Source organism: Gymnogyps californianus, chromosome 5 (assembly GCF_018139145.2).
Source record: "Gymnogyps californianus isolate 813 chromosome 5, ASM1813914v2, whole genome shotgun sequence".
Lineage (NCBI taxonomy): Eukaryota > Metazoa > Chordata > Aves > Accipitriformes > Cathartidae > Gymnogyps > Gymnogyps californianus.
This window is the reverse complement of record NC_059475.1, coordinates 7,123,283-7,184,230: the sequence shown is the minus strand read 5'-3', so window position 1 is coordinate 7,184,230 and position 60,948 is coordinate 7,123,283. Positions and strand designations below refer to the sequence as shown.

At 36.0% G+C, this 60,948-nt stretch overlaps 1 protein-coding gene across 2 annotated transcripts; it reads left to right on the top strand.

The window, feature by feature from the left end:
* Positions 1-365: 365 nt before the first annotated feature.
* On the top strand, positions 366-42,094 carry KIF18A (kinesin family member 18A). 2 transcript variants are annotated; one of them, XM_050897716.1, is made up of 16 exons: positions 366-718; positions 1,400-1,557; positions 2,680-2,784; positions 3,812-3,922; positions 6,734-6,931; positions 8,269-8,445; positions 9,354-9,428; positions 9,700-9,809; positions 14,684-14,846; positions 18,910-19,074; positions 20,860-20,981; positions 22,345-22,583; positions 35,482-35,965; positions 36,496-36,600; positions 39,261-39,370; positions 41,128-42,094. In XM_050897716.1, the coding sequence occupies exons 1-16, from the start codon at positions 391-393 to the stop codon at positions 41,268-41,270; spliced, it is 2,793 nt and encodes a 930-aa protein (XP_050753673.1). In that variant the 5' UTR covers positions 366-390; the 3' UTR covers positions 41,271-42,094. The 2 variants fall into 2 exon arrangements, with proteins under 2 accessions (XP_050753673.1, XP_050753674.1); XM_050897717.1 differs by having other exon boundaries at positions 427-489.
* The last annotated feature ends 18,854 nt before the right edge of the window (positions 42,095-60,948 follow it).

Genomic DNA, 60,948 nt, shown 5'->3' with positions numbered 1-60,948 from the left:
GGTAGCTCATCTGCAAGCTTGCTCTGAAATAAAGGAAAGCCAGTAGATGAATTAGTAGTTTCAATTGTTGAAATAAGCTTACAAATTTCCTGGTGAAATGCTACTTAGTTTTCTTAAAGCTGTGCTGAAGTAGGTCACCTTTTCAGGCCAGTTAGAGCGCTTCCCGAAGTTGTGCTATCATTGTGGCAGCCCAGAGGGCTAACTAACAAGGGATGAGCAGATCCAGCACAAGTGCAAGAAGTTAGTCCCGATTAAAGATGTGAACTATTTGAAAGGTTATATTTGAAATATAAAGCCTTTCACTCTTTTTTTGTCAACTGCAGAAAAGATTCAGCTGCTTGATCTGAAAGAGTCTTGGAAGTGAAGAAGGGGCACAAAAGGGACATTGTTATGTCTGCTGCTAAGGAAGAAGATGTCTGTAATCATGTGAAAGTGGTGGTCCGTGTCCGTCCAGAGTCTCAAAAGGAAAAAGATGGCAACTTTAGCAAGGTTGTTCATGTTGTTGACCAGCATATATTGGTCTTTGATCCGAAGGAGGAAGAAGTTAGCTTCTTTCACGGGAAGAGACTGACCCATAGGGATATTAATAAAAGAAAAAAGAAAGATCTTAAATTTGTATTTGATGCTGTTTTTGCTGAAAGTTCATCCCAGTTGGAAGTTTTTGAGCATACTACCAAATGTCTAATTGATGGCTTCTTAAATGGCTATAACTGCACAGGTAACTTTGCTATTTATCTTCTTCAATTCAAAAACTTCACTAAATTCCTCAAAGGTTCTACCATTGTATCTGACTGCTGTAGAGGCCTTAAAAAAGGCTGAGATATAAATAAAGCATTTTGGCTTAATTTATAGATATGAGAGGCTGACTCTTTAGCCTACAGAAGTTAGGATAGCTCTACTCTATTTTGAAAATGAGTTCATGTTAGGGTTATAATAGACTTCAGAATTTTATGTGAAATATGCATACGTATGAGGGGAGTCCTCTGGAAAGAGTTATTCAACCAGAAGCAGTTGTGTCACTGAATGTGTGATAGCCTGCTTTATGAACTCTCTTTAAGAGCTTGGGTTTTTAATTGGCAAATGGAATGTAGTGAGGAAATGAAATACCTACCTGCAGTAAGTTGATGGCTTAGGGTTATGAGAGTAAGCAAATAATATTTTCATGCAAATTGCCAGTGAATGAATTTTGAACTGAAAATTCAAAAATAAATGTGATTTTGAAATAGCTTTCTGATTATAGCTGTAAAAGGTAAAGCCTAAATAAAAGATCTGATCAGTTTATGAAAACAGCTGTGCAGAATGACAGATGTGTGAATGTCCATTTGACTTTTGTGTTCCTGATTAGCTTACTGGTATAAAGTACATCTTTTTGCTTTGTTGTTTTTTTGCGAAAATTCAGTGCTTGCGTATGGTGCAACGGGAGCTGGAAAGACTCATACAATGTTAGGTTCCCCTGAAGATCCTGGAGTGATGTATTTAACCATGATGGCACTTTATAATTGCATGGATCAAATAAAAGAAGATAAAATATGCAATGTTGCTGTCTCTTATTTAGAGGTAAGTGAGTTTCTACATATGGTATGTTGCTCTTAATAAGGCGTATTTTAATAAATAAAGACAAGCTAGTTTTGCCTTCCCCCGGCCCTTTCTGGGAATTTACAAAATGTGTCCCTGATAGGAATGGAACTGAACTGTGCTCCACAAATTTGGTGTTATTCATAGGTACCTGTTACTATTTTACAGAAGGCTGCCCAAAAAGGACGATCTCTTCTAGTATATTTACTAAACATTCTAATGATTTCTGTCTTGCTGATCAATTACATCCCTCTGGATATCTGTTGATGTGTACAAGAAAATATCTTTTCAGGGTTATGTTTCAGGACTTCACAATAAAATCTTATAAGCACTGTAAAATCACACAACAAAATGATATCTAATCTCTTTTCGATGATGTTTTTTAAAGTTTTCAGTTTATTTTACTTATTTCATATACAGTACAACTACTTGAATTAGAGCTACTGTGCCAATGATTACCTCCTTACAAATATTCCTTTTGTTCTTTGTCACCTTCTCTTCTCCTCAACTTTTTTGCATCACAGTTATGTTTTTACAAATAGCTGTCTTGGCACTGCTGTCAAGCAGTAGTAGTAAAATTGTTACCTTCTAGCACCCTCAAAGTCTTAATGGAAGAATAGTTAGTATTTGGGGGGGGAGAAGGAGGAGGGAAAAGTTTGCTTTGCCATGTGCTATTTCAAGTGTTTCCACAGACCAAGAAATAAGGTATTTAAGAATTTTAACAGAAGTACATTTGGATTAAGAAATCTCGCTGAAGTATGGATTATGAAGTGTAATAGAGGACAATAAATGCTTTGGATTCATGCTTGCTGCAAAAGTTTTGGGTTTTTTTTTGTAAAAAAAAAAGTAAACTTTTTTTAATAAAGATTATTTACTAGGAAAGAGTGACTCCCACTTCAATGGCTAAAAAAATTCATGCAAATTGAATTAATTCAATATTTCAAGCTCAGTGTAGGAAAGCTGTTTGGCAAAAAATCTACAGAATGAATTGTTACTTTGTCTTAAGCATTAAAAAATACTGTGATGATTTCTGGTTAGTTAAGTTTAATCCTGTCAAGTATGGTGAGATAGTTTTATTAAAAGGTTTTAAATTCCTTTTCAAAGGTCTACAATGAACAGATCCGTGATCTGCTGGTAAACTCAGGACCTCTGGCTGTTCGTGAAGATACCCAGAAAGGGGTGGTAGTTCAAGGTCTAACATTACATCAGGTATGTAAATAGATACTGAAATTCAGGAAGCCTCACAATCTGTTTGAGAAAATGGTGAAATTCCCATTGATCTGTGAAAGCTGTATGCAACTTGGTAATTTCCTAGTGGGCTTTTTTCTGGCCATAATCACCAGTACGTTAGGAACTTGCAAACTTAATTAATTATTCAAAAGCATGTTGTGCAAAAAACCTGCTAATATTCTTCAATACAAATGGATAAAAGCATTCAGTCCTTATTATCGAAAGGGTACCATTGGTTTGATGCTTATTTTCAGGTTTTGGAAGATTTGTGTTTTGGTTAAAACATCTTAGCATTTGTTAAAGAAATTCACTGCCTTCAGTGCCATCTTGGAGTGTTCTACACCTCTGCAGTGTCTCAGGGTTATTTTTGGTTTTAAATAACCATGTTTGAAAATTTTCATGTTAAATTACTTTTCCAGGCCAGCATAGCAATTCTTTGGCAAAGTCAGTGACAGAACTTAGTTTTCCAGTCTAGAAATCCACTCTTGTGGACCTATTTTCTTGCAGCCTTTTAGTGTATGTTGCATGCTATGTAGCTTCCAGCTTTTGTGTACATGGAATAATGACTCAACAGGAAACAGTGTTATTAGTTTGGCTCACTCTATGAACACCATCCTTCCCAAAGCTTGGGTCTTGGTAAAAAAATTAGTATATCACTTTAATGCATTAGAACAAGAAAAATTAAGTCAATCATTCTTAAATAAGACTCCTTCTAACTGTGGAGAACCTTTGCAGATTTGTTTAAATTCTTCACTAAAAAAATTCTCTGATTTAAATTTCTACAGTTAAGTGCTTGTTTTTCATACCTTACTGCTTTTTAACTGAGAATGGTTGAAGTGCCTCAATTCCAAAACAGGAAATTTCTCTTATTTCTAGGTAACTAAGATTTTAAGTTCCTTTATTTGTTTGAAGGTGAATGTTAATGTATTTTAGAATAAGCGTAGAATCTCCTATAGTTGACGAAAAAGAAAAAAAAGTGCATTTACCTTGTGCTCTACTCTTAAAGCCTAAATCGGCAGAGGAAATCCTTCAAATGTTGGATTATGGAAATAAAAATAGAACACAGCATCCCACAGATGTGAATGCCTCCTCTTCTCGGTCCCATGCTGTCTTTCAGGTAAGATGATATAGCAGATGTACAGTCGTCATTACTGTGAGTTGTAGTTTTTGTTTAAAGTTGAATACGATGGAAGCTTTTTTAAACTGTGTTGAACCTTAGTCTGGGTGAGAGGAGATTTAAATTTTCCAGTTTACTCTTCTTGTTGACTTCTCAGTCCTTCTAAGTATATAAAGGTTCATAGTGATTATATTTGAAAAAACGAATTCAATGAAACCTCTCTAGTTCCAACAGTTTGAACTAATATTCCTTAGAAGAAATATCTTTTCTGTAAAACCATAATTTTGAGCTTTGAATATACTTCCATATTGTAATCTTATAAACTGAAAGTTGTTGGGGTCTTTTTAATACTTTCTGGTTTCATTATGTTGCTCAGCATTTTTCTAGGAAAAATATTTTACAGAATGCAGTTATACGTCTGACTATAAACTGAGAATCTCTAGTACTTTCTCATCCTTCTTATTTTGGTTAATGTTGATTTTTACACTAATGTGATTTCTTAATATTCTGATATGTACCAAGTTTTAGAACAACTAAAGCAGTATATATTCTCTGAAAATACCTCCATACACATACTTGCATCATCAAAATGAAATGCTGATTTTTAGTTTCCATAGATGAGTATTGCATGTTGTACAAATCTGCTAGAACTTAAGACTTCTCCAAAGACTATTGCTGTTTGCTAACCACCACCTTATCCTTCTGATTCCTCTTAAATATACAACCTGTGATATTTTTAAAAAACAATATTTAAAAATTAGTCTTGTTAGCTAAAACCTCTTTTTTCTGTTTTTTTTTCTCTTCATTTTTAAGTTTTCTGTTATTTTAAGAGTTGCTCTTGTTTGTAGAGGTCAGTTATCTTGTATGCTGGCTTTGGTTTATGTTGTTAACTTCATTGGAGCAGGATGTTTTCTGGAGCTGACTCAGAAAGTAGTAAAAGTCTTGGCCCAGGACATTCTGAGCTGATTTTAGAGATGCAAGTTTTGCCTTACTGTACCACCTGGCTTAGGTTTAAAATCTCTATCTAGGTCAGGCAATTACTGCATCTGAAAGTAAAATCCCAATTGCCAGACTGTTCTATTGAAAATGTTCTGCTGACGGACAAAGAAATAGAAAAGATTCTGCTTTGGGCCATTTCCTGTATCTTTTGAATTTTTATAAAAGCTTGAGTCATACAACATACTTTGGCTGTCACTCCACCTTTCCCTACTTCACTAATGATAGTTACTGGGTTCTGGTAGAGTGCTACCAGCCTGAGATAGCTACTTTACCAAGGTAAGTACAGGGAAGTGGCTTTTTTCTTCTTTTAATTTTTTTTAATGTTGTACTAGAAATAGTACAACAGAACTTACTTGTATTGTTTGATATAGAAACATGTCTATTTGGTATGGACATACGTTTTGTGGCAAGTAATAAGAATTTTATTCACTCTCAATACTTGTCAATTTCTTTCTGTTACAAATTGCTGTGAAGACTTCGTTTCTCATGCACAAAGCTTAAAGATACAGAACTTCTGAGATATTGTCTTTATTAGTCAATCACCTTGTATGTTTGGCAACTCTTTCCCAATTCACTGTCTAAAAGTGCGTTCGTGAAAGTGTCAGTAACCATTAGCCTTACAAATGGCAAGGCACTCAACACAAAAGAAGGGGAAATTTATAGAGAATCTCGAAAAAGTAAAAGCCATCTAAAGATAACTGTAATTCTTCTTATTGACTGTATAATCATGCTCTGTGTACTTCCTCATAAACCAGAGGAAAGAATACCTTCACTAGCAGAAGGAAGCAAAAGCATTTAGTTCCTTGTATATCTCCTGTATTGTGAAAATTTCAGGAAAGAAGGGATGAGCGGGAACAAGTGGCCTCAGGAGTCACAGCTTTCCAAAAAACCCTGGAGTAGTATGTGTTTTCACAGCAGTAAATGAGTATTCTTCCCCTATTAATGGTAGTTGCAGTTAAGTCTAAATCAGTGAAAGACCAGCCTTTTTCCTGGTTTATCCCTATATATATATCTCTATGGCATACTCTTAAAGGTGCCTTTAAACTTAAAAAGGTGTCCATTTTTTAAAGTGCAATAGTGTGGTATACATCTTGAGTGCAGAAGAATCGAGAGCTATTTTAGCTATAAAATTCATTTGAAGCTCACCAGTCTTCACCACAGTGGTAAGCCCCAGCCCAGTTGCTCGCTTAATCCTCTGCAGCAGGATCGGGGAGAGAATCAAAAGGGCAAAAGCGAGAGGGAGAAGGAAATACCTTGTGGTTCACTTAATAAGTGAAGGGGGTTGGGGGGGAAGCAGTCACTTGCCACCAGCAGACTGATGCCCAGCAAGTCCTCAAGCAATGGCTACTTTAGGGAAGCTTCAGTTGGGGTCAGCTGTCCCAGCTGTCCCCTTGCGACCTCTTGCCTACCACCTTGACACCGTACAACCACTGTTCAGCAAAAGCTAAACGCTGGTGTGTTATCAGCACTGTTTGGGTAACAAATCTGAAAGCACCATATGGGCTGCTATGTAGAAAATCAACTCCATCCCAGCCAAATCCAGTGCAACCACACTCTGCTTCTTTGCCCTACTAATACCTGAAGCAGGTGAGTTTAAGAGGTAAGCGTCAGAAATGGATTCACTGTTTTCCATGAGGCCAAACTGCCTGTTGGTGTTAGACATGTACTGAAAGGTTTAACTTGGATTCCGAGAAGGATTCCAATAAAAATTTCTGAAAACAGTTGTTACACTGTAAAATTAACTTACTGCTTAGAGTAACAATAGACTGGTTAGTGGTTGCTTTTTAATTCTTTTCTTTTTTTTTATTGTAGATTTATCTAAGGCAGCAAGATAAAACAGCTAGTATTAACCAAAATGTTCGCATCGCCAAAATGTCTCTCATTGACCTGGCAGGATCTGAACGTGCCAGCGCGACAAATGCCAAGGGGGCTCGTTTTAGAGAAGGAACAAATATTAACCGCTCTCTGCTAGCTCTTGGAAATGTCATTAATGCCTTGGCAGATCCAAAGGTATGTGCTGCTTTCCCATGCAGTCTTCACCTCCTAGTGTTCTGAGAACATTTTTAAAAATGGTAAGCTCTCATTGAGTAATGGGGATTACATTGTTGACGCTTCTCACATCAACGTTTTCCTTTAAGGTTTTCTTATGGGTTTCCACCATCATCTCTGTGATAGCTGAAAGACAGTCCCAATGGGAAAGAGTTCTCAGAAATAGTGTGCAGCTACCTAAGGATAGTGTCAAAGATGAATGTACCTGCTTTTCTTACCCACCTTTTTCAAAATCAAGAATATGTAGAGAAGCTTGCATGAGTAAATAAATAGCCTTACGAGGACAAAGATTTTTCCAGAGATTTATGCCCTTTAATCTTAGGGGAGGAGGCTTTTATAGGAGAAAACAACACCTATCCAAAGTTGTTCTTTTGTGCTTTTACATACATCCACACATGCATCGCCCACCCCCCACCCCCCCCCCCCCCGCTCACAGTAGCGAATTAGTCTCCTGATCTGGCTCACCAGCTCAAGGGAAGGAGTGGGGGCAGTTGTGTGGGAGAATGACGAAACCTCCTGAATTTTTGCCAAACTCAAGTCCATTGCCTACAGCTACACCCTTTTTTGTCCTTCTGGTCAGCTAGCAATTTCCCCCTTCAAATATGCCAGGAGAAAATGATCAGCGCTTTTATTTCCCTTCCTGGTGCCACACATTCTCATTACCATGTCGTTGGAGTGGGAGGCAGAATTTAAAATCTATACCATGGACATAAGTAAGATTCTTCATGTTGACTTATACGGTGTGGGATTGGGGTCCGAGTGACCTAACTTTGTACCGTGAGATGAAGATTCTGTAGATGTGATTGAAAAAAAGTTTCACAAAGCAGAGTTTGGGTTGCCTGGAAAGGTTGTGGAATCTCCATCCTTGGAGATATTCGAAACCCAACTGGGCATAGTCCTTGGCAGCTTACTTGAGCTGACTCTGCTTTGAGCAGAGGGATTGGACTAGATGGATCTTGAGAGGTCCTTCCCAACCTCGATTATTCTGTGAACTGAAAGTAGTTTAATGCAGTCTACCTTTTCTTTTAGTTGCCCACATCACAAAAATAGTTGTTACATATCCAGACATCAGAAAGTAACCTGGCTAATACATGTGTTATAAAGGCATTAAACAGTTCCAAGAGATCCAAAACCATTTGAAATGTATATGTAATTTTGAGAAAAATTACTTGAGTCAAAGAAAAGTTTCAAGGCTGTTGTGTTCTGTGGCATTGTTGAAATTCTAAGCAGACTTTTAGGCAGGTGAGTATTTAAAGTACAGTTGACTAATCCTTAAAAATGCATATAACTCTTTCTAGAGCAAGAAACAGCATATTCCTTATCGAAACAGCAAGCTTACTCGTTTATTGAAAGATTCTCTTGGGGGAAATTGCCGAACAATAATGATAGCTGCTGTTAGTCCATCTTCTATGTTCTATGATGATACATATAATACTCTTAAGTATGCAAACCGAGCAAAGGATATCAAGTCTTCTGTGAGTATGTTGGTATTTGTTGATCTTTCTCAAAGTATAATAATACAGTATTAAGAGATGGAGAGTTATTTATTTTAGAAGATTATAATTTCCTTCACTTTTGTCTCAAAATTTTGTTGTTACCTCTTCTTTCTTACAGTCAACTCTTCATCATCTGAGTGATAGGTGTAGTAGATACAGAGTAGATACTAGTTCTGGCCTAAAAGCAACATAGCTTCATTAATGGCATTAGTCTGCCAGTTTAAAAGAGTATGTTTTGTGAGCATTAAATTTAGAAATAATCCTCAGCAGGTAGAACTTGCAGCCAGTTTCAGTACCTTACTTATTACTTTCTCAGGGAACTGTAAAGTATACTAAAGAAATGTCTGAGCAGTTGTACAAGAGCCAGTCCAGGTTTGTTACAGGTAGAATTCAGCTGGAGCCAAGAAGCTCAGTGAGATTATATTGATAAATGAAAAGCTACTGGAGTGTCCTGTCTTCTGCTCTCTATAATTCTGATTTTTTTTTTCATAATTCTTTGTATTGCAGCTCCTAATTTCTGTTATGCAATATGGGGTTGACTGTAGTTTCGATTTGTTGCATACTTAAAGATAGTTTTTAATAATAAATGCACAAGATACACATTAAATAGTAAAACTAGTCTGAATAAATGCAAAATGTGCTTGCACATGTAAATGTAATTATTTTTTATTGTTCTGTTGAGGGAAATGACATGGCCATGGGCATGCAACAGATGACTGCAAAAGCTGAGAGTCATAGTTTTGTTGTGCAAGTCAGGATTTTATTCATCCCTTTCCTCATAATATAGTGCAACTGTAATTATGTAGTACTTATACACAGTGTATTTATTATGCAGAAAAACATGAAGGAGCCTTCTTAAATTCTAACTTGTTTCTTTTCTTTAACAGTTGAAGAGCAATGTGGTTAGTTTGGACAGTCACATAAGCCAGTATGTTAAAATTTGCAATGAACAAAAGAAAGAGGTATGTAAAAAATCTTGTTAAATTTTGAAAGATTAATTGTTATAACTTGGAACACCAGAAAATGTTTATCGGATTGAACCTAAAAGGCAATACTGTCCTAATTCTCCCTTGTAGTCTTTTGAAGTAAGAAAGATGTTTTGTCCTCTAAGAGGAACATCACCTACTGCCATTTGTAAAGCTTTTCAAGACATAAGCACAGAATGATAGGTTTTAAAAACAAAAAAAACCAAAAAAACCATATTCCAACTAAAAGGTCCCTTTTTTGTTTAAGATCCTAATGTTGAAAGAGAAACTGAGAGAATATGAAGAAAAGCAAGCGAGCATTCCTGAAAATCGTAATGCTGCAGTACTTTCAAACAACCAGCAAGTGGAAATACAAAGGTAAATTAGTCACATTATGATCTTGCTTCAAAACTGGAGTTTGCGTAACTTGTAAAAGCATTTGTAAAAAAAACTTACTCTTTTCAGTATTGGTTTCCTCATTTTTAACATTGCTTTACTTAAAGTAGGTGTGGCTTTGTGTAACTTAACACTTCTTTTTAGAACAACTTGTTGGTGGATTTAAAACAAATACCATGTACTTGAGGAAGTATCCTAATATTAACCTTCTAGGCAAATTATTCCGTAAAGCACTGCAAGATAAGCATGTACTCTGATCCTCAAGAAGCTGACATAACTCACTCTGACATCACAATTTAGATCAGTGGTGAAGGTCTTGCATCTATAGTTACTTTCTTATGAAGGCTTTTAAAATGCTTATGTGCTGGGTTTTTTAAAACTTATCAGTAGCTTCATTATTGTAATGAAGATATTTTATGGAAAGTTGGGTATTTTTGTCTCAAGGCTACCAATGTTATTCTGTATTAATGTGCAGATGAAATTCTACCATTAATAACACAAAAGATTTTAGGACAAGTGTTCTAGGAAGCTCCAGGGCTCTGTAGGGCTAAGAAGTTCTTTTCTACTACCAAAAGCTAAAGACTTCGGAGAAAAATAAGAGCCATCTCTGATCTTGGTTGTTTAAAGTATCATATTGTAATGTAGGCTTTCAGGAAAAACTAAAATCAAATGTAAATTTTATAAATTTCTTATCCTATTTTGTGCCAATATTTAGCAAAATAGCTATGAATTGATTGTAAGTCACCTTGACTTTTCAGATCTGATTTCTATTGTTATTCTTGTGTTATTAGAAGGATTTGCATGTGAAAGCACTATCTTTCAAAAACTGAGTGCATGTGTGTGTATACATATATATGTATACATACATGTGTACACATACATATGCAGTGGCAGATAAAAATGAAATGGTGATTGTGAAAGGTTTGGTAGCAAAAATACTCAGTGAAAATCTGTATTTGTGGGAGGTATAGAGCTAGGATAGGGTCATTCACTGAAGTGTTATCAGGAAGAACACTGGTGAAAGTCCAGTGATGGAAAATAACTGCTAGCCAGACAATCACCTAAAAATTCATCAAATAAAAATAAAGTAAAAAAAAAAAAGCAAACAAACAAAACAACTAAACAGCTAAACTACTGGTCTGTATGTGGGCTGAACAATAACCTAATGACAGAAATAGAATGACATGTAACAAAATAGGGTAGTATTATATTTGAGTGTTATGTAATAAAGAAATACAATATGTTTAAGAAAGGGGGAAAAAAGTTGAACATAATAGCAACAAAAGCTTCCTGATAGATCTGTCTATGAACAGTCTTACTTGGAGGATGATAGAAGTCCATCTCACGGGACTCTTAAAACTAGGCAGAGTCCTTTAATAACAGGAAAAATATCCTTTTTCTGGTAGCAAGCTTATCTTCATAACCCAAAAAATGTGAAAATGTCCTACAAGTAAGAGAAAGTTACTATAGTTTTAAAGTTATATTATCAATAAACTGGTCAAGATCCAGACTTTTAAAATTGAGATTATAGGTTTTGGGGAGAGGGACAGTAGAATATTTACAAAGCTGTTTTTTTAATAACTCTAGGAACATGTTACCAAATAGAACTTGACTGTCTCTTGCATTATACAAAAATTCCAAAACTATACTCTGTGCTAATGGTGGTGTTTCTCCTCAGAGTCCAGTTTAGTTGTTTTAGTAATCTGGCGGGGGGGGCGGGAAATGACACACATACATGGCAGGAAGGAGCATATGAATGCTAGCTTTCAGCAAAGCTACTTAACTTTAGGTCATTTTTGTGGATAGGCAGAACATAGTTTGCATAAATGACAGCAGCTGCTGCTACTGCTGGCAGATACTACTTCAGTAGTATCTTTCCTGCAACGTTTGAGAGAGGCGAGAACTTGAAGTTCTTCTTTCCACAAAAAATTTAATTTATGTTTGTAGGTTCCTTACTGTCTGTTGCTTTTATATTTCTTAGTCTCTTCTTCTTGGTGATGTTCCTGTCTATCTGTTCTGATGTGACAGTCTCTCATGAGAGCGCACACAATAAGTAACAAATTAAGACATGTGATGTATGATTTTGTTGCAGAAGTCAATCTATTCCATAAGAGGGTTAGGTTTTGGTGTGAAAGTCTTTCTGGATCTGTCTCTGCATATCTCATCACATAGTTCTGAGAATTATTCACCTAGGTTTATTCAGTTAACTCTTTTTTAATTGGTCCTTTGAATGTGCTTATTTTTTAACCTGGAAAACCTTCTGAGGCAAAAGTAAAAACCCATTCAAAGCAAAATGCTCTCTAACTGAGCTTCATTTTACTGGCATTCCAGAGGTTTCAATAAACCTCTCATTCAGGTTATTTAAATTTAATTTTCAAAAGAAGTGGAGGTTTCTAAGTCATGTTGATAGTTCTGACAGTTTTCCTGCATATTTTTGCACTGTAAGTCTTTAAGGTTAATTTAATTTCCTGTGATTTGCCCGTTATTTCATTCTATGTGTGTGGGAAGAATTAGTCAAGGGCAAGGTCTCTAAAATGTCTTCTCAAAATGCTGAACATATTCTATGCCAAGATTTGTTGGTCAGAGAATGTTTGGGTTTTAATGTTCTGGAATATCCATAGAGACGCATGTAGGCCTATCCCATTCCCTCAAGGTATCAGCAATAAAATGGATGTTTCATCCTCTTCTTCCTCATGAGGATCCTGTCAGGTCCATCCTGCTGATGGTGTGGGTGGTGTGTTGGTTTCCCCCATATTCATTGACAGGTTTTGAAGGTATTCTGCTGTCTTCTCCCTTCCGTTTCAGACAGGGTAGAGAGCCTTATCCACAATCTTGTGTTTCAGTCTAGCTACCTATTGCTTTTGCTTCACTGTTATCTGGAAGAGGCTCCCTGATTACACCACTTGCTTCTTCAAACCCAAAGGTCATTCCTGCTCCCTCTGTTGTCTAAACCTTGGAGATGCATTGTCTGCCAACCCTTCAAGTCTTGAGCCTGTTGAGGTAGACAGTGGACACTGGCTTTGGAACTGCCACTGACAGGTCCATGAGCAGTTTGAGACTAGGTAGTCCAGAGAGCTCATACCCTGGATATGCCTCCAGGATCACTTTGTCATTTTTAAGTGAAGAAGAGAGGGTAAAGATAACTCCATAAGAATAGAAGTGTGCTTACTGAAAGAGTGAATCCAGCTCAACGTAGGAGCTTTGCAAAGGCTTCTGTACTTGATGCTGTATTTGGGACACTGATGACTGTAAGTACACAAAGGGTTAACTTACGGATAATAGTTCCTCACAGTGACTGTATATAGAATCAGAATCTGCAGCTTCTCTTAAATTATGCCCAGGGTTTTACTGTGAGGGAAATTGAGAGAGGATTCACCTTCGTTTCTTATTGCTGCGTTTCCCAGGCAGCTGGGAGAGGAACCATGTTTCTATGGATACTATGGAGGAAAAAAATTCTCCAACCAGTGGTGCAATAGATAGTATAGTAGTGCAGATTGTATAGATAGTAACAGTGTAGGGTCAGAACTCTGATATTATGCAGCTGACTATTTTATTCCTTAAAGAAATATTACTTCTAAATTCTGTGTGTGTTTTAGTACACATTTTCATTTAGATACGATAGCATTCTCTGGACACTTTTAGGTAAAACTGTTGAATTTCTAAAATTGTAGAGAAGAATTCTTTGTTAATTCTGTTTGTTTTTAAAATGAGAGTAGTAAAACACTAGAATAAAAGACTCAGTTATTCAGACTTTAGACTATGAAATGGAATTGTGACTTCTGAAACACACAGGCAAGAAGCCAACTACATGACAAGAATGTCTCCAACTTCTCTCTAGTTGAACCTGTGTGTTATTTTATAGTATTTTTACAGTATTTAATTTTATGATCTTTTATACTAAACACTGAATAATGACCTCAAATGCTGCATGTCTTTAGAACATTTGCATGTTAAACTGTGCCTTTATTCTTATGTAAAGTTCTAACAAGTCAATAGGGTGTTATGAAATGGCTTGTATACAAGGTTGGTCATTATCAAGATGTACAGTATCTTTTAGGCTATTCTGTACTGCGTTTTCAGTGTTCAGGAGTGAAGTGGAAAAGTACCACCACTGAAACTTTTATTGCAATATGGTAATGCTTCCAGGCTTTCTCCTTATCCTTGTTATTCTGATTTGCATTGCAGGCTAGGGATAAGCAGATTTTGAGGCCATTTAAACATTGGTCTCCTTGGAATAACTCTTAAGTACCTTCTGTCACTAGTTTGGTTTTCCCCCTATTAGCCTAGTATGTGTTAAAACATGATGCATGTTCTGATATTTGTTGTGCATTAGTGATTAAAATTGTACAAGAGAACTTCAGAGAAAGTGAGCAACTGAAGACACTTGTGGTTTTCCTTTGAGATAGCTAGCAGGTTTTTTGAAGGAGACTTTGTGTGTCTATGGCAACAGTAGTCTGATCTGTTTAATAAATTGGTATAAGTAGAAGAGAACATGGATATTTAGTATCTTCTGGAGGTAGAGATAAAATTTATGTGAAGAAGTTCCCGATGATACTGGGATTCAAAAGAAAGATATCTTCATAAATACAACAAGGTTTATTTTTAGTGACCCCTTCAACATTTCACATCCCATTTCCAGTTTGAGTACATAAAATCTTTAGTGATGTACTGACACTTTATTTAGTGCTCATCTATAACAGGCTTTACTTTTTTCCTCTTAATTTTTTTTGTTTTATTTTAAAATTAAATTTATTTTATTAACTTGGAATTGAAAGTTCCCCTTGTAAAGGAGATGGTCATAAAAAAAGTCTTCAGTAAGTAATTTGCTATTTATTCTTATCCTTTGGTTCTAATAGATACAAAGAAATCCTTAAAAATGTGTTCGCAAACCGTGAGGAAATCAGAAAAGAATACCTCAAGTTGGAAATGCGACTGAAAGAAAACGCGCTGAAGACATATTACCAGAAACAATGTCATGAACAAATTCAACTGATGTGCTCTGAAGAAAGAGTAGAAAAGGTGAGCTTTCTATAATGTAATACAAGGTATCATTTCTCTTCATTTTGCTGTACTAATGGATGAATTTTGCTTAGGTAATTTTACATAATTAGTTAATGCTTAAATATTTAATTAAAATGAGACACACTTATCACTCAGATATTATTTTCTGACATGAATACAGAAAATGTAGTAGTAATGCCAGATGTGCTATTTTTTTCCACACTGTACAGAAAAACTGTTGATGTGCTTATTGCTGCTAATTGTGAAAACTTTTCAACTTGTCCTTATGTAGGCTTGATTGTCATAGTTACTTAAGACCTGACTAGACTTAGGAATGGTGCTCTTGTCCAAAACCAAAGCATGTTAATGTATGTATGGTACAGCCATTGAAGCTGTTATCAAGCTGAGTAATCCGTTGGTGTTTCATAAGGAAAAGCATGAACTTTGTGCTAAACAAGATAGATTCTTGTCACTGGTGTTTTCAGTTGTCACCAGGAAGATGTTTGGATAGCTGCTTACGGACAGAGTCATGTGAACTGAAATAATTACATTTAGTTGCCTTGAATTTTAAGAGAAGAATTTGGGGGCTAAGTATGAACAATTGCTGTTATGCAGCATTAAATGCTCATGTCTTTCTAGAAGAATCAAAGTACAAACAAGTAAGCATTGGTTAGATGGTATCTTAACTTTTCTGCTTAAAGGAATATATGTTTTATGTAGATATGAAGTTGAGGATGGGGCTGATTTTGCTTAGTCACAGTAACAATCTGTATTTGGCCGAAAATGATAGTTTACCATATGACTATTTTTTCCCAGTGATTCACATGAAATTTGGTCCTTTAGATAAATGTCAGAGTGAAAATATATCACACGTTTTTGCTTGTCATTAATGAAGATATTTCAAGTGACTAATGTGTTCTAGAATTCTCTTTTATGCCATAGAAACTCTGAAGTAATATTTTGTATCTGTGCCATAGTTTTAAATGCTGCTTACAATGGAGCACAGCTGTATCTTTATTCATAATGAGGAGTTATACCTTCATACACTCTATTTCATACAAATGTTTTTTATGCGCTGATTTAACTTTTATTTTTCAGTGTTGGTAGTGCTGCACTCAAATGTTGGTTTTGCCATTAGTTAACTTATAGATGTGATTTACTAAGGGTCAAGAGTCACTGTCCTATAAGTACAATGCCTTATTTATTAACAAGAGTAAGTCACTGTAATGGTAAAATTAAATGTCCTTTTGTGACTACTTTGGAACAAATTGGATTTTAATTTGGAATCCAGTCATTTAATTACCAAAGTGACTGCTCACGTTTCCCTTGTGCACTATAATGCTTCTGTTCTTCCTTGTGTTTTTACACATTTGCTATTTTCCTAAATGCCTATGGGTTTTCTCTCTGTAAAATACAGTTAGGCCACAGGAGTATTTCTGAAATATTAATTTTTAAGGGAGAAGTTTTACTTATAAAGTATTTTCTCATTTGACACTTAATTGTCCGTGCTCAGTAACTAGATGTAATAATGATTTTACGTTAGTTAACATGATGCAAATGATATCTTATCCATAATTGAACAACCCCAGTTTGAACACTTTAATTCAAAACAATAATTTGAGAAAGAAGGAAAAAGCTTATGTATGAGTTCAGGTTACCTTAATCTCTGTTCTTACAAATGCTTTCTTGTTGCAAAAATTTTGTCAATTTATCTTGTGAAATTCAGTCCATCCCGGACCACTAACAAATCATTTCTATTTTCCACTTAACTGCCTCTGTTTCCAACTTTTTTAGAACTTGGATACTGCCCATTTAAAGGGCCTCCTGCCTAATGCCCGTTCCTCCGCTCTTGTTACCTGTATTTCTGCATCTGTGTTGTTTTCCTGTTGCATGCTAGGTATCAGCTACAGCAGTGTTAGCCAGAAAACCTTTGTGCCAACAGGAGAACACGTATAGAGCATTCCTTTTTGTATGGAAAAATAAAAAGTTAGTATGTGCTCCTGTGTTCTAGCTACTTTTTAACTGTCTTGCTGAGTTTGAAGAAGTCTACTCAGTTTTGACCTATTTTATCTTGAAGATTTCTGCATCAGTCATGGAATCTGTTTTACAATTTTTTTATTTTTTTAATTTTTAAAGACATGGCAAAAAACTGCTGGTACTTTGATAGGCTGTAGAAAAAGTATATTAGATTTAAAAATCACTTCTACATTTCTGATTGCCACTTTAACGTTACTTTTGCTGTCTAGAAAAGGAGCATATTCCTGGAAAGCAGTCAGTCTATTTTGGTTTCAGTTTTTCTGCTTACTGCAATTGCCCATGCTGGATTCAAAAACACTTGTTGAATATGTCCCAGTTCTTCAGCCCAGGAGGGATGATTTCTTCTATACCTCTTGTGATTTTTTTTTTTTTTTTTTTTTTCCAATTACAAAACAGAGTAGCAACCAAGTATCTTGCCTAGGAGTACACGTGTTCCAGAGGTTGTGTACAGGTAGCATGCATAACTACATTTTTTTTCTGTTGTAGCACATTGATGTAACCTGTCCTGTTCTCCTGGGAACCTATGGGATGGGTTCATGAAATGGTGGGATATTGTCAATACCACCTTCAATCCTAATAACTCTCTTGCACTGTGTAAAAGCTGAAGTATGCAACACAATGCATTTGAATTTCTCTGCTTCAGCAGTCCTGAAAGCTCTGCCCTAGTCTCACTGGTCAGAGGGAACCAGTGGTTATTGTGAGCTTTAGTCTGACAGTTAACTCTTCCTCCTGGTACTTTCCCTAAGGAGCTGGTCCTTTACAAAGTGGCTTTGTCTCCTCTGGATCCTCTGTCATCTTAGCAGATAAGACAGTCTAAAGAGAAAGCGAAGTGAAATTCTGGCTAGAATCTAGTCTTTGACCTGGTAAGTTGCCTGGAGCACACATGTAGTTCAGGTGTCTTTACCATGCTGGTTCTGTGTACTGCATGCCATGTGTTGAAGTAAGTGTTTTGAAAAGTCAGCTTAAGAAATGCAATCTGCATCTCTCCAGGTACTGTTCCTGATTTCTACAGCATGTTCAGAAGGGCACCAGTTAGAGTAATTTCTGCTTTGTGCAACATTAGGGAGGTACATTCAGAGTTTCTTATGGCATTTTATAATAGAACTAATTTGCCCTGCTATTCTAAGTATGTAGATTTATTCTAATTGATGAAGTTTTCATTTAGAGTGTTAATTTTGGAATGTACGGACATAGAGATTTAGGTTATATAATTTTTAAAAACTGGGTTCTGTATGTTTCTTTTTGTTGAGTGTAGCAATATACTTTAAGTGTTTGTGGGGGTTTTTTAATAATTAAAGTTTAGGCAAAGCTGAACTCTGAACTTCATCTGAAGTTAACGTTCTCTATGACTAGTTGAGTTAGTAACCTAATTTTTAAAGTATACTGCAAACTATAGTTGTCCTCTGAATAGAAAGAGTCTCCTTTGCCTTGTTAGGACACTACCTCATTCATATCCAGTTTGCTGTTGCTGGTTTTGTGCCTTTTTGTTGTCAGATTTCAGAGAAGCATCAGAAGAATTTTGATGCTTGAAGATAGAGGGTTTTCCTTTGCCAAATACTTTATCCTTTAGTGGGCTTTTTCTAGGACATATTGCATTAGGAAAATAAAGCAGATAAAATTCCTTCTTCATATTCATGCTTGAGTTACTAGAAATTACTAGGTTATGTTGCATCTAGAAGTCTGTTTGTCTGTATGTGCACATGTAGTTTTTCCCATCTTTCCAACTTAAGATAATTACGGCCTAGAACAGAAATTGATCAAATCCAATGTCATATTCTTTAAAGGAATAATCAAATGACTATAGTCTCCATTATAAGGGCTTCCAGGAAAAAAAAATTTGAAAATGTTTAAATATAACTCAGTAATGTCCGTAAGGAGAATGTGCTACTTCACTTTTATTAAACTGGTCAAAAATGCAAAATGTTTGCTATGCCTAGTTGACTATAAAAGTATGGAAAAAATCTTTTTTTATATAGAGATGTTTGTGAATATCATTTGAATGTTTTCCCCTTAAATGCTGATTTTTTTTTTTTTTTTTTTTTAGGCCACTTGCAAGCGGAATCAAAGGCTTGCAATGCTTAGAACCCACCGTGTACACATGCAGAAGAAGAAAGAAGAGGAGGTTGAACGTTTTGAGGAAAATACCAATTGGCTGCATCGTGTTGAAAATGAAATGCGCCTCCTGGGTCAAGATGGGTGTATTCCAAAGGTAAAATGCCTTTCACTTCAAGGTCAGATTTCATGGCAACATCTGACTATAGTTAAGAATTGTCCTGGTTTTGGCTGGGACAGAGCTAACTCTCTTCTTAGTGGCTGGTACAGTGCTGTGTTTTGGATTTAGTGTGAGAATAATGTTGATAACACTCTGATGTTTTAGTTGTTGCTCAGTAGCGCTTATCTTAAGCCAAGGACTTTTCAGTCTCCCATGCTCTGCCAGCAAGCAGGTGTGCAAGGAGCTGGGAGGGAGCACAGCCAGGACAGCTGACCCGAACTAGCCAAAGGGATATTCCATACCATGGAACGTCATGCCCAGTATATAAACAGGGGGGAGCTGGCCGGCAGGGGTGGATTGCGGCTCTGGCATCGGTCAGCGGGTGGTGAGCAATTGCATTGTGCATCACTGGGGGTTTTTTTTCCTTTTTTTTCCCCTCTTCTTTTTTTGTTATATTCCTTTTCATTACAACTATTATTATTATTATATTTCACTATTATTATTGTTAGTACTATATTTTACTTTAGTTATTAAGCCATTCTTATCTCAACCCATGAGTTTTACCTTCTTTCCTGATTCTCCTCCCCATCCCACTGGGAGCAGGGCAGGGAGTGAGGGAGCGGCTGCGTGGTGCTTAGCTGCCGGCTGGGGTTAAACCACAACAGAATAGATCATTGTGGTTTGTTGTTTTGCTGGGGTTTTTTTTCGTCTCTTCGTCTCGCTTCTACTCATGGCTTCTGCCATTCTTTTAGGGTGGTTTCAAATTCTAGTGTTAGCTGTTTTGTTCTTCCACCCTAAAAGTACTTCATTGTTTGTGCGAGTATTCCTTGTTCATGAAAGTGTACGATTACGTATAAAAATGCATGCTAAAGGGGAATAAGTATGCTATGGCTGAGCAGTTCAGATGGCTGCTAGAGTGTTGATCCTGCTCCTGGCCATACATTTCTAGTCTTACCTTCACAGGAGCTCCTGATGCTTGTTGAACCATGTGACAACCCAATTCTTAGCCTGGCCAAAAAAACTGCTTTTTGGAGGGTGCTAGGGGAGGAATGGGAAGGGGGAAAGAAGTGGGAAGTTGTGTTAAGTTCTCTGCCAAGTTTTAGCAAGTAGAGTCAGCTCGGTGCAGCCTCAGACAAGCACCAGAGCTGGCAGAAGGGAAGGGATGAAGGTCTGTGCAGGAACACGGAGAAGAGGGGAAAAAAAAGTGGGGGGTTGTTCCTCCCTGCCTTTTAGTTTCAGTGAGCAATTGGAGTGTCTTAAATGATAGTGTAATGAGCACTTATGTGACTCATATAATGGAATATATTTCGATACTTGTATTTTTATTGGGATGACTAAAATGTGTTGATACCTTAAAAGAAATTAACTTTAAGATATTTCAAACAGGATACTGGCATCTCAGGAAGATGACCGAATACAGTGAAGACTTATCTCAGACAGTGTCACTGAAATTCAGATATGGAGCAAGTACACAGTAAAAGAGGCAAATGTATTTTTGGGCATGCACAGATAAGCATACCTGTGTGCCTGTTGGATTCTTAATGCTAATTACAGCACACCCACTATTGGTCAAAGGAATCTACAAAGCAATATTTATGCATGTAAATAAAAATCAAACAATTCATACTTTTCTACCATAAAACTTTCTTATAATAATATAGATCCACTCCATCTTTACTTTTCAATATAGGATGAATTAATATTATTTCTAGTTTAAATTTTAGTTTGTCACTATCAGTTTGATGTGCAGTTTTTTGTTTTTTTTCTTGCTAATTTCCCAAGGAACTCTGTAAAGATCTGCAGTGTTGCCATTTAAACCTAGAAGTTAAGGACCTGAAAGCCCAGATTGAGCACATGTTATCTCTGGTGTCCCTTCAAGATCAGCATTATAAACAGACAGAAAAGTAAGTATAGTTTCATAGCAGGCGTGATAAGACTTGTATTCTGACATTTGTAACTTCAGAAGACATATCTATAGAATTTAGTTTTAGTTGAAACAGAAGCAAGATATTTTTTTTCTCAAACTTTTTTCCTAAGTTAGAATTGTGTTTTCTTAAGCAAAAATATATGTAAAAATAATAATCACTTCATAAATCTTGGTCTGTATCCACCATTGTTTAACAGAATATGCAGGTATACTCTAGTGCTTCTTATTTCAGTTTTCTTCTTTGCATAGTTTTTACAAATTGTTCAATAGATCAAGGTGTCTTATTTTCTTCTTCTGTGTTGAACACCAGTATTAATTTAAGTGTTTGTGTTCTCTTTTAATTTCTTGCACTGTAGACATTAATTAATTTACCTGTGTTAAAAAATGTTACTATCAGACTGTTACATAGCTAGTCAGACTGAAAAAAGCTGAATTTGCAGGTAAGCATCAGCTCTTTTTCTATTATCAGCCTTGAAAATGTTGGAGACTAGCTTTCAGAGTGTGACATAAGGAATGGAAAGTAATCGCAAATCTGTTCAGTAAATAAGTATATTAAATTTATAATTACATCATTCCAAAATGAAATAACCAGCTTTTCTTCCTCCTTTGGAGAAAAGGCTGTTACCATAAACATTACAAAAACAAATACATACACCTGCAAAACTGAAAGCGAAATTTTTAAAGCTACATTGTTAGTAATTACAGAGTTGCTTCTTTGGGTTTTTATGTACATATCCCTTTCCCTATTGCTTCAACCTACTGTTTAGTGTTGCAACTGACTCCACAGTTAATGAATTCCTGTGTTCAGGTAGAATTCCCAAACTTTTGTCACTTCAATTTGATTTGCAGCTGTGTGTGGATCTTAATGTATTCCATTCTTTAATTAAAGATCCTAGTATCTAAATTTATTTGGTCTAGGCTTCTAATAAGGTTCTGTGCACATCTAATTAAGATGTGCTTGATTTAAATGACATTATTTGGTTTATACTCTTCTTCATTTATCTGATAATTAATTTTAGAAAGTCAGAACTCAAGATATACTGACTGTATTTCTGTGGTGTTTGAGGGACTGAAGATCTTAGTACAGTTTTTCCGTCAGTGTCCTAGTAAATGCTTAGAGTGAAATACAAGATTTTGCAAAAGAGAAAAATCGCTCTACCTAGTCATGAATATTTCCTCTCAGTATCATGGTATTCCCCCAAAATAAATTACACAGCAGAACTTGGGGGGGGGGGGAGAAGGGCAAAAAAACCCCTCGTATTCCTAATAGTGGCGGTGCTAGTAAGGATCAGATTAGTTATGATTTAGTCATATTTGTCTTGCCTCTTGTTGTTTTACAGAGTACTAAATAGCTTGCTTCCAGTTCTTCGCAAGCAATACCTGACTTTGAAAGAAGCTGGGTTGACAAATAATTTAACTGAGACCGAATTTGGGGAGTTTGAACAGCTGATTCAAAGACAAAAATCAGTAGTTTGGGCTGACCAGACTGAAGAAAAGGAACAAAATCAAAACCATGAACTAGAGTTGTCAGCTATCTTTGCATTCCCACAACTTGTGAGCAGACCAAACACCCCATGCCGTAAGTATATAATTAATTTGTTCTCTGTTGGAAATACTTTTAAATGTCTCCTGCAAAAGCTATATGTCATCCATAGACACAGTGGATGCACACTTCTGCAAATATTGGAGCCAAATGTAAAACCAAGCCTCAGACCCACTTTCTATAAATTATATACCATTCTTAATTGGATATAGGAAATAAGTGTGCTTTTTCAATGGCTAGACACACTCAACCAACAGATAACTCCCTCCTTCTCTTGTTGTAACATACCCCATATACCAATGTTCCTAGATCCTGTGAGTGTTATTAATAATTCCATTTGAAACTTTCACATGACATTGATGGAAAAGGAATCAGTGTCAGTAAGTATTATAATTCTGTTGAAGTGATTTGAAATGTTAAGCAGCTACTACAGTTTTGCAGTTTCAAGTAACAGCCTTGAGGGGGGATGAGACTTCCCGTTAATTATAGGTTGACCGGGAATCAATTTAGTACAATATTTTATAAGTTTATTTTTCCAAGAATCAAAGGATTCACTATTTCTACCATGGAATTGACTGCTTTGCTGTATCCTGATGGCCCCATTTTTTCCCTATAACTCTATGTAGCCGGCTTTTCTTCTTTAGCTGTAAAGTGAGTCGCCCTGGAGTGTAGCCTGGGTAAAAAGGGATGAAGAATCCTTACAGAAGGTGCAGTTCTGAGGGATGACAAGCAAAATCTTGGCCTGATAGTGCAGCTGCTGTGGGCCAATGCTTGTATTTTGTGCTCTGGATAGGCAGCACTCAACACACTGGGACTTTCTGATTACAGGTAATAATCCATAACATTGAAAGACATCCATAGGTAACAAGGGAAAAGCAGATAAATAGTACTTCAGCTTCTCAAAAGCTGGTAGTCATGGAAGAGCATTGACCCCTGGAGCACTGTGAAATTAGTTCCCTGCTTCCTTTAGCTTTCTTTCTCTACACAGCTCACTCTGGGGTTGAGAATTATTCTGGGGAACCATTTATTACGTCTGTTCTCATTAAGTGTGTATATGATTTTTGGCATATATTTGTATCGCTGTTGATCATACCAGATAGTTGATGCCCAGTATTTCACTGTCTGCAACGTAAAGGTCAGATTGTGTTGAGGGTGGGATGGGTTCAGGGTTTTTTTGTTTGGGTTTTTTTTGGTTTGGTTTTTTTTTTTGTGGAGTGGTGTTGGGTTGTTTTTAGTTTGAGAGGGGTTTTTTGGTATGGGTTTGTTTTTGTGTTTTCAGAGAGAAGGAAAAGGAAGTTTGCAGACTTGCATGCTTATACTTCCTGTTCTGCCCATGCTAGTCAGGGATTCAGCAAGGTTGAAAGCAGTTGTTGGCTTGCCTGTTTCTCCTTCCCTCTTGGAGTGAGGGCAGTGGACCTCAGCGGGTTGCCACACTCTTCCACTCTGCTCCATTCTCCTTTCCCATATAGAAAGAAATTGGATATGATCTTGGATTGCTAGCAACCTTTTGGAAAATCATGGTAGTGTTAAGTACCTGCATTCTGTGGCATTGCGTTCATTAGGAACCACGATGCTACTGTCATATCATAATGGAAATATATTCTGCAAAGCTTTATGAAAGGCATTAAAATAGTGATTTTTCTAGTGATTTTCTTTCTTGTTTTATTTCTATTTTTAAACAAAAAGTATATTTTTTTAAAACTGGTTTTCTAGTCTGTTTATTCTGTCATGGCAAAGCAGATTAGTGAAGGGTTTGGAGGTGGGGGTTGTTTCCTGTCATAACTCATCTGAGAATTCAAATACTGTAACACTTTATTTTCAGTACTAGAACACTGGAATCTTAAGGGCTAGCAGTTCTGCTTACAAAAATCACCCCATTCTTACTTTAAATCACGTTTCATGTGTGTATATATGTGTATATATATGTCTGTATTTTCATTTATAATTTAGACTGTGATTATCTGCCTGAAATTTGTAATTTTTTATTGTATAAAAAAAAAACCAAACCCCTAAAAAATGGCATTTATGACACGGTAAGGTTGGATTTGTGGAAGTATAAGTCTGTGACCTGAAGAAGGAAAGAAATACAGACTTCTCTAAACCACTTGTAAAATAAGAATTCAAGACTCACATACAATGGGGTTTTCACTTGGAGACTGGTATTGCATATGTGCAAGACAAACATGAAGCCATGCTCCTAGCTGGTATTTACTTCATATCATAGGCATATTTTTAATATACTTTTTTCCTTTTAGAGGGACTTTTTTCTGGCAGAATTGGTAGGGAGATGTACCCGAATACAGGTCCAGTAAACTGTATAATATGCTTTGTAACTAAATATCGATTGTAGAGATTCTGTCCTGTCATATGTGGGTTATCATTGTCGTGAATTTTAATTCTTGATGCTAGTAAGCTTCATTAGAGTTCTTGATTAATCTACTTCTGTTCCACCTTTCTTGAAGTCCTGTGTTGTAAAAGGCCAGATCTGTTCTTACTGAAGTAAACACTAAAATAACTATTATTCAAATTGCACACAAACTTTTAAGGCATAAACATTTCACTCCATTAAAATCATTAGACATAATTTGAAGCATTGTCTTGAAAGTCTTATGTGGAGGTTTTCCAGTTATTCTCTTCTAAATGTTGTTGAACTGTATGTTCACCTAAGTAAATGGACACCGTATTTTTCAGTTAAGATGGACTTTTTTCAGCTGTAAATGGTGTCTTTGCCTGAAGATGTCCATAGAAATCTTTTGTGGTATTTTTGTTTACTTGTTGTTCTTTGGAAAAGGAAATAGGAGACATTACTTTGACTCCTTTTCCCCTCTTATTAGATGCAGGAGAAAACATGGTAGAAACAACTGTCCTCCAAATTTTGTAACCTTTACAGGAAAGGTTATGATAATTTCTAACAAGACAATTTCTAAGAACACACATCTCAGGTTTTTTTATGCTCTTCATCTGATTGTGTGCTCTTTCCATTTGCTTTTGACTAGTTGGATAAATGTGTTGATAATTTTAGCAGATGTTGCCAGGATATTTTCCAAATTACTGAAGATTTTTAATCTTCACAAAGAATCTACCTCTCTCTCATTGGCAGCTTATGTTGGTGAGCTCACATAAAGTAAGTTTTCTTCAACAGCTTTTTTCCTCAATACTGCTTGTTAGTATAAGACTTACTGTTCAGTAGGTAGCCATTGTTGTACAAAAATTTCTAAACATAAGTCACTGTACAGAATAAGACATATTGCTACTAGGTACTAAGTACTGAGAACTGGACATTAGACATTTCAATTTGAAATTGAGTTGGAATTGAATTGAGAATTGGCTCTGCATACTGGAAGAAGCTAAAATAAAGTTCTAAACATGATTAATTGGACATTCAATTATTTAATTTTAAAACCTTTAGGTAACAAGTAAACATGAACAGTAGCAGCTCTGCTCAGAACAAATAAACTCTTTTCAAACGATGTTTTTGCAGTATCATTTTAATCTGAATGTGTCCTTACCTAAAATACTACTGGTGTTGACACAATCATTTCCATACAACTTGGGAGGTGGAGTGGAAAAAAGTAATCCACTTACCAGTGCTTTAAAAATTTTTCTGTTGAGCACAAAATAAATGCAGTGAAATAGCTCTTCTTCAATTGTTTGTTTGAATTCACATTTAAAATATGTTGAACTATTAGCTGATACTATGTTATGGAAATCCATTTCTCTTGTGCAGAATGTATATAACAAACTATTAAGAAAAAAAACATAAATCAGAAAAAATACATTAGCATGGGAAAATGTGAAGTAGTAGAAGGGCAACATCCCAATCAGAAATAGGAAGGATGTAGTAATTTCTTTTTTCCTTTAAAGATGAAATAAATTATTCAAGAATCCAATTCCTTCTCCCTAAAGTCATCTCAGAAGTATGTTTGGCAAATCTTAGCAAGAGCTGACCTAAGAACTTAGTGAACAAATAAAAAGGAAGATTTATACAGATCCCCTCACACCTTTGGTGCATTGATATTTTATTATTTATAATTTGTTCAAGATGTTTGGAAGGAAATAGTGTTTTGCACCAAGATGGAAAAACAACCATTAGCCACGTGCTACACAGTGGTCATTATTCCTTATATAAAAATCCATATTTCACATATAACATAATTGCATGGACTTCAACTTGTCAGCAGGAAAGAGCAATGCACTTCATTTCTTGTGATTTGATTCTTATTTTTCATGTTATAAGTTGAGAGCAGTAATTTTTTTCAATCTCCCATTTAATGTAAATATATGTCACCTTGTGTTTAGTGTCTCAGAAGTTTGTTTTCTAAATAATCTGGGGGAGAGGATAGAAAAGTTAATTGGTGGCAATGTAATGTTTCTTTCATATGAAATGTAAGTCTAGAGCATCTTAGAGGAAGAGAGTGCACTAGATCTGCTGGTAACAAATGTGATGTATTGCTTTTGAACCTATGTTAACACATATTTGAAAGAACATTTTTTTGAGATAAAATCCCTCTGCAAAAATGAGATGCTACTCATGTAGAAAACAGTAAGATTTATGAGGAAAATACAAATTCCTCTTCAGTGTAAGCTTATGAAGTTAATAATTACATATCTTTTGTTGAGATCAAAAGTATCTAAGGATGTATGCAGTATCCATGTTACCCATATTTGAAAATTTCAAATTCATTAACAAACTACAAGTTACTGTTTAGTCACTATGTGTTTAAAATGGTAGTGATGCAGAAAAATATCTGTACTTAAAGAAACTGCTGAATTCTGCATGTCATAAAACATGAGGCACTAGTCATTGCAGAAACTTTTTTAATGACACTGTAACCTTTTGCTGGCAGTCCTTTTAGAGAAAGCCATGACATTGGTCAAATGCAAATGAATTGTTATTGAGTGTTTTCACATAAAAATTAAAATGCTTTAAGTCACATAAATAAGTTTTCTGATTACAAGCACTGTCCCCAAAAGACTAAAGCAGCTAAATCATTTCTGTAGAATAGGAAGAGCTGTGAAAGCAGGGCCTTAACTTCTCATGGGTTTCTTTGGAATTAACGACATTCCACTAGCTGATCCTGAAGAAGGAACTCAAACTAGTGGTTGATGTGGAAAAAGAATCTAAAAAGAGTAAAGGGAAGGATAGCAAAGGTGAAAGGGTAGGGTTTGTTACTCCAGGCTTTGTTGAAAGTCTCTTACAGAAAGAAGTTTGGAGAAATATATTCCAAATGTGCTTACTTTATTATATGAAGTGTTTTTGATGTTACCTTGTTATAAGATCCTTCTTTCTATCAGGAGCTTCAAAATACCAAAGAATTTCAGCTGAATTCCAGTAATGCATAAATCTTTGTTTCTAATGAAGATTTCTTCTTTGGAAAGGGTCTCCTATGTATTAAATAATATAAAGTCATAGTGGGAGAGGAAAAGATCATGACACTCTCTGGCCATTCATTCAACATCTGTTTCTACGGTCAAGTTATCAAGACAGTCGATTCTTGTGCTTAAAAACTCTGATGTTCAGAGAAAGCTAACTAAAGCCCATACGCTTTGCCAAAGCCCATGTAGCACTTCACTACAGGAATAGACCTCTTTCTATCTTGTTTTTCCTTTAACTTTTGAAACCTTTAAATGCCTTCTGTAAAATGTCTTGCTCTGAGAGTCAGAGATGTATGTTGCTAGCTGACTGTTTAATCAGCAACCTCATCCAACCAAGTAATATTGCTTAGTCATCTGTATCTACAGTAGCACTACCGGGGTACCAGAAATAGCTCTCAAAATTCACAATTTGTCCTAAGCTGATGTTCCTTGCTCTTCTGGTTTGTTTAGACAGTGCCATATTAACACAGCTATGCATGACAAGTAATTTGATCTAACAAACAATTGTTTTGCAGTGCATGCTGCCACACTCTACATGTGATGATTCAAGGACTATTTTGTAAAGAATTTAACAGAGTATCTGAATCTTAAATTTCTGATTGCACTTATTTGATGTGGTTTTTCTTCCTCCACCACTTCAAGATTTTTAAAATAAAATTAAATACCCTGAAATTTAATCTAAAATGAAACATTTTAATTATCGTTTAATTTCAAGTTGTTCAAGTAAAAATAATTTTAAAATATTTACACAACATTAATTTATCCCACTGAGTGTATTCACATACTTTTTAAAATATTGTTTTTCCTTGGTAATTTAATTTTTGTTTGTTAAAATATGACTAAAAACGCATTATTTTCAGAACCTCTACTCTTGCTCACTTTCACTATGAAGCTTTAACATGGAGTTTCCATAATGTGTCTCAACCATACTTTCTAGCCTATATGAATAGGGAAGACATTTTTTTAAACAATTTTTTCATCAATGTATACTCCTATTTTTAAGTGTCACACCTACTATTTATTCTGACCTTAATTATAAATTAGAATTGTTGTTTTGTAGAGGAAATGCTGGTTTTCCACTATCATTTTTGTTTACAAATATGTTAAAAATTTAGATTAAGCTTTTGTATGCTTCATGAAACCATAAATGTGCAACCTCATGAACAACTCAACTATTTGTATCAAGGAAAGCACAAGCTATGAAAACAACATAAGTTCATTGAAAAATGTATTCGGGCCCCCATTCTTAGGTATTGGTTAATGGAGAGCCATACAGTATTCATAGAGTATGGACTGATGGGTGGAGAGCTCTGACTGGTATTTGCAAGTATTTCTGTGAATGGGAAAGTTCTTGGCATTGTTTCAGGCATCCCATTTCCGGAAGCCTTACTGTACATTACCATTGAGAGAATGGAATTGATTTACAGGAAAAAAAAGAAAAGGCATCCATTACCTCCCCTTGTCACAAACATCCGAAAGTAAAGTCAATTTATTATTTTCATGGCAGGAAGAATTGGAGTGTAGTTGTATGTAGTAAAAGACTTGATTAAAAGTAGGAAAAGTGTCTTTTCACACTGTCCTGTATGACTTTAAGTATTTTTCTTCTCATGCTGTGTAAAATAGTCCACCTGACCACTGGGACTCACACGAATGCAGCCTGGATTTTAGCCTTTTTCAGTTCACAGCTGTTGTTTGCGAAGCTGTTGTGAAACTGGCCATCACAGTGATGCCTTTGAGTCACATGAATATTAAATAATTGAAATGCATTCGCTAGACCTCATTTGCAATTTGGAATTCCATGAGTCAGTTGTTAAAAGAATGAAAATGTATGATTAGTATTGTAATTGGATCAATCATTGGTAGCCCAGAAATGTTTATTGAAATGAATACATTAATATTTGATTTCACTTTAGCAGAAAAACCTGGTAGACTTAATTTAGCACAGTTTCCAGAAATAATCCCCTTATGCATGTATGAACATGAGTTCCAGAAGAAGAGAAGTCTTGGCCATTATTTTGTCGCAAATGTCAATTAGAACTAACCCAATTCATCAGAGTTGTTTTGCCATGAACTTTACTCACTTTTGCTGTGACTCATGTTTCACAAATACTGCGTTCTGCTTTTCATATTAACTCACAGGGCTGTAAATATCTAATATTGCTAAGTTTCTCTCCTGATAAATCGATTCTTCTGCATAGTCTTTTGGGACAGATAATACAATAAACTAATGACCAAAACCACCTCATACTGTTTGATGGGGGGTGGTTGGTCAGTGGAGGATGACTTTTATTTTTAATTTCCGAGTGAATCTCTTAAGAAAAATAATATCTAAAAGAATTCTAACAATTCTCTTTTATAATATCAGCCTGAAATTAAAGATCAGCAAATATGTGATCTCTTCTCTAAAATATATTTGGAATAATACTTATTTTTAAAGAGAAGCATTGTAGCTGAAAGCACTAGCTAAGGAAATACAACTTCTAAATTTTTCTTTTAAGCTACTCTATCAGGTTAACTGCGGATGTTTCTGTAAAGTATATAGTGATTCATTTTTGTATATGAAATAAAAAGTAAACTTAGTATCACTGAATCATGATGATCATTCTGATGCAAAAGATTGAACTGGCTGTAAAATGTGAAGCAAATACAAACCATAAACATTATAATTTCCCTGCCTTATGGAACAGGTTTGGAGATTTTCTTTAGAGTTGGAACATGTTGTTTGTCTTTCAGTAGAAAAGTAATGACAACACTTAATCATTAGCATTAGACATCCATTCAGGAACTATTTAGAGTTGTTCTTTAAGAAAATATGAATAGCCATACTTGGTCCACCACTATGTCATCTTCAGTACCCTGTATTTAGTAGTTGCCAGTAACACGCTCCTAAGACAGTGATAACAGGACAAATCTAGAGTCAGCCGACTTGCAGTTTCCAGTTCCAGTGCAATGGAAAATCCCATTGAACCAATCACATGTAATAATTGCCAGTAGGTATCTTCTAAGTTTGTCAAATCTGCATTTTGTAACCCATTTATACTTATGGGATTTGCCACAGCATGCTGCAGTGAGTTCAACAGTATAATTGTTCTGTGGGAGGTAAGTATTGCTCTTAGTGTTAAAATTAGTATGTGATATGAATAGAGTATCTACTGTTTGTTACTGCAAGAAATAAAATAACTCCTTATTAACCTCATCTGTGATATTTTATTAATGTATTATATATTACCTCAGTTGTTCCTAACTAGGAATGTACTGTTGTTTCAATTTTCTGTGTTTACTCATTGGAATATTTAGGCAATAAGATAAAGGATGTGCTAAAACATATCACACATACGTACATCCCACCTACAAGCACTCAACAATATCATGTTAAAATTGAGTATCCGGGGAGAAAGCATTGCCTAAAATTGTCATACAAATACTTTGGGTTTAGTAGACGTGACCTGCTATGAAATGAATGTCTCCACTGTGTTGCTTTAATGCTGGAAGTTCATATTTGCCACTTAAAACATTTAAGTCCTTTGTTCTCAAACTTTTTCTTTTCCCCTTCTTGAATAGGATTTAGGGGAACTAGTTCTCCCTAGTTTTAGCTGTCCCATTGCAATATAAACCACATAGTGACAGATGGCTACATTTTCTAAAATTGCTGAAATATTCAGTGCTTGTTTAGACAAAATTATGCTAAAATTGCATGAATTTAGTATTTAGGAAAGACAAGGTATGGTGTTTCAGTTTGAGGCATATTACTTTTGTGTCAGCTTGTGGTACTAAATTTTCTCTTTCAATAAGAATTTTTATATATATAAATCTTAAAGTATGCCTCTGAATATCAATGTTTTAATAATGTTGAGTAGCCTTTGAAGTATTTGAAAATAGGTTCTTGCAAAACAAATGAAATAATGATATTTTATTTTTTAAGCAGAAACACTTCATATCATGACCATTTGAAGTCATCTGAAATCTATAGGAGTAGTGGTTTTGTAGCAGCTATTGTTGTTGGAGCTCATTTTATTTAAACTTCTCAATGGCAGCTATTAAAAGCACCTGCAAAAAATTAGCAACTGGCTTCAGTATCTTGCTTCCATATTAAGACAGAAATAAAAACACTGGATTCCTTTATTTTGTGGGTTTAGAAGGGGGTTTTTTGCTGTATTTATGTTTACTTTAGATCATAACTGTTTGGAGCTATATACTGTGTAACAGCAAGCTAACATGGAATTGGGGTCTTGGGGTTTTTTTGTCACATCATATTTGGTTCATATTATTTAGTGAAACAAAATTAAATAAGATGTTGCTGGTGATGTTTTTGTTTACTTTCTTGTTTACTGTGTTAGGAGCAACTTAATGCTTTCACAAAAAGCTGTAAGAAGGGACACTTCTTGAATATTTTATATGCTTTCCAATACTTAACTGGCAAGAAAAGCTAGTTTTGCTTTAACTTCGTTTTACAATGAGTTTCATTCCAGAAATAAACAGATTTTAAAAATAGGTCTGGATTTTTACTAACGGCTTATATTTGCCCTATGTAGAATTGCTGTAACTGTCTTTTTATTAATGTACTTGTATTAGAGTATGAAATATGGTTCATTATGATGAAATTCAACAAATTATTAATGTTGGCAATACTTTTGTGTTCTTTACCTATTTAGTTCATGGTTTAAATGCTTGCATTTACAGTTAATTTAAAAATGCTTCCAGTATTTAGTCCTGGAGAAGCTTCTAAAACTTGGCACTCTCACCAAAATGTTTCTCCATCAGACTTCCTTCCTAGTAACTTCAGGACATTAGCAAAACCTCAGTGTCTTACAGTAAGCAAACTTTCTGAAACTGGAACCTCTCTGTCCTAATGTAACAACAGACAAATAGAATTCTAACCATTATTTTTCCCGAAACACACACTTTCAGATGCACATAAGCAGGAGGAAAAACCTAATAAATTAATATTTTTTTACATGTGTCCTGAAATCTTTAATGGATAGTTATTTGGAACACTAGATTTGGAATCCTTAGATAAAGCTTATTCTTGTATTTAAGACTATAAGCTGTCAAAAAATCTTTAAAATAAAGTTTTGGCCTCAATTTTTGGTTGTGATGACTGGAAAATATTTTTTTGAAAGAAAGAAATGTTAGTCTTTTACATAGAAGAAGAATAATATTGTAGTCGTGAAACCAAAATTAAAGAGCAAGCACATTAATGAAGTATAGCATTGTTGATAGTGTCACAGAGTACATATTGAAGATGGTTCATAAATAAGTTTCTTGCTTGTTACCAACAAAATCCTATCAAGTTTTGGAGAAAAATGTCTTCATCAAAGTAGGCCTATATTATTTCTGGTGGAGGTAAAAATTATTTGGGGAACACACAGGCCCTGTTTTACTACCCTTTCTATTTCACTGCTCATGGACAATATTCTGAATTAGCTTAATGCTTAGATTACAATCAAGCTACTGTGTCTCAACAACCTGTTGTACTTCACCTGGTGAATGCAGACCATGAATTAGACTAAGACTAGGTATGAGAAAATAATGCATTTTGCATTTTAACAACAACAAAAAAATCCTTTACATATATGTAGTGAAGTGAACGGTACACAGGCACACACACATACACAAATTCACAATTCAGTTATTTCATGTCAAGTAGTCTTCTCAGGCCTGAGTTTTCTGTGTTTGTGTTTCTTCAAAGCTGAAAACACTCTAATAGGATTGTAATTGTTCGTGTAATTGTCTAGGCATCTTTTCCCATAAGCAGTTTAGCTTAAATTAACCTGCTTTTATTGTTTATGCATTGTTGGATAAGATGTTGCATATTTGTTGAACCGTAGTAGTTCAAACATTGTTCTTTCTGAAATTGAGCCCTTGAGCAAGGAATAAATGTTTGCTTTGTTTTTGTCAATGGTTTCATTATTGAATTAAGTTCTGGCAACATAGAATAGATTTGTGGCCTATATATTAGCATCTGATTTACTTGCTACTTGTACACACTTTGATACTACCCATTCCATCCTCCCAGAACAGGTCTAGGTCTCATGGTAGTCTTTAAATCCTTTTCTGTCTCCTCACAGCTCTAATTTCTATCTTCTAATTGAGCGTCATCTCATGTAGCTGGGCATGAGGAATCCATCATATGGTAGCTGGGCAATGAGGTCAAAATTAAATGGGGGCTGAGAAGTGGTAAACAGTTGGAGAAAAGACTACAATTATTTAAGCTTTGCTTTTTGTAAGAAATCAGACGGAGGGGTGGAATAATGCAATATGTGTTTTTAATCAATTTTCCTTCTCTTAAAGAATTTTTGTGGAACAGCTAAAATGCTGTAAGTGTTAACACATGAGAGAAACCTAAAGAAGCATTCAGACTGAGGAGTTCAAACTAACTTTCTTATTCTGAGGCAAAAATAGAATGGAATTTTAGAAGAAATAAATATTTATCAACGCTGTTATATGAATACCATAGTTAATTCCTGAGTAACTTGCAGCAATTTAAAAAATAGGAGCTCTTTTTACAGTTTAGGAATGGAGTAGGCAATGCAGAAAGGGGAAGTGTGATGCTGTGGCTACCAGCTGAAGTGGGGCCAATCCATAGACATTTTAAGGATAGTAGTCTTTACTTCATTTCTTAAATTTGCACTGAAAGTTAAATATAGAAGCATTTGGGGTTTTGACAGCCCTCTCCTACTCTTGATTTAAAAAAAAAAAAAAATCCGTAGTATTTTGTTAGTAACTACTTAAGTCACCACTAGCCTAGCCATTTGAACAGTGGTCTGTGTCTTAAAATTATTCTCCTTTACCGAAAACTTTAATAAAAGAAAGGCCTTTTCTCTCTTTGGAGATTGCCTTTATTACCACCTGCTTGAAAATAAAAATGTTATGACGCTTCAAGAAAAATAGTATAAATCAGGATGAATGGGAATGGCCAATTACTGCTGCATTGCTTGCTTTATTATTTTTTCAGGGTGGGGGTTTTAGTAAAGAGCTTTTTTCCAGAGTTGATATATTGAGATGACAGGATCCAAGTAACTTCTTTCTTTCTCCTTTTCCAAAACACTACTTTCTCATTTGCAAAGGCAAAGAATTTCATCCCTCTAAGTGATTCTATGTCCTTCCTTTTACAACACTCTCTCGTTCTACTGCATTGTACTTGCTAGGGAAAAGATGGCCGTGATCAGGAGGCAGCTGTAGATTGCTGTGATAGTACCATCTTAAATTAAGAGTTGTCATGATAATGCGATCATTTTCAATACTCTTACTCTTCCATTTCCTGTTGTCATGTGTCATATCTCACTTGTGATTACTTGTAGTATCTCTGGGATTAACTATATCAGCCTATGCATATTTATAATACTTTGAGTGCCACAGAACAAATGCTACCATCTGAACAATGCTGCAATAGAAATAATTTCAGTTATATGATCAAATAAATATGTAAATGAAATAAATAGTATTTGTAATAATTTCTGCTAATAAACGTATTTCAGCAGGGAAGAGGGGGGAAGAAGCAAGATTTAAGTACTAAATATAGATAAATGTGCTAACCATTGTTGCCTATGTTGCACAGGTACAACTTTTGGTACACCATCACAAGAAATTAATAAAAATGCACAAGGAATAGTAGAATATGCAGTACCACCACAGAAAAGAGCTAGGCGGAAGCTAATGGACTCTCCAATAACAGCTCAAAGTCCTGCTGCATCCAAGGACTACAGTCTCCATCATCTGGAGGATTCTCTTACCAAGGAGGTCCACCCTATTGTGTACACGCCAGAATTTTGCAGAAAGCCAGTACAAAGTGGCTGTACACAGACTGTGGTAAAGAAAGCTTTACACCTTGCAGGCCTTCAGGAAGCCAATGCATGTAATATAGATATGCCAGTGAAAAAGGCGAGTATTATGGACTCTACATGTGACATAATCCCAGAGTGCGATGAAGCTGACATGGACTCAACAATAATTCTCTATGAAGGGACAAGTGAAACAACTGAAACATCTACTGACTCATCTGTGAAGGAGTCACAGCTGTGCAGCAATAGCATTCTGCAAAGGTATTTTCCATTTATATGGGCAAGGATTATTACCCAAACAATTTAATCCTGTTTATCTTCACAGCTGGGTTTTTCCATTGATGTCAATTTTATTTGTAAACCCAGCATTTTGAAAATCAAACCCTCAATTTTAATCAGCATCAGATTCAATTCTGCCATTACTTGAAATCAATGACATGTTAGTGACAACAGATGAAGTTGAAAGCTTAGACTGTTTTACAAGATATGTACTGAAAAGAAAATACAGCACTTTTGAAATTGTTTGCGATGCCTCAGGCAAGTTATTTTCTCTAAGCCTTACTTTTCCTGTCTGTAAAATGGATACCTTAACCTCTCTGACATTGAGAGATGCCATTGTTAAAGCTGCCATGTATGTGTGAAGTCCTGTGAAGCTGCCTCAAGTAGTATTATTGAAATGAATTTCTGGTATTGTTCTTCAACTTAATATATTATTTATTTACAGTTAAGAACAATTTCACTTGACTTCTACCCAGAATAGATTTTACAAAAATACAATTCTTTGATTTCAGGCTTGGTCTGTCTTCCTTAAAAACCAAAAAACCTACTTCAATACTTGAGAAGCCCTCATATATGGCAATGACTTCTGCTGCTGAGAGAAAAAGAAAGGTATTAAGGTAAGATTAAACTAACTCTTCTATACAAATGAGTTTGTATTCATTTCTTGTGTTCTCACTTCAGTTTCAGTATTATATTTCAAGTCTGAAAACCTCTTATACAAGTCATCTGGACCTACATATGAGATGTTCTGACTCAAATATGTTTAACAATTCAATTTTTTTTTTCCTAGCAAGTTGAGTATAATCTTTTTTTTACTCTTGGTTTAGGAACTTCTGTTGTTTTAACAAGTACAAACTAATATCGTGTCTTCCGTATCTGCTGTCTACTCAAAATAGAAAGATGACACATAATTCTGAAAAGAGAAATTCCATCATCAATTAAAAATCTAATTTGTTTGAAAATGTTATACCTTTGCTGGAACTACCAAAATAGAAAGTGGAGAAAATGCTTAAAAATACTCATGTGGCCAGTGCCTTTGTTTTTCTGATAATTCATTTCCAGTCTCAGTTATTATGACTTCATTCTTGTGGTCTGCTCTGGGAAGAACTCCCACTTCGTCACTTCTGTTTTATGACCCTGGAAGATGCTTGTTAGTAGGAGCAGGAGAAAAGCTGAAACTGAATAGACACTAAGTGGAATTGTGCTTTTGTTTTTGTTCCTGTGTTTAAGGATTAGCTATCAGGTCAGTACTGATGATACAGCTTTTCCCTTTTTTTTCTTTTTTTTTCTTTTCCTTTTTTTCCTTTTTTTCTTTTTTTTTTCCTTTTCCAAAAATTGATACAACCTTTTTTAAATCATATTATGAGTCATCTGTTGCCAGACAGTGAGTGGAGCTGCCACCTCATAGGTCTTCCAAAGAATGTTTCAAGACTGTTGGAACAAGTCCGACAGATAGATCACAGGATATAGAAGAAACTTAAGCACTTTTTTGGTTTATTAGCGTCTTTGATCTTCTGGGAAGATTTTTTTTTGTCTCACAGACTTACCTGATCCAATTTCATGTTCCTGTTCTAATTGTTATTAATTATTGTTCTAAACTGTTTTGCTAGGATTGCTTTAGGATGAGGAATAAACTGTATTGCTCGAGGAAGAGAAAAGAGGCACATCTCGTTTTCAATTTTTCAAATAGTTGATTATGAATTTAGCGAAATAAATCACCTGCTCTCAAACGGAGCTAGTTTTCTAGATTCTCTTTAGGGAGAGGTATGGGAACTTTTGGAGCCTGATTTATCTTATGTGAAGGTAAATGTTCTAAGACAGACTTTAGGAGTACTTTTTTTGTAGTAACTGTGTAATGATTTCCAAACTTATATATGCTTATGTCTTCCCAAAAGACTAGCTCTTTCTGCTCTTTTATCTCATTCCTTCTGTGTTTCAAACATGTATTTCCCATTTCCCAGCTTCCAAGTTATAACAACACTACAGGAAAATCCCACAACCTTTATTCCATTTTTGGGGATTATTTCTTCTGCCTCAGACTGTAAACTGTCTGTAAACCGAAATTCTTTATGGCTTTGTCTAGCACTTTGTGATGAAGAGGAGGAATGAAAGCTTCTTATTTGTGAAGGAGGAAAGGAATATGCTCTTACTTTTCAGATAGCACCTCCCTTCCTTTCTCTTCTTTACTTTTTCCCCCTTTTCTCTCCCATGCTTTCCCTATTTGAAGTAGTTCACTCCAGTCGTTCATCTCCTACTAACAGTAGAATAAAAATATATATTTCAAATGTATTCTCTACATTAGAAATATAATTTGAAACAGTCATATTGCTAGGACAAGGGATAAGAGACAAGTCAGTCATAATACAGAGGCTGCTTTTACTAAATAGCATTACATTCTTATCGGCATAAGTTCTCTTCCAAGAAGCATGCATGAATAGATCTTAGAACTGGCACAAGGCAGGCCTTAGTCTTTACTGCTTGCTATATATTTTCATTTAGGCAGAAAATTATTATTAAGAAAACTAGTCTAAGTTAGGGGACTATAAAATGGGAATAATACAGAATCATTAGAGGAATGGGAAAAGCATAGAAACTTGGGACATAAATAGAATTAGCTTGTTTATGAGGCTGTCTTAGAGTGGAACTAGGGAAGTTAGCGAGGCAAGTGTAAAAGGGTGAGATCAGATAGGTTCATAATTTTCACTGTAGATCTTAAGTCCATCACATAAAAGGCCATAAAATATAGAGATTTTGTCTTAATGAATTTGAAGCTATGACAGTTTTCTTGCAGCTTAGCTAAAAAGTATTGTCTGCTATGAAGCCACCCCCTCTAACTGTGGTGGAGGCTGTAGAAAAATTATTGTAGCAATAAAAAATGCGATTTGTTCAATAAATACAGCTTGGTCATTTCAAGGATTTCGTACATGCGTTAAGATTATGTCTTAGTATAATTTGTGTGCAATGACCATCAAACTGGCTTCTGTCGTTTCCAAAAAAACTGTGGCATATTGGTCTGCATTTTAACATAAGTGGCAACATTAGTTCTTAGTTTCACAGCTGAAACTTTCTCGTATATTTTTAAAAAGGAAAAAGGAGAATAATATCCATATATATATATACACATCATAAATAAATTAGTTTATTTTTTGCATTCTGTTATGAACTACCAATACTGGATAATATCATTTAATGTATTTCTACATTGCAAGGCCTAAACTACTGTAATGGAGCTTAATCTCTTTACTGAAAGCAAACTCTTTTCTGGCTATTTTTCCAGTTGTACATCAAACACTGGGTTAGGCAGCCTGCAAGACCCTGTTTCTGCAAAACGCATTCGACAGGAGGTCTTCTTAAGCCGTAGAGCTTTGCGAGTACCCAAAATGGCAGGTAAGTGTCAAAACTTGAACGTATGACACTGCATTGGTAACTTTGTACAGGAGGTCCAAAATTAAGGTGGATACTCAAGGTTTTGTCAATTTAACAGCATGTGTTGCTGTGATCAGTACACTAAGCCACTGGTTGGAATAGTATATCCATTCATTTAAAAAAAAAAAAAAAATCTGAATGTCTAACCAGTTATCTAGATGGTATCTAATCAAAACTCAATATTACTACAAGCTTGTTGGGAAAACCTTTTCCCAAGAGTTAAGATTTTCCACCAAAAATTGTTTGTATACTTGTTAAGAAATTTGGTGAACTTTGTTACCAATTTTATCTTTGCCAGGTGTGGTTTATCAAGAAATAAGATCCTCTAATCATTTCCATACCTGTTTTTAACTGCTCTGTTTTATAACGCTGCACTGATTTGTTTTTACAGATACGGGTTTTTTCAGAGATTTATTACTTAAACTTTGGGGCTATTTTGGGCCAACATGATAGCTGAGGAAAAATTATTTTAAAGCAATATTTAGGAATTATTTTGCTTCTAACAGATTGCTGATAATAATACTATCAGGTGGTATTCTGCAAAAGTCTGCTACAATTACATGGCTTCTCTCTCTGAGGTATATAAATCTTTACTGTAACAAAATCAGTTACAAATGATTTTTTCAGTAGATGTGCACAAAGGTCTTTTGTTCACAACTTTCCAAAAACCTCTGCCTTTCCTAGTGCATGGCACTAAGTTGCTTGGCACCTGCAGTAAATTTTAATGCACTAAATCCTTACAATTTTCCTTTTATCTCTACCCACTTGTTTCCTTTTCTTCTCTATCTTCAGAAATACACTTAATGATCTTTCTTAGTGCAACTTCTTGGGCAGTTTAGAGGAGATGAAAGATTGTTTAAAGTTTTAGTCCGCTGTTCTTATGAAATAGTCCAATCGTGTAGCTTTTCCCAGTGGCACAGGCAATACGCCAGTTTTACAGCACATATGTGTTTTTATGTAAGAACTGATGTGAGGGAGCAAGTATATATGAAAATGTATTATTCTCTATTCATGAGAAATGTTGAGGTTCTATTACAATAAACTTTCTGAAAAGTGTGAATCTAAGGCTAAACATTGTCTAACCAATAGTCACTTATTTGGCAAAGTGCATGCACAGTTACATCAGTATCAATTTCTACTACTAAAAACTGGATTATGAAGTTACCAAAATGAATCACTACTCTTGTATTATTAAGAAACTATGTAATGAAACACCACATTCTGAAATAGAGAATAGATTTTTTGATTCTTCAAAGTTTAACTGAATGTAAAATACATTTTATTTTCAAAAGTATGCATTACATGAGAAGAATGAAATATGACCAAATCCCTAAGAGGAGGAGCTGCTTTCGGATTAAATAGACAAAACTTTCTCTAATGACATAGTGTTAATTTTTCAATACTGTTCTATAATAATAAGGATTAATAAAATTTTCACATATTTCTACATTTTTATATAGACCACTGTGCCTTTTTAATAGCATCTCATGTCAATTGAGGGTCTAATCATTGGACTTCCTAGGCAATTAGCACACTGGGTTACTGAGCTGAGAGTGATTACATTTTTTGCACATCAAAATTAGGCTTTCAATAAGGACAAGAAATACATGTAAAAATTCTTAGACATGCTCTGAAAAGGAGATCGAGGTAGGCCAAATTCTGCTTATGTTTATTGAATGAGTGTCTCCTATTTGTAATAACATTTCTTTCTTCACTAGGAATTAAAACAAGGAGCTGGAAGCAAGAACAGGATGTGCCAAGAAACCTAGTTAGAAGCCTTTCTGAAGGAAACGTAGCATTGGATGTTAAATCAAGGACATCAAAAAAACTTTTACTTCATGTTTGTAAGAAAAAAAAATAGGATTTAGTTCTGAGTTCTTCCATATTTCAAGCAGGATTGATGGATAGCAAATGAGAATAGGGTGACTTTCGTTTTCCTCTTGTGAGTTGTTTTGTGTTAAAGATGTCTCTCAGTAATGCACTATTTCAGAAAGAGCCACTTTTTGGAAATACGAGGATTTTGTTAAATTCTAAAATAAAATAAGTTCTTTTTTGTCTCCTGTTAAAGCTTACAAATGTCTTCTGTGTATTAACAAATGCATAAGAAATTTTATTTGGACTTGGGAATAGAGAAGTGCACAGTATACCTTTTGCCATGATCTTTGTGAGCATGTCCCTGTGTTTATGACTAGCAGATCAATACTTCAGACAATGCAAGTCTTTTAAGGGGATCAGTGGTGCTGTAATTTTTAGATGCTACTTTGAATTGCTTACCTACAGTCAGTCTTAATTTTCTAATGAGATTTTTGTGATACAAAAGTTAGAAGAATTGTTTTGACCTGCTAAATTATTTTCACTGAAACTTCCTAGTGTTAAAATTGTTTTTCATTTGGAAGCAAGTCAAACAGATGTTAATATTAAGATGCGTTCATGCTTAGCATTAAGATGCCAGTTTATTCTTAGATATGTTATCATGGATAGATACTACCAATGTGCTACCAGGAGACAGAAAAATATTTACGGAAAGTGTTTTTAATGAAGTATTACATCTAAATTTTTTTAGCCTTTCTATTTTTAGTCTGTTACTTGGTTGTAAATGTTTCTGTTTTGTCTTTCAGTTTTTTAGTTCAGTTGTAAATAGGATAATTATGTTAATTACTTTGAATAAATTTTTAGTTTTTATAAGAGCAATATAATGTGAATTGAACTTCTAGAAAAAAAATTACTTTTTTGCCTCTTTTCTTCTATTATGAAAATGTCTGAATTAATTTTGACAAGTATTGTTATAAGTACACGTAGTTCATATTGTATCTTCTGATAAATGATTAATATTCAGAGACAAAGTAGTTACATATGGTTGTATTGTAGCCTTGACAGCCTGCCCACCCTTAGGAACATCATTCTAGTGTGTTTGGTCTGTGCAAATGTATACATGAATTTCCCCAAACTAAGGAGAACTAGAGGAAGAAGTCCAGTAACTAGTTCCAGTGGTATCAAACGACTGTCTGAACCAAGGAGCTTGCAACCCAATCAGTTAAGCAACACGAAGTATGCTGCAGAAGAATGTTCTGGCTTTCAGCAATAGTAATGGGCTCAAAAGAGCTTCACAGGTTGTTGTTATTCTATCACAAGCTTTCCTGTGATAGCAGAGGACTGGACTCCATGATCTAATAGCTTTTATCAAATTTGTTCCTAAAATTTTTTCAGTATTCCAAATGTTTATAGTTTTATACATTTATTTTTGTTCTCTGTAGTCTTTGATATTTAGACAAACTAATAGAAACCACCTTCTCGGTTATATCTCCCCCTAGCTATCGAATGTTGACATGTTTATTCTTGACACATTGAAGGGGGATTTTTCAGAAGGCTTCTGAAGAAGGAAATGGTAACTGCCTGTATAAGCTTTCAGGACCACTTGTGGGAGGAACAGACAACATTGCAGAGGCTGACTTCATCAGGGAAGTTCAAAGAGGAAGGAACGATTCCTTGAGAAATAGGTATTGCTAGTTAAAAATAACGAGAAAAATTGAATCCTCCTATTTGCATTCTAAAGGGAGTATAGGTGATATAGTTGTGGTGAGCATGCGGTCATGCTGATAGCATAATGAGGACTGAGAAAATATTGGCTATGGGAAAGGCTTTTATGAACAAAGTTCTAAACATCAGAAAAGCCTAAAAACTAGAATTTGGGACTTGACCACATCTCAGCAAGGTGATATAAGTAATTTCAGTAGAGTGAAGGGTGGGGGGGAAATCATTTTAATATTTCTCTATCATGATGAACAACAAGATCTTGGAATTAATTTTAACTTCTTATGATTCTGGCACCTGATACAGCTATAATTGTAGAGACCATATATTTTTGATTTATGGGATTTCTTTCAAATTCTCAGTGTTTAATATAAAAAGTGCACAGGGAGCTTCTTTTGCTCATACTGCTTCACATCTGCAAGAGGCATGTTGGGCTTTGCTTATAAATATAGTTGTAATGTGCATTGCTCTTGTGGCATGTAAGACTTACACATAAATGTTCATAGCAATTTGGAAAGATTTTTAGACGAGCTTGTGCATGCAACATTTTGATACTCAGTCAAAAGATAGAACTGATGAGATCTCGTCTTTTCTTATGTGTTTTGCGTACCCTTGAGTGGAATTGATTCGATTGACTGGCAACACTTCCAGGGACTAAAAAAAAAAAAAAAGTATGTTGAGAGAATTAGCACACTGAGATGAGAAGTAGCTCCCATTCCTATCTGCTAACTAGATGTTAATTACAAGTTTCTTAGCTAGGTATGTATTTACCACTTATAACTAGCATAAATGAAATGTTTCCAGAAATTATAACAGATTGAAGCAGGATTTTGATATTTCAGATTGCTGTTGATTAATATTCTGCTCTATTAATTGTACATTTATTTTGTTACATACTGTGAACACATCTGGACTTCATAAGCAGAAGGTGCTTCAGAGCACATTCCACACACAGTGCTGGTACAGAACTTTTCAGTGCCTAGTAAGTTTTTTGTCAGATTGCCAGTTTCTTCTTGGGTAGAAAGCAAAGAGTGTTTGGGAAGCAGAGGAGGTATGATAGAACTCATTTCATTTTCTTGCCAATCTACGTTGCCTGTTACCTGTCGGCCTGCCTTTACAAACTAATTTAAGTAATAGCATTTATCTGAAGTATACATTTAATTGATTTCACTCTGTTGTACCAGGCAGTGTTAAATCATGCCAGATGGGATGTAACAGAATATTGCACAACGTAACATGACTCAGGCTGAATCAAGAATTCAAATGATTTGGGCCAATTTAATCTTGTTTAGTGTAAAAGAAATAGCAGTAGTTTTAAAATAAATTCACTTGAAGAAAATGTTGTGCTCCTTAACTATTCTGGAGTCCGACATCTTCAATACCTAATACTTCATAGGTACTGACTGAATCATACTTGCTGTGAGATGCGTGACAGCTTTTGTATGTTTGGGCATATACATGGCAATAGGAGTACTGATCTTGGATCATCTTGCTTTCTTATTTAATACAGATACTTAGTTTATTTTAAAAAAAATATTAGCCTGAGTCAACAATTTAGGTTTAGTATTCATGGCTCTGTCTAATTAATAGAACATTCATGAGTTCAGTGCTGCATATCAGCATTGTGGAAAGCAGTCCCTCATATACAAATGTCTTATTTTAGTGTTTCAAAAAGTTCATATGCTAAATTATTGGAATATAAAACTCTCAGAAAATCTGTAGATAGATAAATTGCAATGATGTGGTATGTAGTATATTTTGGAGAAGGGTGAGAACAAAAATATTTTGTAACAATTCTTTGTAAAAGTTTCTTTCTCTTTAGAAGATTTCTGAGTATATGTGCTGGTTTTGGCTGGGATAGAGTTAGTTTTCTTCATAGTAGCTAGTATGGGGCTATGGTTTGGATTTGTGCTGGAAACAGTGTTGATAACACAGGGATGTTTCCGTTACTGCTGAGCAGGGCTTACCCAGAGTCAAGGCCTTTTCTGCTCCTCACCCCACCCCACCAGCGAGGAGGCTGGGGGTGCACAAGAAGTTGGGAGGGGACACAGCCGGGACAGCTGACCCCAACTGACCCAAGGGATATTCCAGACCATAGGACGTCATGCCCAGCATATAAAGCTGGGGGAAGAAGGGGGGGGGGACACACGACACGTTCGGAGTGATGGTGTTTGTCTTCCCAAGTAACCGTTACACGTGATGGAGCCCTGCTTTCCTGGAGATGGCTGAACACCTGCCTGCCGATGGGAAGTGGTGAATGAATTCCTTGTTTTGCTTTGCTTGCGCATGAGGCTTTTGCTTTACCTATGAAACTGTCTTTATCTCAACCCACGAGTTTTCTCACTTTTACCCTTCTGATTCTCTTCCCCCATCCCACTGGGGGGGAGTGAGCGAGCAGCGGTGTGGTGCTTAGTTGCCAGCTGGGGTTAAACCATGACAGTATATTTCGCAATACAAATCTCAAGCCTCTTTTTAATATAAGAGGGAGGTACATATGTTGTTGCCATAATACCCTCTGTGTGTGTGTAATTGGATGTGAATAGTATTGGCTTTAATATGGTAGTCTTCATGTTGGTGTTATAAATGCACTTGCATAGCTCAAAGGGGCCTGTAAAATATTCAGTATTGAAATTATTATTGCTCTTTCCATCAAACTAAAGCAGTCATGAAACCCTCAATGCCTAAAAATATTAGTGTATGCCTAGAGGTATGTTGTCCAGGCTTTCTTTAGCCAAAAAAAGTTTCCTATGGTCTACATCAGGAATATGTCATGCTCCAATATGTCTTATTTTTTCTTCTGAAAGTGATTACAATCAACAGGGACCCCTATGTTTTATGTCTAGCTGCTGTGTTTATTTGGTTGAACCCCTGTTAGTACAAGCTGGGAGCCCTGGTAACCTCTTCCTGGTCCCTGGCCAGGTTTCAGGACAGCTTGCTATTATCAGCTTTTCAAAAAAGCTCATTGCAGACTGTTTTACCAAGAGGTCGACATTTCCCATGACCAAATGGGCAGAGATTTTTCTGAAAAGCGATTTGTTGCAAGCGTGAAAAGGATGTTAAAGATCTTGTCCCACTGGAAAATTCTTAGGAAAACATACAATGGCTGTAGGATATAGTTTGTACTGTGACTCATTTACTTGCTTATTGTCATTGCAGGAAAGTGAATTTATAGGAGCTATCTGAAGCATAGGCTTGGGAGGCTATGAAGATGGAGTTGGATACAGAAGAAAGAAATATACAGAAGAATGAGAACAATATTGTTGTCAGTGAGGCTATAGACACTGAGCCATTTCTAATGGACTCATTACATCTTCATACCCATGTTGCAAAGCACGGTTTTCATGACTAATTCCACACAAGTAGCAAATATTTCAGTCATTCCTTTTGAGTAACTACCTTTAACCATGCGTATGGGCCTGCATGGCTATGCTTCAGCATATTTGCGCCAAGTGCCTAGGCATGCTGAAAGCCAATCTTGTCCATTGATTTTTGCAGAATTGTAACAAGTTTTGTTACCCTGATAGTAAACAAAGGCTTGTGCAAACTTATATCCAGAGACACCTGTAGATTTCTATAGGTTATATGAAATACTAAGATTGCACACCCAAAAAATCATATCTGCTGTCCTGTGAAACTGGCAAAGCACAAGAACTTGGTTGGGTTATTAGGAAAAGTCATTTGTGGTGGTGGGAGAAGTTTCCATAGCAGCCTGAAGGTGATGAGGCATTTGCTCATTGGGACAAATATTTTGGGATATCCTCTACTGAGGCAGCTGAGTCTCTTGCACCTGCAAGTTTCAGTACTTTGGCTGCAGAAGATAGCAGGTACTATTTGGAAACCTGACAAGTAATGCAAAAATTAAGATTTAAATTAGCAAAGTGCTCCATCTTGAAAATTATTTGGACTCCTCAGTAGTTTTATTTCACTTCGATTGGCTTTTTAAAAATGCGTGTCTGTAAATAGGCATGAGGAAATTTTAACAACTAGAGAAAGTAAATGTTCTTAGAAAATTCATCCACTAGAAGTGTAAAATATGTAGTCTTCCCTGCAGGAAATTCCAAGAGCTGCTTTAATAGAGAGTAGATGTGTAATGGTAAATGGCCCGTTTTATTTCTCTGCTGTACAGTGCTCTTGGGAAAATTATTCCTGATTTCCCTGTTGCTTTAAGTTTAATTGTGCTATACATATTAGGTCTTAAGGTTTTATGTAGCATGACTATTGTACCTCTAAGTTCTACAAGGGAGTGATTGAATCTAACATTTATTAGAAGCTACAGTAGAGTAAATCAAGCTTTAGAAGTGTTAGTTTTAGTGTTAACTAAAACAATTTTAATTTTGTGGCTTGCATTTTAGCCTACTTCATTGCTGGCACTGTTTTTAACTGAATACCTGTAGTTGTATTTCACAAAGTATTACAGTAAGATGATGAAAACGCTGTTTTCACAGCTAGCTAGCAAATGCATTTAGAGGCTACTGTACTTTGCATTTCATTGAAGCAGTTGTTTCATTTACTTCAAGATGTCTTCAAAAAGAAAAGATATTCAGATAAACTAACTTTGGATATTACAGCAGTTCTGTATTCTGGAGGAGACTGGAAAACTGGTGAACGAGTTAACCATATGATTAACATCAAACATATTTGCATTGAAATTCAATAGCTAAATTCCTATTGTTCATCTCAGCCTGCACCAGGACAATGACATAAGGGAAGATAGTCTTTTTAAAAAGCAGAAAACACCATAGTAATTAGAGACTTAACCATGTGTAGGTAAAATAGTGTCAGGAGGGACTATGATGCAGATTACCCTTCTAGCTCAAAGGGGTTTCTAGACACCATTTAATTACTCTTCTAGACACCAAAAACAATGTTTGACCTACCTAGGCCTGAGCAGCACATTGATGGATGAACTTTGAGGCATCACCTCTCTCTAATATGCTCACATTCAACAGCCTTTGTAAGAGGCAAAAAAGCCCAGAATAGTCACTAGAGTATTTAACTGGGGAAGGGAAAACTAAAACTGAAGTAAAGGTTTAAAAATAAACTGGAAGGGGCAGATACCTCAGGTGAACACCTTCAGCATTTATCTATCAAACCAGCCTTTGTGGGGAAGGGGGGCAAAAACAGAATACTTAAAAAGCCAAATAAAGGAGACTGTTAGAAGTCAAAAAGTGTACCTTTCAATATTGGAAGTAAAAATGTGGAAGCTATGTTTATATGAGGAAAAACAAAGAGAGTTTTAAATACAAAAGTTTTTAAATCATTTGCTAAAAGTGAAAGTTAGTAGTTAAATACTTTTCCACCTGTGTAAGGGCTGACTCATAGTGGTTCAGTAAAAAAGTAGTCAAAGAGGAAAGGCCATGGTAGAGATCTTAAAGGAGGTAGAAATCTTAAAGGAATTCCTGAGATATGTTAAATGAGACTTGCTTGTCAGAGCTTTTCTTGACAAGAAATAGATAAATTGTCATTTGAGGTTCAAGAGATCAAAAGCACCCTTATCAAGTTTGCTGGGGGCACCAAGCTGTGGGGGGTGCAGCTGACGTGCTTGAGGGCAGGACTGCCATTCGGAGCTAGCGTAAATGACCAACAGGAACCTTTGCAACCAATGTGGTGCGGGGTTGGAGTACAAGACAAAGGCTGAGGGAGTAGAGTTTGCTTTTAGCTTGGCAAAGAGAAGGCCTAATAGCAGCCTTGCATATGTCAGAGGAGGTTGAGAAGACAGGGCAAGACTGTCCACTGAGGTGCATGGTAGAAGAACAAGAAACAGTGGTCCTAAATTGAACCTAGGTGTTTCTAATGGTGAGGATAACTAAGCACCGGAACAAGTTGCCTGTGTGGCTGTGGAATCTCTGTCCACAGAGGTTTCAAGAAAGAACTGGACAAAGCCCTGAGTGACTTGGTCTTAAATCAGTGTTGACCCTGCTTTGAGCAGGAGGCTGGACTATATGACCTTCCAAGCTCTCTTCCAACCTGAATGATCCTACGATTCAAAGGAATGAGATGAATTGTCTCAAACTGAAGAGCCAATAGAAGGTATTTTTATAAACGAGTATTTAAAGGAGTACTAATAGATCTCTCTCACTAGCCAAAAACACTAAAGGTCACATATAGAACAGCTGAATAACTGTGACATGAGATCTATTGCTTCAGTTGTCCTTAGTATCAATGACTTGTAAAGAGGAAAAATTGGTTGGTTTTGTTGTTTGGGGTTGTTCTTAGAAGCTGTAGGGTTCTACACAAAAATTTAAAGAATGTAATAAGCAATCTGCTAGGAAATATGGTCAAGATGTGGGATAAATAAACCTATGGGCAAATATAATCTTTCTGTAGAGGGAAGTCATGTCTCACAAACCTATTAGATTACAGACTCCGAGTTTATAATTAAGATAGGACTGCTTGGTGTAGCCCACTTAAATTGCAAAAAAACCTGTCAGAAAGTACTTCATGGTACCTATTAAAGCAACAAAGTTACCTTTGGGCAAAGGGGGAAGGGTCTATGTAAGAGTTAATAAGTGCTCTAAAGGTCAAAAACAAAGGGTGGGAATAAATTGTCAGTTTTCAGAATAGAGGAGAGATTACTGGTACAGTCCAGGTAAGTGTGCTAGATCTGTAGGGTTTAATATATTCACAAATTATTTCAAGAAGGGGTTCTAATGTAAACTGACAAAATTATTGATACTGAATTATTCAGGTAGTTGAAACAAAAGCTAACTATGAAAAGTTGTAGGAGCATCTCAGCTACTGAGTGACTGGGCAATAAAATAACAGATGAAACTGAATGTCAATGAATGCAAAATAATGCACAAGAAGGAAAACAACCCAAACTGTACATACATGACGATGGGTTCTCAAATAGATATTATGACTCAGGAAAGAGACCTTGGAGTTATTGTAAAAATACCATGAAAACATCAGCTCTGTGTTCAAAATAGCAAGAAAATGAATAGAGAACAAATCATTGTGTAAATCCTTGGCATGCCTGCATCCTACAGTGTTGTCCTACACATCTCAAATAAATATAGTAGAACTACAAAATGTATAAAGAAGCATGAGAGGAGTGATTAAAGTACTGAACAGCCTGAATACAAGGAATAATTAAATAGATTGGGACACTTCAGCCTGGAAAGTAGGTGATTGAGGAGTTATGATAAAGGTGTATTAAATAATGAGTCATGGAAAAAAGGACTAGGCAACAATTATTCACTGTTTCTTACTGTACGAGAACTAAAGAGCAGGTTCAAAACACATGCAAGTTCTTTCCTGCATAGCATATTTTATGACGGTGAGCTCTGTAATTTAAAATGCGATGAGTGCCAAAAGCTTTGAGTTCAAAAGTGATTAGGCAAACTTGTGGAAGAAATGGTTGTGGGGAACTATTGAACACAGAGACTGGTTCAGCAGGTGCTCAGAGCAATGAGCAGATAGGGAGGCAGGAGGGTAAGTTCGGTGTCAGTAGTATCTTTGGTTCTGATATTTCCATTAGTGTCTGCTAAGGGGTGCTACTAGAAAGAGAAGACTGGGCTCACTGGACTTTTAGCTCTAGTATGGCTATTCTGAGTTTTTCCTTAATACCTTAGGTGCTGAATGCGAAGAGGCTAGTCTTCCTGACACCCTGTGTAGTCAACAGAGATAGGAAGAGGGTGGAAGAGATTCTCTTCCAGAAGGCAGTTCAGAATGGCAAGGTGGCTTGAATTCCTTTGGCAATACGCTCACCTGGCAGGTAAGTCTTGTTCCTTAAGGACCTTCAAGTTTGGCACTCTGGATGCCTCCTCCCAAGTGAAATTTATATTTACTCTCCAGATACTGTGTAAATTTGTAGGATTACACACTAATGAAGACCAGATTAAAGTTTCTGATCTTTTACCCTAGTTCTTGGCATCTCTCTGAGATTTGAAGTCCTAGGCGAGAGTCTACCCTAGTTGAGGTGCAGAGGTCCAGGAACCATAGTGGGTACCAAGTGAGCTAGCTTTTCATCTCAGCACTGTAATGACTTCATGTAGATTAGGATTTCCCATTTTGGAGAGAGAGAAGAAAAACAAAAAAACCTCAAAAACCCAAAACAAAAAAACAGAAGCCACAAATATCCCAATATTGCTGTAAAACTTTGAAATAGTGATTTTCATATAATCTTATTGCATAGTCTGGCTTTGCTTTTTATCTGGTTCACAGAGTTCTTCTTCCCTCCTGTTGACCTTTAAATCATGCATTTCTTAGCCTCCCTAACATTCTGTGACACTCTTCTGCTCTTGTTCACATATTAGAGAAAATGAGAAGTAAAAGTGTATGTTGGATGTTCTGAAAGATACAGGGAGATCAATTTTGTGATTGCTTTAGGATATTTAATCTGAGACTCACTGACACATTAAAGATTAAGAAATTAAGAATGAATTACATAGTAAATATTTTTAAGCACTGAAGGTTCCACTGGAAAGCTCTAAGAGCTGTATTGCCTTCACACAGTTCTTACATCTATAAATCGGAGGTGCTATGGAAATTCACTGAAATATATACTGAATATGATAAAATATACTGAAATGATAAAACATTTTCTTAATAAACCGACTCCCATGTGCAGGGAAAACCGGCTCATAGGTGGGGAAAGTTTTGTCTTTGAAATTAGTCCGAAATACATTAAGGAATATTTTATCTGAATACTCTACCACAACTTCATATGCTTTATCCTTTTTCTCCCTTCTCAAAAAGGATAATTTCTACCAGGTCTTATATTTGCCTGCAAATCCATTTAAAGACATTTCAGTGATCTTGGCTCTGTTTAAGTTCATGAACTATTTTTTTTTTTTCTGCTAGTTCTTTCCTTTTTTTTTTTCTTTTGACCCTCCCATCCTTCTCCTAATAACAGCCCCACACCACTATGCCTGTTCAATTCTTCATTAGGAATTGCAGAAGCTTGAGAAATCAACACAGGAAGCAAGATTTTATCATTTCAAATCAATACAGTATTGCTCCTAAATTTTACAATGAGCAAAATACTTCGTCAGAATCAATAAAAGTTTGACAAGCTGAGTTTGTCAGAATAACATGGTATTGTAACTTGTTAAAAGCTTTTTAATGGTCTCCTACTTCACTGTGTGCTGTGCGTTCATTTCACTTAAAATACAAAATAGCCCCATTTTGTTCTTCTGACTTCCCTGTTGTGTGTTAACCTGTCTTGCAATGTGTATGTGATACCTTTTCACTGGGCCCATGCTGACTCCATGCTTTTCAGGATTGCTCTGTAGAGGTGGATAAAAAGGGTTTTCTATTTTTTCCATATTAAGATAACTTTTTGAAAAAACAAAAGGTGTGTTTAAAAACAAAACCATATCTGTATCTGCTAAAAATGTTGTAACTTAGCATTGTTACTTTGCACTCTGGATATAGTGATCATAGGACTCTATACAAAGCAGAGAATAAACTTTGTTGGGTAGATAAACTGCTGGACAAAAGAACTGGTCATTGTGAAAGTTACCCTCCAAATCTGTGGTTGAACAGCACCGGACCTCAGATTCCCCAGTTCCTCTCTTCTGCTCCAGTGGTAGCAACTGGGCTAGTTTAACATCCTGTTGAATTTGTTTGTAAAGAATTGTGTAAAAATAGAAACCATCCAAGAATTGAAGTGTCTGATTGCTATTACCATACACAGCACAACTCCTCCGTGTCTATTATATCAACGCTTTGCGTGCATGTTGTGTTGCCTGGAGATGGTTCTTACAGGCCCCTTGTGCTCAGCCATAGCGCACCTATGCAGGATGCAAACCAGCGCTCTGCTTTGCTGCCTAATCAGACTTGCTTTTCTTCCCTCACCAAGTTCAGCTCTTCCCGTTCCATTTCCCAGTGGCATAGGGTGGGGGCATGGCTGTCCGTATGAGTCCTTTTGATGATGTGGTTTGTTACTGTGATGAAGATACAACTCTGTATTTTTTGCAGTATTTAGCTTATTGGAAAATACACTTTGGGGCTGTTTGAGATGACTAATCACGGGCTTGGATCTAATGGTGATAGCTATAGCTAGAGTACAGAGAGCAGCAATTAGAAATCTGAACAAAATATACAGCTTGCGCTTTTGATGGTGAAGTGGGGAGAGGCTCTTTGACCGTGAAGTATTTCTTCTTGTATCTAGAAAAGATCTTTGATAAAGCCAATTGTCCAGTTTTACATTTTGGGGGGTGTGAGGGAAAGAAGGGGAGAAACACAGACCATTTGTCTTAGGTTGAGAAAAGTAAGTGCTCTTTAACTTTTTGGTTTAGTCCATGAATAAAAAATTGTCATTCCTTTTGAATCCTACATATTTTTAAACTCATATTCTGGATTGATATAAAACTTTCAATACTTTGGAGGAACTAATACCAGTATCTTTCCATTTACAGATAGGAAAAATCATGTCAAGACAAGTGAGGTAACACGTACAAAGCAACTCAGTATTTTGGTGACAGGCCAAAGATTAGAACTAAACTCTCTGGGCTCTCCCCTTTGTGTTTTACCTGCTAGCCATCTCCGGATGGTGTACGTCTGACTTCATGTTTTGAATAGAGAAATCTCCTGTAATGTTTGAGGAATCCAGCTGCTCAGACCAGTGAAACTGATGTTGCATTGTGTTGTATTCAGAGAGAAATTATTACCTGTGTTTTGTTAAGTGCTTGCTGTACTGCATTTTGAAAAAAAAAGTTTAAGTTAGTTCAGTCTGAAAACATATCAGTTCTAGGTTTTTTATATCAAGATTATCAAGCAGATACTTAAAAATATCTAACAATTTCCCAGCCATAGATCTTTCTCTTGGTACATTAATAAAGAAGGCTTTTTCTTCGGGCAAAATGTTTATAAGGGAAGGTGTAGTAGGTGAGCAGAGGTGCAAACAGAATTTCAGGGAGAACTTTCAGCAAGGGGAAATTCAGGCAGCTTCCTGCTAGGAAGCTGACAGGGAAAACAAAAGGGAGGTTGGATAGACTGTTTCCATCTCTGCCAGAGGGCAGAAGAGATTTGTGGCACGAAGGACAAGCTGGAAGCTGCTCTGGAGGTGAAAATCAGCAAATACACAAGTTTCAATTCTGCATGAAATTTGAGGGAATGCAACATCTCAGGCAAGTAAATTCCATGCAACTGGCTCTATAAAAAGAAAAGCCAGCGAAGAAAGGGGGTGGGAATAATCTTTAGATCAAGAGCAGGAGATAATGAAGTAGAACTAGAATTAGTGAATGCTTATTTGACTAATTAGCTAGCTAGAACCTTTTGTCCAAAGGCTAAGAAGAAATATGATGTGCATTTCTTGCAGTCGAAAATAAAAGAATAGAAATATATGCTCTGAAACCATTTTATCAGGTAAGCAGTTAATGTGGAGTTACTAGTATGAGAAAGGAAGATGTGATTAGTAAGGGAGAGATTAACAAAAGGGCTGTATACTATTTCTCTCCAGTAAAAATAGAAGACTTACCCTTGGCATGGATAAGGCATATGACTTTATTATTTCTGATGTTAAGAAACCACCAGATTTTAAGCTAGTCCCTTACAAGAACTTAAAGTATTAAAATCTGACCTATCGGCTCTATCGTAAACGGTCATGACAGGGAAGTGATCATGGCATAAGGATTTTTCCAGTAAGGTTCCATTTCTGTCTGTTGTCTGGAGAGAAATACAGATCTTCTGACAAACTTTGTGAAAGCTGCAGAGGCTGGCAAAATGGTAAATTAAGGAGAGGAACTTTGCACTGGTTCAGAACAGAGCTGGACTACTTGGTAACCTGGACCCACTCACTAAAAACATAACAAGACTTTACATCTAGAGAGAAGGAAGCAGACCATTCCTACAGAGGAAGACAAGCAACAGTTCTGGAAAAGCTCAGGGACCAAGCAAGCTGAGGGGAGTTCCCAATGCAATGCTGTCATTAATAAGTTTATTGCAGCTTTATTGATGAATGCTGGATGAAAAGTAGCAATTTTACATCTCTTCATGGCCTTGGTGAGCCCAAAACTAGAATGCTGTGTCTATAATACCCAAGGATGTAACTATTAACTAATGGAAATGATACTGAAAGAACAAAAAACCATCATCCTAGGACAGGGAAAGTGCCTTGCAGTAAGAGGTATAAAAAGACTTCTTTGCATTAGGTAACAACAAATTGTATGAGGAGCTGTTGTTTTCTTGTTATAGGTACCAACAGGATGGATGTCAAAGAGGTTATTTCAATCTACAACCATTCACGACACCACCAAAAAAAATATTGCCCTGATGTAATTACAGCAGTGTCAGCTTTTTTTAACATCTTTTCTCTCATTGTTACTGTACATGTAATACTGGTTTAAGTTGAAATCTAGGTCCCACTGAAGCCAACAGAAAAACTGTCATGTGTTTCTCAGGGACTAAAGTTTTTCACTCCCTGCTTTTAGATGACTGCTTTTTCCTTTGACAAGGTCATTTTATTTCTATGACTTAATGAATGTGCCTATTACCTGTTGCTGATTGCTATGATCAGCCACAGGGGGCTATGCCAAAAAAGTGTTTTCACTTGTGCCTGGCAGAAGTGTTTTGCTCTGTTTGTATGTTGTCTATGCACGTGGCATGAGCCCCATGAGCGTAGTATCGTTTTTTACTTCCTTTTCTCTTCCCTCTCAACATCATAGCCTAGTTTCCTCCAGTGAGGTCTCTAAAGCCATTGGTGACAAAACACTGAAATGATAACTGAAATCAAACCTAGAAAGTTAGCTTGTAGAAAGATTAAATGAACTTTGCTTTAAATATTTTTAAATACATGTTGTTTAGCAATTGAATTGCAATAGACTGTCTGAAAACGTAGCCTGATTTTCTGAGGTTCCCCTTAATTCCTTCCTTCTGCATCTGAGGATGTATGAGATTTTGTCATCTAGTTCTCATACTATATGTAAAAAGACAATCACAAAAATGTTGGTGTTTATTTTAATGCATCTATGTAGGTGTATTCATGTATGTAACAGCACTTGCATGTCTGAGTGTCCATAGTTCCTTTGTAAGATTTCCCATCCATAAGACCTTGCCAGCAAAGAATGGAACTGCTAAGCTTGAAATTTAGGCATTGGAGAAGACTTTTGCAGTGGAATAGCTTTCCAAATGTGGTTATAATGAAAGAATTGGGGGTGGGGGGTGGGGGGGGTGTCACTAATCAGTAAAAAAAAATCAGCTTAAAAAAAAATATCAGTTGTTTGCAATTAAATCTAATTCTGTCTCACAGCATCTCTCTGACACTGACCTGTGTATCTCTTCCTCAGTCTCTGGTCTAAGGCTTTCCAGGGATGATCAGAACACTCACGCATGACGGTAACTCTTACCCTTTGCACACAGGCATCTTATATAGTCTTCAGTTTAAACAAATGATATGGTTTGATTTTTATTTTTTTTTTTTTTCCCCCCTCAATATCTAGCCCTTTTGGTGCACAGGCTGGAGTTGCCTTAGTCGTGGCCTGGAGTCATTCAGTGAAAAGGATAGAGCTCTACAGGAAATCTCATTTCTTGTGTAAGGTGGAAGTGATCTTCTGAATGACACAAAGGGAGAGAGAGAATATTTTTTTGATTTTTGGCCTGAGTGAAGTAAGTATTATATCTAAGACTCACGGTTCCTTTACGGCAATGGGCAGGTCATTCAAAACAAACTTTTTCAAGTCTCTTCATTTTCTGAGTGCTCAGTTTGAGACAAATGAGCCTTGATCTCGAAAAATGTTGAACGTGCAACATTTTGCATTCACAGCAGCAACAGATGTAATCAGGCTCTTTGCTCTGAACGTATAAAAAGGCTTTAAAAAACCTTAGCTTTTGGAAAACTCAGGTCCTTAGACTTTCAAAATTGGCAAACAAAATTAGCTGACACTTCTGAACATTTTGGCTTTTATCTTAAATCTTCCATTCCCCTTGTGTAAAATAGTGATAAAAATATCCCCTTACTTCAAAAGAGTGTTGAGAGGATCAGTTCATTAATGTTTTCAAAGAATTCAGATGCTGTAGTGAAAGCACCATACAAAATCCCATAAGGAAATTAATAACTCTGTATTCATTGTAGGCTTTGGGTGATGGTAAGTCAACAAGACATCAGATTATATACTGCATGAGAAGGGTATTGAAAGATTTTTTTCAGTAGTCTTCCCTTCAATGAATGCTGTCCACCCAAGGCACTCGGTGTGCCAGGAGCTGTGCAGAAAACAATGTTGAAGCTGTGCAGGAAAGGCATCTGTACTGTAGGGAATGGGCACTTGGAGACAAATTCATGTTGAAATTCATGTTGCACAGGCAGCCTTAAAAATGTAATTTTGAGTTGACCTTCAAACATTCTTTTAGTAAAAAATTTAGTTAATGCTGTTAATGGGTGTTGTCAAGCAATTGACATAGAGACATATCTGTTTAATGACGCACTGAGAGAATCCTATTGACATGGTCTTAAGAGCAGCCCTACACTTTTTGAACCTAACACTTTGTATTTCAAGTATCTGGCAGAGAGCTTTACGCGGCACACAGCAATTGTGAGGAAAAAGGAAGTCAGAAAACAACGTGGCAAATGCGTTATAATTGCTATCGTGAACCTGAGGATCCTATTAAGTCATCTAATCTGGGGATTGAGTGATTTGGAAAAAACAAGCTTCTTTGTTTCATGGAGTAAACAAAAAAAAAAAACTTCTCAGAATTGTTCAAACTGTTCAAAGCTTTAAGAGCTGTAAACGTTTAAGTAGAACTCCAGTTAACAGCTGTACTGAAATCAGAAAGTTGTTATAACGGAAGATGAAATCAGAAGGCTAATAGAAGTCTAGAGGTGGATGAAGCAGCTACACAGTTTCTGTGACCTTATTCAACATCTCCTCTAAAGGTGTAAATTTAAGTAGTGAAGAATGGAAGAAGACATTAAAAGAATGGAAAATGGTAGGTGGTTTTGATCTATGTGGCTAGTACATTCCCTGGTTGAAGGAGCAGAGCTGCAGAAGCTGATGCTATGGGACCTTAGTCTGGCACAAAGTAGAGCAGGGTGAGCAGGTGGGTGAACACAACCCTCTGTGGGAAGCATGGCATGTTCAAGCCAATGGTGACAACTGTGCAGCAAGTTGAGAATTGTTAATAAATTATGTTTACTAGTGGAAAGTCAGATGATGAAATGTATACCACAGTAACTGGCACTTCAGGGGACCTTCTGGAATATAGATAGGTAAAGACAGAATATGACAGTACAGAGATTGATAATCTCAAAAAAAAAAACCAACCCAAAACAAAAACAAAAAAAAACCCAAAACATTAACTTATTTGGCAGTGAAATGAAGATATCAAAACAGTCATTCATACAGAAATTTAAGGTTAATTCTTTGAACTACTACATTTAGGTGATCTAGCCAATTAGATGCTCAAAACTGACTTCAGAATTTGGGAAATAGGCATTTACTGCACACTTTCTGAGAGGTTCAAGTACTGCTGTGTGTTTGTGAACACTGGGAGCCATCAGAAGAAAGAAGAGATGATCTTGGGTGGACAATGCTATGTTGTGGGCAGAACAAATGGATTTTTTTCTTCTGTAAGGTAGGCGCTAAGGATTATGAAGAATGATATTTGCATCTGCCAATTTCCAGTAATAGAGAGTCAAAAAAAAAAAAAAAAAGAGAAACTTGAAACCAAGGGAAGTTTTTTTGTTGTTGTGATATTTATTTTTCATAGATTCAAGTTTTTTCTTGTGAAGACAAACTATGTCTTTTAAATTGTACACTCAACAAGAATAGCAGCTGTATAATGCACCCCTGCCAAAGATCACCACTGAGTATAGGATTGAAGGAGTAAAATTGAGAGTCAAAGTGAGTTGTTAATTTAAATTCCTCATTGGGGGCTTAAATTTTTAAGTTAATATTTATTAAACTATCTTACAAAAAGCCTAGCCAAAAAAAATCTCTTAACTTTTTTAGTTACTAAGGGGAACCCGGAGCAGAAAAGGGAACGTGCTTCCTAGATGCTGTTCGCTTTTACAAAAAGAATTAGATCGTGTAAGACTCTGCCCCTACAGACTCATGCACAAGTAGTCTTTTTGCTCTCTTCATCATCATTATTTCTAAAAGTGTTTTAGTGTTTGGTTTTTTCCACACTAGACAATTTCTTAGTTACCCAGAGACTATTTTTAAGATAGCCTTTACATAATTCACGTAAAATCACATTAAGTAACAAATAAGCACCAAAATATAACACCCAATAAATTCACTAAAAAAAGTTAATGAAATTGGTAGTAAAATATAACAATCAGAGAATTAAATTGTATTGTTTAAATCTATGTGCAATAAATTAGTGGCTATCCATAGCTAGGCACTACTGAAAATGTTTAGGTATAACTTTAAGAGTAGACGCGGAACAATGACAGTCTGCCTCTGAAATTCATAGGGGAAAAAAGTAAATATATCATTACTTGATTGAATTATATCCACAAGGTAATGAAGCAAGAGGTTAAAAAAGACTGCCAGACTATCACTGAATACTTTTTTTTAACACATAATTTTTAAAAAGCATGGGTGGTAAAACAAAGAAATAACGCAAACAGTTGGATGGGGCTTCTGGGAAGAATGAAGGTGATAAACTGCACAACTGTTCCTACAGCCACACAGTGTACACTGGCACTAACAATGTTACTGCTGTTGACAGATACATCTCCGAAAAGGTGTTAATGCTTTCAGGCATATGCTAAGCTATTAACTCATGCTTCTTCCTTTTTATCCTTTAGAAATTCACAGGAAACTCTGACATATTATGGCAGCAGAATCTGCTTTCTTCTTTAATTAGACTTTAATTTTTTTTGTTTGAAAACATATTAATTGTTACTGGGGAAAAAACACCTTAAATTCCTGTTCTTGCTTAATAAATCAAAGGCATACTGTCAAATCTTCATTTCGGTCTCTAGGAGGAAGCTTCTTCATGCAAGCAATTAGGAGTCCTCAGCTGCTCTGCTGCTCACTTGGTTTTCTCCGTAGACGCGAGCTAACAAAGGTTAGTTAAGGCCACCATGCGGCTTTTTGCTCGCTGCCGTCGCACTGTGTGTTGGACCATGAGCAATGCTGTATTCTGATCTCTCTTACGTCTAGACAGATATTCATAATGAAATAGATGTCGGGATAATGAAGTAGACTTTCACAGTCCTAATGGGATTGAAGCCTACAGAGGCTGGAAAAAGAGCAACTTGCATTGCACCCTCCAGGGCTGCTGAATTTCACAGGTAAGATGAGCACCGGCAGTCAGGCTGGTTTTGCTTTATAACCTCACCTTCCCCCCCACACGCTCAGCCCCGCTTGACCTGACTTGTACTCTCAAGACTCAGCTTTGTGGAGGGCTGCACAAGCATGTTGACTGAGACAATCGAGAGAAGCTTATACAATAATTAATCTCATCCAAAATTCTCCAAAATACAGGGTTTTTTCAGAATCAAATTTCAGTCTTGAAATATTGTGCACAGCCATGATCTTCTAAGGGATGATGGAACATGTCTTTACTTGCATATTTTTATGCTTCGTGGCACAGGGAAATCCTTCCCAACTAAAATAAGAGTAACTGTAGTTCCCAAAGGCTATCCTCTTATGTTTCAAGAGTTTCTTGAAATAGTAAATCAGATTAGAAGATGCTCGTTTGAGTGCTAGCAGAGGCAAGAAGAAGGGGGGAGAGCATGGGCATAGGCAATTGCTTTTTTGTTCTTAACAAAGTTGGACAGCTAAAGAGAGTACGTCACTAGTGTCAGAAACAAGCTACAAGGTGTCCGCCATCTTTGAGCTTCTCGTAGTCAGAGTATGACAAAATTGCTGCGGAACAGAATTGCAGTGAGACAGCAGAAGTCATGGGCTTTCTTCCTCATTCTCATTTATATGTAAAATGGTTATTTTGTTCTTTGTATTTTAAGAAAACCTGAAAGCTTTAGGAGTTGGGAAATTTTAAAAATAATTATGGAAAACTTTGGCCATTTCCCTGGTGGTCTTTTTAGGATGTAGCTTCAGGGTACCTGGAGTTTATTTTCACTGGGTCGTCTTGCGCAGAGCCCAGATGCACACTGC

What these genes read in the sequence shown, in the direction of transcription:
- KIF18A (XM_050897716.1), top strand. Translation starts at nt 391, where the DNA reads ATGTCTGCTGCTAAGGAAGAAGATGTCTGTAATCATGTGAAAGTGGTG. An exon ending in AAGGTCTAACATTACATCAG is followed by an intron (nt 2,785 to 3,811) that starts GTATGTAAATAG and finishes CTACTCTTAAAG; the next exon opens with CCTAAATCGGCAGAGGAAAT. An exon ending in ATGCCTTGGCAGATCCAAAG is followed by an intron (nt 6,932 to 8,268) that starts GTATGTGCTGCT and finishes AACTCTTTCTAG; the next exon opens with AGCAAGAAACAGCATATTCC.